The sequence below is a fragment of the Triturus cristatus genome, chromosome 3_2 (assembly GCF_964204655.1).
Source record: "Triturus cristatus chromosome 3_2, aTriCri1.1, whole genome shotgun sequence".
Taxonomy (NCBI): domain Eukaryota; kingdom Metazoa; phylum Chordata; class Amphibia; order Caudata; family Salamandridae; genus Triturus; species Triturus cristatus.
In genome coordinates this window covers 139,739,891-139,811,979 of record NC_140584.1, presented here as the reverse complement: position 1 = coordinate 139,811,979, position 72,089 = coordinate 139,739,891, and positions in this window count along the sequence as shown.

The window sequence follows — 72,089 nt, the reverse complement described above, 5'->3', positions numbered from 1 at the left end:
TTCCGTGGTCTGCCTCTTCATTATTTATCTTGTGTGGTGTGAACGCCAAAAGTGCAACAATTCAAATTAAACTTTGATAGCAGGATATTCAAAGATGCTGAAGCTTCAGAAAAATATTCAGAAATAAAATCCCATTGAAGAACAAACACAAGCATGGATGTTGAGGTCAGAGCTTTTCAAAGATGAATAAGACTATTGCACACAACGCTTCGAGCTTGAAAATAAAGAGACATTTTTGATGCAATCTGAAATACGTTGATAATTTGATTTAATCCTTTTTATGTGAATCTGAGCTGTGCAAGAAAGGGACGCTCCTCATTGTGAGGAACGCTATTTGTGAGTTCAGTCATTTACACACTGCGATCAGAGAGTGATATCCTTCTGCACGCGGCAACTTGAATATATCTCGACATTAAGCACACTTTTTCTAAAGAGGAGTGCATGTTTCCCCCTCACTTCAAGATAAACCGCTTACCAGGCCCAAGCCTTCCCTTTTTATACATGTTAGAAACCCCTAAGGTAGGTCCTATATGGCCCACAAGGCAGGGTGCAATGTTTTTAAAAGATACAACATGTTCTTTTAGGCTTTCCATGTCTTGGTAGTGAAACAGTCTGAATTTCGTTTTTACTACTGCAAGGCATATCTCTCCAATTAGATAACATTGGAATTGCTTTATTACATTGTTTAAGTGTAATACCTCATTGCAAATAGATAGATTTTTCAAGTTTGGTGTCACTGGATGCACAATTTAAAATCAAAATGTATGATGAAGTTGGATTTTGAATTACAGTTTAGCAAATGCCACTTTTAGAAAGTTTGCATTTACTTACTTAACCATTCTGTGCCTTCTGTCCGTCTCTGAATACACATCTGGGGTAAGTGACAGATGGATTTTGTGCATCCCTTCTAGGAAGTCACAGACAAAGAGCGTTGGTGTGACTGATGGGCCATCTACATCCTGCTGAGCCATCCTGGGCAGGATGGGAGGGAGGGGCTGACACTTATACCTAAATAGGCTAAGTCCTGTCCCCATACAAAAGGCTGCATACCCCCCCCTGTAGTGAGCATGGTGCCAGGGCAGGAAGGGAAGACCTCTGTGCACTTCAAAGCTTTCTTTGAAGTATCCCCCACTTCAAAGGCACAACTCGGTATAAGACCTGGATCTCTGAAACCATGACTTCAGTTCACTTCTGAACCTGAGACTACTCTGCCAGAAAGACAAAATACTGTCCTAAAGGACTTCCACTCTGATGGACTGTTGCTTTGCTGGACTTTTGCCTTGCTGTGCTCTTGCCTTGCTGAGCTGCCATGCTGCTTGTTCTACCGCCTAGGTGAAAAGGACTCGACCAGCATCACTTGAAACCAAAGTGACTCCAAGGGCTTGCTGGCTTTACTCCTGCTCTAAGTCTCAGGAATATCAGAAGACTTCAACTACCTGCATCTAGAATTTCCCACCTGTGAGTATGGCATGCCAAGTGGTGCCACAATAGTCCTGGATCCTTGGAAGTGAAGCCTAAGGTGCTTCTACATCCAGAACACACCCATCCTCATCGGAACCAGTGCATGTTCACCTTGGCGGAAGTTGGAACCAGTGCATCCTTGTCGCTGCGCGGAGTAGACCTGGCACACTGCCTTAGGAAAAATTGCATTGTCTTCACAATTGACACATCGTCTACTGTGGGAGCAGCAGTCATGCTTCGCATTCAGAAACAGGGCCTCCCACTTGGACCTGATGCATCGCTACAGTTGTGTGGAGAAAATCAAAGCATCTCCTTCACTGCGTGGCTCAACATCAATGCATCACTTCGGCTGCACCTCGCATCTTCTTTGGCACAGCCTGGATCAAGGTACTTTGGTTCAGTGAGCCCAAGTGGGTCACTGTATGTGGCCCATGTTCCATCGCAGTAACCGTGAAGTTTTAACTTTGCAACGGTCCAACTTGGCCAGATAACATATTTCTTTAGGCGCCTATTGCTTCTTGGGTCTATTCCACATTTATTCTGTAAAAATGTATATCTTGAGTTCTACTTGTTGGATTTTTGTCAATGTGGTCTTGTTTTATTGATAAACTAATGCTCTAGTTTTTTGCAGTCTTTTTGTGGTGTTTTCACTGTGTTACTGTTTGAAGTGTTGCACAAGTACTTTACAAATTGCCTCTTAAGTTTAGCCTGACTGCTCTATGCCAAGCTACTACAGTGTGAGCATAGGATAATTTAGGTTGTGTTGTGTGACTTACCTTGACTAGGATTATGGCTCCTGCTTGGACAGGGTGCATACCTCTGCCAACAAGAAACTCAATTTCTAACAATTACCTTCTCAATATCTTAGTAGTCAATGTTGTGGCTGTGATCCTTTGGTAGCACAATTCTTTTTTGCTCACTATTGTGGCACACAACCTGCACAACACATTTAACTTTGCAATGAAGGTGTACACAAAGTTCTTCTTCAATGGTGATGAAAACATTATTCAAAAGAACATATAATTAAATTCATTGTATTGTTTGAAACAAAGCTTACATTGAATACAAAGATATATTTAATGTATTATTTTTTGTAGATGTTGGTTAACGAAATTAATATAAGAACCTCACCAATGGGTGTAGTCTTTGTGGTTTTTAAGTGCATCAAATTAACAGGTATGATGATATCCTAGAGTATCCTGCTTTTGTGTTATTTTATGCACACTGTTGTCTATTTCTATTGGTGGTGACACACCACAAGCACCATGTGTTTCACACAGGCATCCACACCAGAATTTGAACTCATACCTAAGTGGTAATACACATGTCTCTAGGATGAGAGGCACAATTGTATGAATGTACAGTGCAAAGGTAGAAAAAACTGTCATGATCAATGTGGATGGGAGGCACACGACACCAAGAAGTGGAGACACAAGGGAAGGAAAAACTGACCTGATCAATGTGTAAGGGATAAACATGACGCCAAGTAGTGGGAACATGCTAACATTGGGACAGGGAGAGGAGTACAGGGGGGTAGATTGCATAAATCTACACATGAAAAAGGAAGCACAAGTACAGAGAAAGAAAACACACTACAGATGGGAAATTATAGACACTGAAATGGGGTGACACATGCTGTGGAGGAGAGGAAAACCCTGACAAAGAGATACAGTGGCATTAGGAGACATGTCTCTGCACACGACGTGGACACGTCCTGTCTCGTAACTAGTCACCCCACCTCAAGGCAATTGCTTAACCAATCGGGAAGCGTTGTCTCGCATACCTCTCCAAGCCTGCACGTTAGCAAGGTTAGCACACTAGCTCCTGGGTGACGTGTCGCACGTTCTACGACGTGGACATGCCCTCTTCAGGAAGTAGATATATTCCACCACGGACACCGACACACTTACCGGCGGGTTCCAGGCCAGCTCACAACAAGTTGATCGGTGGGAATGCATCCTTGACGAAGTACGTTCTCGATCTTTGTAAACAGCACACAACGAAGGAGGGCGCATCGCCCCTTTCTTCTTTTCGATAACTCATGGCATGATACTATTACCACCCGCACTGTGTGACTACAGGAGGTTCCCCCCTGGCTGGATTTGTCAGTCCTTTTAAACAGGGTTGAAGTAAGACTTCTTCATGTTTTTAGATATACTTAGTGTTTTCTCCTACATTGGTTAGCATAGTGACCATCACGCTCATTATTATTTAGGTCCATATATATGAAAACAGTATGCTGTGCCTCTCACCCATTATCACACGATAAGGGTGATGGTTGTAAGGTTATAAGCAGCAGCCCTTACACTCTCATGCGCTTTAGGTGTTACTTCACTCAACCTAAAGAAATAAATCTTTATCATTTGATAGTGTTCTTATCATGCATGCTATTATCCACTACCATGCATGATTGTCTGCTCACCACTTTAGTCAAACACATCAGCTTTCTCTACTGCTCCTTCTGACTCATGAGTATCAACAGAGCACAGTCAATAGTATGCAGCATGCAAGTAAGTAAAGTCACATATTTCACACAATTATGTGCTATTTGTTCTGTTTGTCCTTTACGTTTTGTGTTTTCTTTTACAGATTACAGCCTATGGGCACACTTTAGGATATTACACCTACATGGCTGTTTCCACAGTCTCAGCCACTACACCTTTCACTCCATGGTCCTGATGAAAGCCTTACCTCTACCACCTACCACACTGCTGCGATTGCGCTGTACTAGCGCTGTGTAATTTTAAGCTTTCCACGTTTTTGTATTTGGGTTACTGCTTGCTTTATATTTACCCTTGTTTTTAAACTCTGCTGTCTGCAGCTCGCGCCCCACTCCCCTTACCGCATTTAAAAAGTGCACCTTTGTGCCTCTAAAGCACCACCACTTTGGTGGGTCCGGGTCCTGGGCTCCATTTCAGGCGTCATCTTTGATTGGGGCTTCTTGTCCGGCGGCGGCCGCCATTTTGGAGCGGTCTCGCGCGCCAAGGGCTCACTGGAGAGCCTATTTAAAGTCGCTCCCTACGCGCAGCGGAACGCGCAGGTGGACGCCTTCGCGTAGCCTGAGTCGTGCCGGAGTCCTGCCCGTCTGCGCCCGTCAGCGTCCCGGAGGCGGCGGGGCGGCGTAGGACTCTGGTCAGGCGTGGGCGAGGATGATCCATTATACCTCGGTGACGCTCCGCGCCATGCGTACTACATCTAGCCTGTGTTGCTCAGTATTTCCTGGTCGACACAAGGGTAAACGACGCTGCCCGGCCTGCGGTTGGTCGCCCACTGGGGCGCAGAGTAGCGCCCTTAGGACAACCGAGGTGCATGCGAAACATCTCTGTCTGCTGCTTAATACAAGGTCGGTAGGAAGACATGCTTTGCACATTTACGATCTTCTTGTCAGGGAGAATCCTCTCTGTTTGTTCCTGACCGAAACTTGGTTGGGAGAGGCGTCCAATCCGGACATCTTCACTGCGATCCCTCCAACCTATAACATTTTTCGCCAAGACAGAGCTAAGGGCAGGGGGGGTGGAGTCGCTGTGGTGGTGAGGAAGAACATTTCCTGTTCAGTTCTTCCCGTGAACTCCATTGAGGGCTCTGAATCCCTTGGTTTTATGCTGAGACTGACTCCAGGCCATGCGCTTAAGGGCCTGTTGGTCTACAGGCCTCCTGGCCCGGTGGGCTCCTTCTGGGAGGACCTACAGATAGCCATTTCGGAGCTGGCGCTGTCTGCACAGCATTGTCTGCTGGCAGGCGATTTCAATTTTCATCTTGATGTCACGGACGACCTGGATGGGGCTAAATTGTTGGATATTACATCTCCGCTTGGCCTGGCACCGTTTGTATCAGGGCCTACACATGAGAAAGGACACACCCTTGATCAAGTGTTCTCCTCTGTCCCAATTGTTGACATTGAAACGCGGCCGGTGCTCTGGTCGGATCATAGGCTGATTGGGTTTTCTGTGTTGGAGAATGGGCGGTCTGACACCTGCGCCCCCACGGTGCCCAGATCGGCCTCGAGAGCGTTTCACAGAGTGACGCCTGCTATGCTGGAGCAGGCGCTCACGGAACATCCCTGTCCTCTCTCGGGGGATCCGGAAAGAGACACTGAGGCCCTGCATCGATGGTTGACTGAGAGGTTAGATGATCTGGCCCCAAGGGCAACCCCCCGGTCCTCGGTGATACGGCAATCAGCGCCATGGTTTACGGAGGCGCTACGTATGGCTCGCAGCCAATGTAAGGTCGCTGAGCGGGCCTGGCGCCATCAATATGATGGGGAGGCTAAACTCGCCTATAGGTCGGCGGTGAAGGCCTATCACCGTGACATTCTTGGTGCCAAGCGGGAATATTTTGCCAGGAGGATTGAGGCGTCGGCGAACTCCTGCAAGGAGATCTTCACGATTGTGAAGGAGTTCACGTCCCCTACTTCTTATTCACCCCCGCCTGTATCTCCTGATGCGTGGGCGTGTGATCTGGCCACTTTTTTTCACCGACAAGATTAAGGCAATTCAGGCCTCCTTCTCGGAGAGCTTGGTCGAGGGTTGTTGTGACCCCGGGGCAGGACTTGGAACATCGTCCATGCCTACGGCTATCCTGGAGGACTTTCCTCCTGTCTCCAGTGACATGTCCCGGATTCTGCTGGCCAGTCTTAAATCTGGCTCCCCACTTGACCCCTGCCCCGCCAAATTTTTGGCTGGGATAGCGGCAGTGGTGAATCCCCTGGTCAACCCGATCCTCAATGCCTCCTTGAGGGAGGGGAGTGTCCCACGCACCTGGAAAAGGGCGATGGTGATCCCCCTCCTGAAAAAGCCTGGTCTTGATGCCAAGGTCTTGGCCAATTACAGGCCAATTTCACTTCTCCCGGCTTTGGCTAAGATCACTGAGAAATATGTTCATGGCGTCTTGTCGAGCTTCCTAGAGTCCAACAATCTGCTCCATCCATCCCAATCCGGTTTCCGTCCGAATTTTAGCACGGAAACGGTGCTGGTGGAGGTCTCTGAGATCATCAGGGAGACCTTGGATGTGGGTGGCAAGGCCATGTTAGTCATGTTGGACTTGTCGGCGGCATTCGACACCGTCCCCCATGAGGCACTTCTTGCCAGGCTTTATGACATCGGCCTAAGGGGGACGGTGTTCAGATGGTTTACATCTTTTCTGGAGGGCTGCCGCCAGACGGTCTGGGTTTCCCAGAGCTCCGCCGAGATGCCGCCACTGGGAGTTGGGGTTCCACAGGGTTCTGTGTTGAGCCCGACATTGTTCAACATCTTTATGTCCCCCCTGGCGGCTGCGGTTGAGGCTTACGGAGCCCAGATCGTGTCCTACGCCGATGACACGCAACTCCTCTTCACATGTGGAAAAGACCAGACATTTGATGGGGAGAGAATTCGGGACTGCCTGGGCAGGGTCTTCGGCTGGTTCCAGCGGAATAGCCTGAAGGCCAACTCCAGTAAGTCGGAGGTTTTATTCTTCGGCTGTGCCATCGATCCCGAGTGGCGGCAGTGGTGGCCGGCCGCCATGTGTCCTCCGGCACAATCCTCCTTGGTTGCCAAGAACCTTGGTCTGAAACTTGATAACAAGCTCTCTTTGAGAGCGCATGTCCTTGGCCTGTCCGGCACCTGTTTCGGCATCCTGAAAATGCTCCGCAAGTTTCTTCCTTTATTGTCTGCGGAGAACAGACGGACTACGGTGCAGGCGCTCATCGGATCTAGGCTAGACTATGCCAATGCTCTTTTCCTAGGCCTTCCGGACTACTTGGTCCAGCGTTTGCAGGTGGCACAGAACTCTGCAGCCCGTGCGATCTTTGGTCTGCATAGACGAGCACGGGCTTCTGGGCTGCTGCAGACGCTTCATTGGCTGCCGATCAGGAAGTGGATTATTTTTAAATCCCTGACGCTGGTGTACAAAGCTTTGTTTGGCTCAGGCGCAGGATATCTGCAGAAAAGATTGGCTTTCTATCGGCCTGCTCGCTCACTGCGTTCGGAATCCCTTTTCACTGCCGTGGTCCCACGCGTGAGGAAGGCCCGCATTGGGGGACGCTCTTTTAGCCTCAAGGCCTCCCAGCTGTGGAACTCGCTTCCACTGGCACTTCGCAGCACTCCCAACTTGCTTCAATTCAGGAAGAATTTGAAGACTTGGCTTTTTAATCATTCTGTTTAGGTGGGCTTCTTTCTTTCTGGGTTCTGTTCTTCTTGCTATGTTGTTATACTCTGTAGCTGCCTGTGGAAAGCGCCGGGACACTCTTTTAGAGTAGCCGAGCGCTATAAAAATGCACTGTAACATAACATAACATAACGATTAGCGTAATTGGCTGAAACATGTCGACCTACACCTAAGGGATACCGAAGTACAATTTTCCCTTCATCATATCCCGTCTTTCTTTTTAATCATGTCCTAAGACCACTATTAAATAAAGTTTATTCATAGGGGCATTTCTTAGTGAAATTTTTATTGCTCACCTGTCACTCAGCACTTAATTTACAGAGCACTTAATTCACTCACCAAAACCCAAGCCGCTGTAACCAGGCGTTGTAGCACAGCTGATTTGCATTCGGCAACCCAGTTGAGACCAAAGTGATGAAGCATGCCACCAACTAGGTTGGTGGGTGAGGGGTCTTCTTATACATCTACTGGATGTTTGTCCTCTGCTAAAGGACATTGAGTCACTTGAAAGGATAACATTTTTCTGGTGGGCTCGTCCATGTTGTTTCTACTCTGCACACTTTACCCCAGTTAACCAGTGCTAAAGTGTTTGTGCTCTCTCCTTTAAATATGTTAAAATTGGCATACACCCAATTGCATCATTTAATTTACCTATAAATCCCTAGTACAATCAAACCACTTGCTCCCAGAACCTGTAAATTAAATGGTACCAATGGGCTTACAGCACTTGTTATGCCAACCACCTAAGTAACCCTTTAAATACATGTCTCAGGCTTGCCATTGCGGCCTGTTTGAGCAGTTTTAATCTGCCATTTCAACCTGGCAAAATAAACATTTTGCCAGGCCTAAACCTTTCTTTTTATTACCTATAAGCCACCCTTAGCATAGGTCCTAAACAGTCCATAGAGAAGGGTGTGTTGTATTTAAAAATATGGACATGTAATTTACGTTTTACATGTTCTGGTAGTGCAAAACTCTCAAATTTATTTTTCTCTATTGTAAGGTCTACCTCTCCAATAGGATAACAGTGAGTTACCTAATAGCATTTAATTAGCGACAACTGTTGTTTGGGAGCAAGTGGGAATGTCACGTTTGGTATCTAAGGATTGACAATTTTTTTTAAACATTGTAATGGTAAAGGCAGATTTTAAGTCACAATTCAGAAAATGCCACTTTTAGAAATTTTGTATTTTCTTGGTCTACCCATTTGGTGCTTGTTCCTGGGACACAAGACTGAGTGTAGTTGGCAATTGGCCTTTGTGTAGTCCCCTAGACAGTATTACATTAGAGGATCTGGGTGCTGGAAGGATGAGCCATCCTGGCTTGATGGGGGGTGGAGCTGTCACCTGCTACACTTGCACTTCGAAAGGCACGGGCCCAGCTCAAACACTATGGACTTCATACTAGCTTCTTGTGCTCCTAGACAGACTGGGGCCAGGGCAAGGGGGCATAAAATTCTAGACACTTCTGTGGGGGAAAACCCCAGAAGCTTCCCTGACTTCAAAGGGGGAGCCAGGTATAAAAAAGTGACTGTCAGAACTCTGTTCAGTGTGCAGTATACTCCTGAACCTACAAATACTACAGAAGAAGTACTGTCCTGCTGCCTGTTGGCTACCCTGCTGCCTGAGGCTTGCCCTGCTGTCTAAGAAGGAAGACTGGACTTGAACCCTTCATCTCAAGCCGAATCTAACTAAATTCCTGTTCTGAGCTACAGTGACACAACAAACTCCAGAGGCCTCTCGGCAACTGCCCAGCTGAACCGCTGCAACTGGACTTGCAGCTGGCCTCTGCTGGAGTGAGCTCCTGGTGAAAACACTGAAAATTCTCATATATACCTTGATTACTGTCATGTTAATTTATGGAAATGCACTCTGCCTAGAATTCCCAAAATATCTTTCTGACCGCCTTCAGGTTGTCCAAAACGCATTAGCCACAATTATTGTAAAGGTTCCTCACTGTCAGTCAATCTCAAAACATCTGGTACAGATTCATTAGCTGCCAATTCAGAAACAGTTTTCTTTATGTCTCTGGTTCTAGCCCATGGAGCATATTACAAGACTGGCCCTCAATATCTTAGTAACAGATTGATTCCTACCATCCTGACAGGGCTTTAAGGTCATCAGAAGAATGCCTTTTTTAAAAATCCTATTGTCCTACTAGTTAAAAAAGGAGATTGATTTTTCACTTATTTCTTATCATATGCATGGAATAAATAACATTCCTTCAACTATATGCCATGCTGTAGATGAAACTCAATTGTGCAAGCAGTTAAAAACATAGGCCCTCATTTACATAGAACTGGCGTAGGACAGTGTTGTAAGTCATTTTGCTGCACTGCCCTAAGCCAATTCAAAAAGGCAGGAATGCACCGTATTTACAAGATACAGTGCATTCCTGTCCTTTCAGCCAGATCGGCGCACAATTTCCAGCTGAGCGCCCAAGAAGGCACCCTTGCACCATGATGCCAGGGTGTCTGTGTTATTGGCATGCTTGTTATTGTGCATGAAGGGGGACCTTCCTGTACAAAAACAAACACAAAAAGTATTTTCATCGTTCTATGTGGGCTGCAGAAAACAAGTAGAAATGTAAAATGTCTCCTCGTTACGCCTGCTACATCCTCAGCTACACTGGCGGATGATCACAAAATCCTTAATGAAAGGTTTTTCACTTCATACAGGTTTCCTCTTGGTGCTAACAAAGGCCGTCAGCTAGTTAGATGGGGGGGCCACATTGGAGACACTGTCAGCCTAAGGATGATGGGTCATTGACAGGATGCAAGCACTCTTCTAACAGAAGTTCTGTCTAGGGTATGTTGATCTCCTACTTCCAACATCAAATAAAGGGGCAACATGTTCTAGTAGAAACAAACAATACAGTGACTGTGCTTATGTAAATAGAGGATCTCAATTAAGTTCCCTCTGTCTAGTAGTCCTACAGTTAGAGGCTTGGATGGAATATTCTCTCCTTAAAGGTTTCCTGCACTACGGGTCAGACAGAAGAACACATTTAGCAGGATATTTCCATTCTCTCAACACCTGTCCATATGTCCATCCATCGTCAAGAGACTAAGCCAAAATTTCAGGGGACCTTTGATAGACCTGTGTGCTTCCCCAGAAAATTCTCAACTGCCCACTCTATCCAATCGCCAATGGATTGGTAGGTGGATGCTTCTAGTACTTTGGCTTTGTCATCTACACAGTCCCATTCCTCCTTTAACAATGATCCCTCAGATACTTCTTTGAAGTCAAAACGAAGCAGCAGATGTTGTTTAGTATGTCCTTTCTGGTTAAGCAAGTTCCACTACCACTTTTTTGCCCATCCCTATTCTCCCAGTTTTAAAACTCCCTCAGTTTCCCTTTCTCCTCAGCTCGCAGGTGTGTTTTCCAGTAGGGTGTCTGTCTCTCTCAATCTCAGAGTGAAGGTTGAAATAATCCGTTTTCAGAACAGCAGACTCTCAAGACATCTTAAAAGGGCAAATAAAGTCAGATATCTAGGGGCATATTATCAAGCCAGGCGATAAAATTATCGCCGCTTTAGCGGCAGAAAACTGCCGCTAAAACGGCGATAATGGGCTTGATAATATGCTCTATGGAATTCCAATTGAAGCCCATGTTAAATGTGAAGGGCATCTAACATGGGCTTCAATTGGAATTCCATAGAGCATATTATCAAGCCCATTATCGCTTTTTTAGCGGCAGTTTTCTGCCACTAAAGCGTCGATAATTTTATCGCCTGGCTTGATAATATGCCCCCTAGATAGCCTTCCACCTTAAAATCCTATTCTAGGCACTGGAATTCTTTCCAACATTGGTGTATTACCTCACTCACCTCTACTCAATGCAAACTATTTTCTGTATTGCTATTTTGCTCAGAAGGTCTTGAGAAGAATCCCCCACCTTGAGAATACACCAGGCAGAAATTAGATCATTTCATGATCCTTGGGTCAGTTAGGGTGACCCAAGGTATCACTCATCCAGAAAACATTTTTCTTCTCTTGTTCTAAATCTAAGCTTTTTTCTCCTCCTTGGGACTTGACTCTGGTCTTAGAATCACGTTGGGTCTCCTCTTATGAACCTTTTTCTTCTGTTAATCTAAACATTTCTGGCAAAAAAAATTCTGGATTTCAATCTCTTCAGCTTGTCAGATTGGTGAACTGTTTTTTTTATTGTTCAGATCTCCATTCGTGAAAATCCTTGAGAATAGTATTGTGTTTTGTCCAGATCTTGAAGTTTTCACCAAGGTAGCGACCTTAGCTCACATAGATAAGGAGAATGTTCTGTACGTCATTTTCTCTTCCCCTTTGTTAGTCCTGTCATCCTTGTGGTGGTCTTCCCCCAAACGTTTTGCCTGTTTGCCTCCTCTTTTTGCTGTATCTTTTTGTTGGCCTTAGGACTCAGAGCACGTTACCACTCCTGACCCATGCTTAAGTGCATGTGCTTCTCACCTAAATATAGGGATATTGGTGTGTAGCCAATTTACATATTTAGTTTACCTGTAAGTCCCTATTAAAGTGGTATAGCATATATCCAGGGCCTATAACCTAAAGGCTACTAGTAGGCCTGCAGCACTGATTGTGCCATCCACACAAGTCTCATGCCTGCCATTGTAAAGCCTGCGTGTGCTGTTTACTGGCACTTCAACGCTTCCTCCATCTAAGGAATGTTTTCAGTGGGAACTGTGTGAGTCATGTAGCCGTGCTGCCCTCCATCGTGTTTGGCCTGAACTTTGGATTCACCATGATCCAGCACGACCTAAAGTAACCACTGAGCACTATTTGCTTGTAAGCACTAAATTTTGATTTAATCATTAAACATTAATCATTCTGGTTCTGTTTGTTGGATTTTTGTTGTTTTATTATGTTTTCATTGTGTGTGTGTATGTGTGGGGGGGGGCGTTGTGTGGGGGAGTTTTTCACAAATACGTTACACATTGCCTCTATAGATAAGCCTGACTGCTCTGTGCCAAGCTACCAGAGGCTGAGCACAGGTTACCTTTTAGTGTGTATGTAGCTTACCCTGACTGGAGTGGGGGTTCCAGCTTGTACAGGGTGCATATTGTGAAAACCAGAAACCCAATTTCTTACACCCATTGTCTCTAGGTGGAAGTCTTACTTTCAATGGATGTAAAAATAAAACTTTTGATTGATTTAGAATGTTCTAAAATTTCTAAAAACATTTGTTTATCTGATCATCTTTCTGTAACTTTTATAGGAGGTGAAAGGGGAAAAATGGTTCTTCATCAGAAATTACTCCTTGGAATTGTTCCACAATTGCTTTAGTCTGCCCTTGGCCTGTACTCCTATTCCCCGAGTCTCTCCAGGACAGATGCAAAAGGGTGTGGCTTCCTCCTGGGTTGAGCTTCAGGGTTTTCCTCAATAATAAAACTGAATAGAGCCTATTTTGATCTCTTCCCACACCTTTGTACAACTGTACAGGCTACAAAACATATTGTCTGAAGGTTGCTCTTTTGGACAGGGCAAACTGAGGTCTGTCCCCTCTTAAATGTTGTATGTCACCAATAAATTATTCACTGGGTGTTACATTAGTAAGTGACATACTGTTGGCAAATTTTATTGTGTTATAGGTTAAAGGGTGATTTTTGGCTTTCGTTTATATAACGACAAGGATGAGGGGTGAGCAGGTAATGTTTTGATTACTTACCAGAACATTTCATTACTCCTAATCCTGCTCATAATAGACATTTCAAAAAGCCAACCATTCTTTTACTTCAGCTTTCAAGCTAGCTAGGATAAATCAGTGCCTATGCATACCCTTCATGGCACCCAATAGTGTGGCGTGGTGTGTATTTTCAGCGTGCTCCTGAGTTCTTCCTGTCTTCCTGTCCTGTGAAAACCTCTGCAGCTTGGATTGGTGAGATTCAACATTTTTGATAGAGTGCTAGAAATTGTACTCTAGTCAAAGAAGAGGATAATAATTTGGCTGACACAGTGTAATGAGTGGGAGCATCTTATCAGAAACAAATTAGCTGTAGGTCCGTAGTGTGAAAATAGAATGCACTGCACACTGGCATACTGGGCCAGGTATGGAAACATAGCTGGAATTGCCAGAATAAAAAAGGGACCGCTTTAACTGTGAGATGGTATGAATTTTACCTATGTTTGTCTAGTGTAGTTGACCATTTTTATGGTCTAATAGTGCTTTCAAATTCGGATGTGTGCACACATAGAAGTTTGTGAATTGCTGACTTGGGCATCAAACAGGTTTTGATTACAAGGGTGGAGGAACTTCAGCCCTTGATCTCTCCTGCTGACCTCTATTTTATAACCCTGGAGAGCATCCATCCTACCCTGCTCACTAAAACCCCTGCTTTGGTGTTCATTAGATAATGTATTGTAGAGAGGACAAGTTAAGAAGAGCCAGTGTGCTGAATTTCAGGAGAGGAGTAGTGTGCAAAAGAACGATGCACTGTACACAGGTTGACAGCATCCATAAGACACATTGTTTGTGGCCATAATTTCATGGGCAGACCCATTCACTGGGGTTCAACGGAAAAGACGAGCTGAGAGTGCTGGGACAGGGCAGGCAACAAGCTCTAACCTCTTGTGAGGCTGGTCTGAAGATGGCACACAAGAGGAACAGGGGATAGGATAGAGGAAAGGTAGGAGAGGCAGAATTAATCAAAACCTAGCATGCAGGCAGCTACAAGACCAGAGAGTTCACTCACTCACCCCCAACTAGGTTATGTGAAAGTTAAAAAAAACATATGCATGGCACAGTACAACAGGAACAACAGCACTCAAATTACACATTGCTTAAGCCAGCATTTACATGGAATGCAGCATTTATTAGAATCATCATTGGAACCTGGGGGCAAATGTACTATTATTTCCTGCAATGCAGCAACCAAAGGTTCTGCGCACCATTGCCTGAAAGAGAGTGAGCAGGACAGCACCATAGCTACAAAGATGTGGCACTACTGCTCTCTTTTCAAGTGCTAGTGCAAAATCAGGCTGGCTAGTGCCATGGACAGCCCTATGCACTGTATAGTACAATGATATATGTGGCAGTCCAGCATAGGCTTTGTACAGAAAGCATACCCTTCTAGTGCAAAACACTATGGCCACATTTACTAAACTTTCACACAATACAGCAAGGGAACTTGCTGTTGATGGAGCCTGGGCCCACTTACACAAGTAACACTTAGTTGACTATCTTTTTATCCAACATGAGAGGTAGGGGAAACACTTTCTTCTCAATCTCCTGATACAGAATAGCCAATTTGGTTACACAATAACTCAGTTTGACACCAAGTCTCAAGTTAGTAAGTTTATTCCAAATTCAGACTCAGAACTAGATAAATATATATATATGCCTGATCATAATCGTATAAGAATACAATACAAACAATAGGAAACCAAATCTTGTGAAGCGATTTACCTTACATAATAAATAGAAAACAACGAACTCAATTATCGCTTTGTAAGTAGTAAGGAAACAGAATTTTGTGTTAGATTGCATCAATTTGTTATCAAATAGATCTTATATCTGACCCTACACTATCCTCAGATGGCAACCCTTAACCTAAAGGAGAGATTTAAAGTAAAGTAAAATTAGAAAGGTGTCAGCTGTCAGAGTCCTCCATAGAAGAAACGCCAACACAGGTCAAGTTGCATAAAGCCACACTAACCAAATCAGAGGTCTGAACCTCAAGGTGTATTAAGTCACAAAATAACCACTATCACTCACTTTGTTGTATGATAACATCAATTACATCCAAAGGACACCCCCCCCCAAACAGTACTCAGTAAATTCCCATACTATCAGCACACACTGGTTTCTTCACACCGCCTTGCTGTTCTCATAAATCGCTACTCCAGCTGTCATTGGTCTTGTCTCCTTCTCCCATGAGAACTCTCCTCCCATCTTGTTATCGCATTTCTTCATACCTTTTGCAGCTTCACATACCTCCCTATCTACCAAGAATAAAAGACCCGTTTCTCTCACTAACGAAGCTGCAGTGGGAATACAAAATACATGAAGCATTTCGACTGCAAGAAAGAAATATGGATTCAAATGTTAACAGGAACGTGAGCTTGAATTCAAATACATCTCAGGCCACAAGTTAGGCTAAGTTAACGTGTGCATGGGATACAGTATGTGTGATTCTCTACACACAAGTTTATCGAATTTTCAACATGTGCTTTAGTAATTAACACAGTAATCATATGATTATTCTGTTGGTAAACAGTTCATTATACCATTTATTGTGGACACACTAGCAGACATTTCTCATTAAATATTAATACATAAGCACCACAATTCGATCAGTTACATCTCTAAATACACATATATTTCATTAGTTTGCGAGGATATTATAAATATCCAATGTTATTTCCAACATTAATCACGGAATACATGTGAGTGTGGTCTACAGGTGATTATAATGCACTCCTGATACATCTCCGGGGTGGAGTCATTTTTGCACTACTCCGCTGTGCTGCATTGTGTGAAAGGGAAAAAGTAGAAATGTGCAATATTTACTAACAGATGGTGGACTTCTAATCTCTCTTTGCGCTGGTCTACTTGCAGAAGCCTAGCACCAATGCAGGCACCTTTCTGCCACGGCGCAGGAGTGCCTATGTTTTGGTCATAATAGTTTTTGTGCAGGAAAGGATATCTTCCTGCAAAAAAATCTATTGTCGGAGGCTTATTCGCTTTATATGTGTGCTGCAGAATGCAGGCTACACACAGAAAGGAAGTAGTGAATAGAAATACAGCTATTTCTCTGTGTGTTTCTCCTCGATGTGGCAGTCTAAGATAGGCCCACTATTTTGGTGCAATCGCAGGTTTACAGAATTAGGCAAATCTGTGTTTGCGTCATATACATGGGTCGATGCGCAGGAACGCCCATGCCCCACCCATATATTGCCTCCCCAACGCAAAGTATATGCGTTGCTTTGATTTTTTTTTTATTTTTTTTTACAAAGCCGCAGATACTCACACTATTTGTGCTTTGCATGACTTTCTGAAACTGGAAAGACATTTTGTGCCAAAAAAAGATAAAAACTCATGATGCAAAATGTTAGCAAATCTGGACCTATGTTTAGACTACCTTTAAACGTTTGATCACTTTGTATGTGTACTGTACAGTGCAGCACAAATGCTACGTTTGTAAAGTTTGAAGAACTAAAAACATTTTTCTTACTTTGTGCTTGCCTTGAGGAGGTGCAATTTTTAGGCCAAAGTCCTATCTATAGTTGGTAGCAGAGAGGGATTTGGGTTAGAAAACATTGTTAGAGTGGGAACGCCCATGTGGGATGACCCCTTGATGCAAACTAAACCACAGCAGCACAAAGGGCTACTTGCGCTACTTTTAGGGATCTTTCTAGTGAAAACAAGTTGTGCACTGAAGTGTAAGAGACAGATTTTCCAATATTTAATGCTTTGCAGGACAACAATCTGATTAAGATAGCGCCCTGTTGTTCTCTTTCAAAGCACTGGCACATGTTCAGGCATTGTATGGCTTTGTGTAAAAACCATTGGTGGTAGAGTGGGAACCCCTATGTACCATAGATGGAACACCCCATTGACATAAATTAGTGTATAGTTACATTTGTGTTACTTTTTAAAACGTTTTTACTGCAAAAAAAGTTTTGCGCTCGAAAGTATATAGTTTATCAACACATAAGTGTATATTTACTAAGATTTAGTGATGTGTTTTCATCACAAAATTGACTCAAATTGACACAAAATCTATTTTACTAATTTATCTTTTTGAGCTGGAAAATCACTTGAAAGGCTGGTTTCCATTACTTTGCGCTAAGGGGACATTCCATGGGTGGTGCATGGGCATTCCCATGCAACCACCCAAAGTTTCTGATGCAAAACCCTATTTACTAAAAAAAATAGACACGGTTTGCACCAAAAAATAGGACCCACTTCAAACAGGTTCTAACCCGAGAAATGCTTTGATTTCTCCTTTCTTTCCGACATTGAATGTTTACTGCACTTTACAGCACTCATACAATGTAGGAAAAGATTAAAAGTTAGTCTAAGCATGGTATTTTGCATTGGAAGGGCATCCTTCCAGAACAAAACCTATGCTAGACTCATGCAGACACCGTTGCAATATGGTGCAAAAAGGTGTGTGCATGGTGCACTGCACCACATTTCTTCGCGGGCTCTAGGGAGAGGGGAGGAGAGTGCAATATTTCTATAAACATGGTACTCTCTCACTCTCTCTGTCTCATGTAGCACAGCATTTGCGGCTGTTGCACTCTGCTGCGTGAAAATGTAGTAAATCTGGGCCTTTGTGTCACTTTTATGACTTTGCACTGATGCAAACTGTTATTAAATCTCGTCCCTAGTGTCAGAATGCGTTTTTCTTATTTTGACTTTCTATTTAAATAGTGCATCATATTGTGAACTGTTAGCACTTAGAGCAAAGCCACTGTTAACTATTGGGTTCCAATTTTATATCACATATTTTTTTACTTTGAAAGGCAAAATCCCTTCTATGTTTATTTTGTCCCTTTCTTGAATATATATGGGGTCGTTTTACATTCTCTGCCTCTTGCTTTAGAGAGTGGTAGGGTACCCCTTACTGTGTATTTGTAGATTAGGTTAAAAGTGCTAACAGGGTCTGTAACCCCTGCCGTTCTTTGCCCAGACACTTCAAATAGCCTCCTTGATTGCTACCTTTAAGGGGACTGAATAGGTAGGGATATCGAGGGCTACAGGGGACCTGGTCAGAAAACAAAAACAAAAACAAAGCCTCGAAAGTTAGTAAATGGCTTTTGCAATGCTGGTAGAGCACCTTCAATGAGGATGACTTTGAGGCCGTAGCAGTCCACGGCAGCAGAATTCTGTCATTCCATGCTGCAGCAGCCCGGGGTAGGGGGCTAAAGCCCTTTAAGCCCATATGAGCTGCTACAATGTATGGGAGTGCAAAACTGCAAACCTTCTTCTAGCTAAGCTCTCATATATCCCGTGGCGGCTTCAGGAAAGTGATAAAAGTCGACCTTATGAGAACGGTTTTTCAAACTGTATTACGTCTTCAAGTTTTCAGCTACACGTCCTCGCGCATTGACTTCCCAGCGGCTGTTCGACCCACGCGCCCTGAAGCCGCTCTCGAGGAAGCCGGTGGGACGAGCAGCATGTAAATGATTGAGAACATAGCTTTTTGCTACAAAGCTGCAAGGTAAATGCCACAACATACAAGATTATTTCTTTGTCTCAATTTAATTTGCAGATGGGCGCTTGGCTGGAGGTCTTATTTAGTGACGAGTAGTTAATACGACAGGAATCCACTTATCATCGCATTACGCCCGCGTGATTTGCCACTGTTTACATCCCCTGTCTGCGAAAATAGCCCGGGACAACGTTCAATTTCATATTATAAACCTTTTTATTGGTCACTCTTCCAAATTACTTGCGACTCTGCTCCATATATCAATTGAATTCATCGCTTAGGGAGATTGCCCTGGGATGTGCTTTCCAATGCACTCTATGGACATCTATAAATTGGTGTGTGGCTTAAATTTCTGTTTGAATGTCCTCTATTCATTATACTTTAATGCGAGGCCTCTCTGTAAAAGGTAGGTGAATAAAAAGGAAAACCTGTATTGGACCTCTGGCTCTGGCACACTAAACCAGAGAAGCGATTTATGTTGATGGTGGTGATGGCTCTCTGCGTTGTTCCAAAAGGCGGAAAGAATCACAGATATTTATGTCGGAAATCATTGCATCAGAGAAGTCTGGAGAAGTTGGAATTCTGTGTGTGGCTTTGCTGATCAAAAATTTCTAAATTCATCCATCTTTGCGAACTCTGGGGCATATTAGCAACAGCTTAGCGCTTTCATATTTATCGCCGTCTATCGCTGTTATTTATCGCCTGGTTAGCGCGTTGTTTACAACGTGTAAAACGTAGGTGATAAATATTCCAGCGTTAGCGCAAAAATGGGCCCACATCGCTGGAAAACCAGCGATGTTGCATCCAAAACGGAGATAGCCTTAGTGATACGACCCTGTGGTCGTATCACCATAATCCACCTCCCATGTTAGCTATGCCTTAGTCAGGAATTTAACAGACGTTAAATTCCTGCGTTAAGGCATAGTTAACGGGATTAAAAATATCGCTACCCCTCGTTGATGATATCACGAAGCTGGGGTAGCGATATTTTCCCATGGTGTTTTGTCAGGCAAGCCTCCTTTGCATCTCATTAGAGATGCAAAGCGATGCGTGAACAAAACGGGAGCTGAAACAAGGAAACACGCGCTAGCGTGTCCTTGCAAATAATGCGATATAATTATTACCGCTTTTCGGCCAAAAAACGGCCGCAAAAGCGGCGATAATTATGTCACCAGCCCTTGATGATATGCCTCCAAGTGCTCCCACATTTTAACTATCTGGGACACAAACCCTCCCTACATTTTCTTGAATGTGTTATAACGTTATGACAACTTCCGGCAGAAACGGAAGCGTATGGTCCTGACTGGGCAAAGGTCCTTGAAGTGAGTTCTGGAAATAGAACACAACCAGTGAGACATCACCTGGGCCTCTGCCAAGTTTGAATTTTTCAGCAGTTCGTGGGCTTACCAGTGTTAGATTTTTACTCTGTGGCGGCCGCTGGTTCGCAAAAGCAATACATTTTAAATGTACTTAAATGAACCTCAAATATGGGTAGCCTTTCCTTTCTCTTTCTACCCCAGACTCAAGTCACAAAGGCAGCCACAGCAACAGGAGACCATTGCTTTTACTATTTTTCTACGCCTTGTCCTTTCACCTATACCTCAGTACCAAACAGGATTTTCTTGAGGGGCTAATTATAGGTCATAGGGTCCATCTAGGATGTCATCCAGGGCCAAAGTGTGCGTGAGGTCACTTCTGCTACACCTGACCAACTGTATGAATCAACACTCAGCCGAGGTAGCTTGGTGGGTGAAAAAAATGGAATGGAGTGTACTAACGACTGTTAATGAAATCTGCTCCGCTCGTATGCCACTAGGGGCGGAGGACTCAAAATTAAAAGCCAGAAGCTCAAGGGTGGGGGGGGGGGAGTGGGTGTAAGTTTTGTTAACCAAAAGCTGCAATTGTTGTGAATGTGACGTCGATAACAGTCTCTGGTCCTTGTTCTGGACAGTGGTATTTGTTATAGATAATAGGCGCATATGGTTGATTCACCTGGTATTTGTGGGGATTATATTAGTTACGGTGCTCAAGGGTTGGAGAGAACCACCAGCCTCTCTTAGTTATTGTGGCAAAACCAACAAAGAATCATCATGAGTAAACCCAAGCACACACAGAATTTCAGTTTACAAAGTTAGTAAGTAAATTCTCCATGAAACATAATAAATCAATCTTTGTTTCTTTCTTGTGATATTCTTCTTTTTAATCCTTCCGTTTTTACAGTAGTTCCCAAGCCAACACGTGTTTCGTCGCCTTCGTAAGATCGTACATGCGACTTGTTCACGGCTGAACACTGTCTTTATATTGTGGTATAAAGTGTGACGATAATTCCAGGTCACACTATCCTGTGGCGCAAGGGGGTACCCTGATAAGGGTTGCACTCCGATTTCAAGGTGATTTCCGGAAAAAATGTTTTGATCCCAATCTCTGGGTTTGTGAGTAGAGCGTAACTGGGGGGTGCAGCTTCCTCCTAGCGCCAGACTCCAAATGCGCATTTGGAGCTACTGTAAAAACGGAAGGATTAAAAAGAACAATATCACAAGAAAGAAACAAAGATTGATTTATTATGTTTCATGTACAATTTACTTACTAACTTTGTAAACTGAAATTCTGCGTGTGCTTGGGTTTACTCATGATAACAGTCTCTGGGCCCCTGTATAGGCAGAAAAATTCAGAGCACAGGATTAAGGTCCCAGCAGTCACAGCACGTTGGTTACTGTATCTGTGCTCTTACACCTTGGTAAATAGAAGTTGATGTGTGTCATTTAGAGGTTGCATTTTCACCCTTGTGCTGCTTTCAACACCGCATGTGGATGGTTTTTCCCACCTCTCCTAATTACTCAAACTAACTTCTGACCTTTTGAAAGTAATCGTTCCCTTGGTTTTTGCAAGGTTTGGTAGATGTTTGTGTATTTGATCAATTATTGGTAATCGTGGAAATGATGCATGGAAGACTATTAAACATTGGGCACACAAACCAGGCCTTTATCTGGATTATGGGTCATGTGGTGGTACTTTCTGTGGTGATATCAGAGTCAAAATTCATGCAGTATTGCTTTGGACTCCACAGAGGTATTGACCAAAGGCAGTAACATCCATACAACAATAATCCTACAAAAAATGTGCAGTAGAAAAACAATGCAAAAAGAACAGACGATGGACAGAAAGCTGGACAAATCAAACATTCATTCCCAGTCACAGATCTGGGTTTAATCCATCGTTCTTTTTGCTCACCATGCCATTCCAGTTTCGACCAAGCCATTGCAAGTCAGTCTTGACTCTGCTCTCCATGGATACAGTCCAGCCCGAACTGCCAAGCCCGGTCCTCCCTGGACCGGAAACAAGTATCCTACGACCGGTTTCGGGGTATCACCCCCTAGCAGCCAGGCTAGCATGAATCCAGTGGCATAGCAAGCACAGGACCCACTTCTGGGGATACCCTTCCCACTTAGGATGACAAATGCAAAAAGAACAGACGATGGACGGAATGCTGAACAAATCAAACATTCACCCCCAATCACCTATCTGGGTTAAATCCATTGTTTTCTTTGCTTGTGGAAAAACAATGGACATTATTTATAAGTAGCTGCTAACATTAACTTGCCCTTTGGTGCCATTGGCACTACTGCCCACAGTGTCATGGTCAATGAAATAAGCTGCATAAACAAGCACTACACAACGAGTTAAGTATCCCTGGTGAATGCCAGTAGCTGAGACCTTTGCAAGCATTCGACTCTCTGCCTTTGTGTTTTCCTCTATGCAAGTGTTAGGTGTATGCCCAGGCTACAGTCCCATACTCTATCTTACTGATGACGGCTAACAAGGCGACGAGTGGGTGAGGCTGCTTGTCTTCTTGTTAAGAGGGGATATGCCCTGACGGTTCAGGCTGTACTCTTCCTATTGGAGCACCACGAATGACCTACCTCTGAAGTAGCATCCTGGATGAAAACAAGATGGACAGAAATTGGGACCTGAAATTTTACATTTTTTGGGGGCAAACAATCCACTTATCTCATTTGAGTTTTTCTCAGTACTTTCTGGGATTGCCATTCCTTGACTTTCAGTTAGCCCCTTTCAGCAGGGGGACCTAAGGAGGGAATAAGAATGAGGCAACCATGTGGGTCAAAGTGTGCATTCTTCTACCATGACGGACCCTGTCATTTTCATGACTTGATATTCAGGTGAAAAACTATATCTTGCCAAACTCTGGACGCGGTCAGGTGCAGTGAAGTATTTCTTTGCACCTGATAATATATTCATTAGATTCTGCCTAAAGGGATCTTTCTAGGAGCTTTTCAGCCCTCATATATCCCTCGTAAATCAGATAATTGCACTCTGCTGAGGCATGGAAAATAACATCACTGCTAGAAAATTACCAGCCAGATCAAGTGGCCATGTCCCTATCAAAAAGCAAGATTCTCTCGGAGATTGAGAGAGACTAGATTTTCTACCAAAATGAATGCTAATCCTCAATGACGTATCCATTTATGAAAAGGAGAGATTAATGCCCTCATCACGACAGCTTCATTTTAATGGAGCATGTCATTGGCTAACAGTTTTTTTTTATTCCTTAGCGCTGTGCACGTCTTGACAGCCAGCTTGCCCTCGAGGCACTAGATGAGGAGTGGAGTGCGTGTCCTTACGAGAGGATCCTCGTGAGCTCCTTCCCCGTGCTAGCGATGCACCCCGAGGGGCTTTTCGAAACCTCAGTCACATTACATCGGATTTGCACGCCGGATTTTGACATCTTTCTCATTGCTTGTCTCCACATTATAGTTCTCACTTCAGACTAGCTCTAGTTATGATAGCCTCCTGGCGGAAATATCTGGCCTGCAAGCGTTTGCTTTTAACAGAGGACATGGAATCCCCGCTTTAGGCTCAGGGCCGCTGCCAGCAATCTGGTGAAATAAACGCAACATTTCCTATGTTTCGAATATTTCTGAATTTGTCAACTGAAAGGAAACAGAGAAAAAGTTCAAGGGTAAGCTGTTGTCTTTTGTTTACTGTGCTGTGTATTTCCACAAACAGAAAACTCTTAATAACGTCCTTGTTACAGAATCTAAAATCTCACTTCAAAATTTAGACTATGATTAGCATCTGTATAATATTAAAACCCATCATCAATTTTATTAAGAAATGTGCATAGCAAAAATTATAATACACGAATATTTTAAGAATATATCTTAAACCTGTTGGAGCTGGCCCTTTCTGCAGGGTTACCCCCTAAATGTTTTGCCTTCCTTCTCTGCTTTTTCTGTTTTTTCACTACTCTGGACACTTTACCTCTGCTAACCAGTGGTATTTGGTATTTGGTATTTGGTATTTATTTATTATGCATGATTAATTAAAACCTTTGCATGTACAAAAATAAAATTCCGTTCATTCCATGGTAAAATCACTATATACAGTAGCTTATTTGTCGCAGACAATAAAGTTATTAACACAATTTGCAAAAGATAGCTGTTGTTGTTATTGTAGCTGTGGCTGAAGGTGTTTGAGTCTGGGTTTCGTATTGAACTTAATCTTTAAGCGACTCAGGCCAGGTTTTTTAGTCTCTTTGCGGTAATGTCAAGGAATTTAATCAACCTACAGTTTAACTGTACCCGGTCTGGGTTAAAGCACAACATTAATGCTTGTCTGCATGATCTGACACCATATTGTTTGAAGACAGGTTTTAATAGGGTGCTCCTTATGTCTTTTAACTTATTGCAAATGCATATAATATGGATTGCATCTTCTGTACCACTACTACATAGCCGGCATTGGGCGTTTTCATCCTTTCTCTCCCAGGGAGGCAAGAATTGATTGAAGGGGCCTGCCCCCAGTTTTAATCTGAGAAATGTTTCCTTTATAGCAATTTTTAAGCCCACTTTCAGGTAGGGTTGAGGTGTTAGTTTGTTGTAAGTGTGTAAAACCATCCAGCCATGTGATCTTTTAGCTAGGGTTTTTTTATCCTCCAATGCGGATAGGGTACGAGTTACCTCTGTAACTGTTTTTTTGAAAATTTGATGGTTACCCTGGACTTCCCACAGTTCTGTTAACCCCAGCTGTTTGATCGCTTCCTGGAGGTATGCGTTTGCCGATGTATTTCTTGGGAGGGAAAGTTCTGTCCAGAGTAGCTCGTTTAGGGTTCCCTTGTCATCGTGTTTAATTTTGTGCAAGCATTTTACATAGGCTCCCATGCGTTCTAAGGATTGTTTTTGAAGTCCAAATTCTAATCGAATTTGAGCGGGGGAGGCCGTTCTGGGGAGATGGAAAATTGCGCGGTATGCCTTAGATATTATATTATCAAGAGTTACGGCATCTTTTCCCTTCAGCGCTTCACTCCCATAGTATATGGCTGGCTGAAATTTTGCTTGCATGATCCTAAGCAAGGGATCGAATGACAAATCCTGTAGAAGTTTCTTTAGGGGTTTGATTGTTCGATATGTTGTTACACCCTTTCTCCGCACGGCTTCTAGTTGTGGTTTTGCTGAGTTATTTTGATCCAGTATGACCCCTATTTATAACTAGCACCTTGATCCAGGCGATGGCCTTCTAGAAACCAACTAAGATGTTTTCTCTTGTGGTAATTAACCGCCATGGTTTTTGTTTTGTTGTAATTTATTTTTAGAGCGTTTTCTTGCGAGAACTGTAAAGTGGCATTCAGTAGGTGTTGTAGGCCAACGGGGGTCCTGCTTATCAAAACCAAGTCGTCCGCGTATAACAGGCAAGGTAGGGGAACATTTCCTAGTTTAGGAGCGTGGCCTATGCTGCTGCTCAGTGTCTCTGGTAAGTCTGCAAGAAATAAGTTAAATAGCATGGGGGCTAAAACGCATCCTTGTTTGAGTCCTTTTGCGGTGGGAATTTTTCTTGATATTTTACCACCGTTTGCAAGTTTTATCCTAACCCATGTGTTGGTATGCAGACTCCTTAGTTGGGAAAGAAGATTGGAAGGAATACCCCAACTGTCGAGCTTTTGCCAAAGCTTGGTGCGGTCGACGTGGTCGAAAGCTGCTGTAAAATCTATAAAGCACAGAAAAAGTGGGTATTTTCCCTGTTTAGCAGCGTCCATGAGTAGGGTCAGTGCCATTATGTTGGTTATGGTTCCTTGCCTTTTCCGGAAGCCAGTTTGGGTCAAGGATATTACCTAATCAGTGCTAAAGTGCTAAAGTGAATGTGCTCTCTACTTAAAACATGGTAACAGTGGCTTGTCCAAAATGTGCATATTTAATTTACTTATTCATCCCTAGACAAGTGCACCACATATGCACATAGCCTGTAAATTAAATGCTACTGGTGGGCCTGCAGCACTGATTGTGCCATCCACTTCAGTAGCCCTATAAAAATGTCTCAGGCCTTCCATTGGAGAGCCTGTGTGTGCAGTTTTAAACTTCCATGTCGACCTGGCAAGCTAACCCTGTTGCCAAGCCTAAACTCAGGTGCGGGTGGCACTTACCTTGAGCTCGCAACATTGCTACCTCGGCGATGTGGCGAGCACAAGGTAAGTGGTTTTATTTATACATTTATTTTACTTTCCCTATCCCGTCATCTGTCCACTTCCCCCCCACCGCCCCGCCCCTGCCCCACCACTCCACCGCTGTTATCTGTGCTGGCCGTGCCTGCCTAAACCTACCTTTTTAGGTCGAGCCTAGACAGCGCATGCGCTCTCAGGATGACCTGTAGTAGGGGAAAAAAACTTGAAAAGTACTTATGTCCCACCTACTGCCTTCCCATTCGTTAAATCCATATTTGCTGCTTGCAAAATGGTTGAAGCAGCGATACCTCACTTCCGTTTTTGTACGAGCAGCACGGACCAACTACAGTTACCTTCCACTTTCATTCTTCCTCTGTTGTTCCAGAGTACTTTTTTTCCTGTTTCCAGAGCATCATGACTTCCGCTGTAGCCACTTTGCTTTTCGCCCGTCACGTCACGTATGTGAAATCGTTTTATTTTCATTTACCATAGAGGCGATAATTGTGCCGTTTTTCTACTGAAGCCTGCTGCCAGCCGGCATTGTTCATTTGTTGAACCCGCTGCCCTTAAGGTTTATGTGTATGACTGAAAATGTTTTTAATGGTGCACTGCTGATATGTTTCTTACTAACTGACATACTTGAGTATGTGTTTTAGTACGTTTCTTGGGTGACTGTACTAGCGCCTGGTCTCCGCAGCTGCTAGAATTCCCATTAACTGACCAGCCGCAGCGCTTCTTGTTTTTTTAAGTTGCCTCTCCTGGCTTCAGCCCACCCTTGCTCCAGCCCCCCTCACCACCCCTTCCCCAGCCTTGGAGCGCGCATGTACGGCTGCAGGACCACACCGAATGCATTTCCAATGCTTGTTTAATGTGTAAGTATTCTTACTAGAATGTTGGTGTTTAAGTGTTACTATGCAGAGCTGCAATGCATTGTATTTTTGACAAGTAGTAAAATGTTTGTTTAGGGAGTAATTCCACAGCCGCCATGGTTTCATTTCTTTTTTAAATATTGTTTTGCACAGTGGAGGACAAATAAATTACAGTTGTGGCTGGTGCTTCACTCAAGTTTTCTGTGACATGCATCCTATGGACGGGCTGCCTGCCTCTGTCGTCGAAGACTGCAGGCAGCCACTGGGATGCTCCTTTCTTCGTGCACCTGTGCGTTAACTCTTGGCACTGACTGCAGACGTGACCATGTATAATGAGATGAACAATTTGTTCATGTTCATATTTGGGCTGATGGAATGCATTTACCGGTATCACTGACACTATAAAAAATGTATCTATGGTGTATTGCACCTCCGTTTTCAGTTGGTAGATAACTTCCACATGACATATACGGGAGGATTACATCTCTACAGCAGGCCAAATAATGACACTAGTAAATAGTGTGTTGATTGACGTTCAGCCAAATAGAACACAGGGATTCTTTTAACCCCTTCGTTGCGCCTGTTGGCCAACGGCCGTCGCGAGCACTACCTTGGTAGTGCTGCGCACGTCCGTTGGCCGACGCGGCCCTGCCCACTCAATGGAATGCCCCGCACCACGGCGGAATACAGGTTAAGTTAGGGATACAAAGTTCACCCTCCATAATGATGTAAGTGCTTTCAGGTGATTTCTTAGTTGCTGGAGTTCTCAAGCATCATTTTATTGTTTACACATATATGTCGCAATATCAAACATTTGCATAATCTGTGTTACTTTTGCAATGTTAACAGAGCACTTTAGATGCATTGGTGATGTCATAAATAACAATAGCCCTAAATATGTGGTGAGTGACCCCTGTGATTCTTTCGACCTGCTGTCTAAGTACCTTGACAGCCTTCTACCAAACATATTTTACTAATATCCATTTCTTTTCATTTTCACCCTTTTGGATCTTCTCAATGCATAACATACTTGCCCATTTTAATATAAAAAGGAGCCGTCAAAGGTGTTGGGGACATCTTTAACTATGTTGTTCCTGCTTACATTTCACATGCTTTACTTAATCTTGCATTCCCTATGAGTGTTTGCTATTTCCAAGATGTTGTTTTTTTTTTTCTTCCAACCTGCATATTACTCTGGTCTTCCCTCTTTCATAACCTATTTCCCATTTTCTGGTTCTCCAGCGCCGCAAGGTAATACAAACACAATTGCGCTATGCAAACACCACTCCACTGCATAAAAAATACAAAAGGTAAAAAACATTGTCATTTTTAATGCCAAGAGCTCTAACTCTTGCAAATGCGAGACCTATTGCATTGCATTGCAAATGCAATAGGTCTTGCATTTGCGAGAGTTTGAGCTATTGATATTGTAAATAACAAAGCCTTTTATTTATGTTTTGAAAGCCTGCAAGCGGTGCGTAACAATAGTCCTTGCTTACGAGAAGCAAGGCTGGCAGTAAAAGAGGCACAGTTACTGCCAGCCTTGCTTCTTGTAAGCAACGACTATATATAAGTACAAAGTGCATGTTTACGCACCGCTTGCATGCTTTCAAAACACAAAAATAAAAGGCATTGTCATTTACAATGCCAATAGCTTAAACTCTCACAAATGCAAGACCTATTGCATTGCAAATGCTTGTTAATACATATAACCCACCCCTAAAATAGTCCCTTGGTAGCCCCAAAGGTAGGGAGCCGTGTATTTAAATAGTTGGACATGTACTTTTAAGTTTTACTTGTCCGGGTAGTGAAAAACTCTTAAATTCGTTTTTCACTTCTGCAAGGCTTATCTTACCCATAGGTTAACATTGAGATTACCTTATTACATCTTATAAGTGTAATTTACATAGAGAAAATATAGATATTTCAAGTTTGGTGCCTCTGGACTCACAATTCAAAATCACAACTTATGGTAAAGTTGGATTTTAGGTAGTAAGTCTGAAAATGCCACTTTTAGAAAGCTGACATTTTCTCACCGTAACCATTCTGTGCCTTCTGCCTGCCTGTGAATACACATCTGTGGTGGTTGACAACTGGCCATTGTGCATGCCCTCTAGACAGCTACACAGACTGGGAGCTTAGTTGTGACTTGAAGAGCCTTAATGGGAAATTAACTGGCATGACGGGGGCGGAGCTGAGCACAGCCCCATATGCACTTAAATAGGCTGTGCACTTTCTCCACACAATAGGCCTAACAACCCTGTATTGTCACTCCAACCAGATCGAAGCCAAGGCAGGGGAGGAATGGGATACCCTGCATTTCAAAGCCACTGCCTAGAAGCTCCTCCCACCTTCCAGAACCAGGGCACCAAAATAAAAATACTGGACCTCAGACACCACAAGTTAAGTACACTTCTGGACCTGTGAATACTCTGGCAGGAAGAAGAACAGCTGTGCTGCTGAAAGGACTGGGATCTAGGGATCAACTGCTACTACGCCCCCAGAGCATTCCGTACGGTCAGGCATGGGGGGGCACTCTTTCTCCTTCTTGGCTCCACATCAATGGAATCAGCTGCCACTAAACCTACAGTTCTGTGCTAATTTAGCGGTATTTAAAAAAATACTGAAAACCTGGCTATTTAATCTGTAACTATCAATCATCTGAATCCATGCAGTCTTCCAGAGCACTGAGTGACCACTTTACATAACATATCATAACATAACTGTCACTCTGTTGGACTCCTGCTCTGCTGTGCTGACCTGCCAACTGATGCACTCCTTGCCTGGTAGTGAGAAGGATTGACCTACATCTCTTCAACCCAGAACCAAAGTGACTCCAAGGGCTTGCTGGCTTGCCTCCTGTTATCTGAAGTCATAGGGACACAAAAGACTTCTAACGCACCTGCTACAACACCTGGACTTCGCCATTTGTGAGGCTGCCCTGTCAAGTGGTGCCACACCAGTCCAGCAGCTGCTTTATGTTTTATATCTTCAAATTGGTGATGATAAATCCTCCTTACTTGAGAAGTCGAAATTAATATTACTGTTTTAGAAATGCGAATTTCATAAAGTGGACATTTCTCTGCACATATTGCTCTGTGTGCCTTGCAACCTGTCTCCAATACACGTCTGGGATGAGTGACATCTATAATTTGTGCAGTTCCACTAGACAGCCACAAACACAGGAAGGATAGGTGTGTCAAAGTACCGAAGTACAAAATCGGCATTCTGATGGCCCTGCCTGGGTAGGATGTAAGAGAGGGACCAACACTTCAGTGAATAGGTAGTGTCCTGTCACCACACAAAGGGCTGATTGCCCCCATAGAAAGCCAGACAGACAAGGCTGGACTGAAAGGAGCACCTGTTTTGAAGTTACCTTCACATCAAAGGCCATTTTCGGTATAAGTACTGGGTCTCTGACCCCCTAAAATCAGACACTAAAGGAGTTGTAAATGAAGCTCTGCCAGAAGGACTGCTGTGCTGCTTAAATGACTCATCTGGACTGTTGATCTTTAAGGCCTGCTTTACTGCTTGTTGCCTTGCTGCCTGCTGCTCTCTGAGTTTGCTGAAGGAGAGCTGGACTCTGCCTTCACTACAAGTGTGTTCCAAGGGCTTGTTGGCTTGCTTCGTGCTGCTTCAGACTCAGGGATATCAAAGCCTCTACCCCTTTTTCTCTGCCAGGCTCACTGGAAGTGGCTCAGCTACTTGCAACATGGACATCTACACATCTACCGTCTGTATGTAGCAGAACCAGTGCATTGACCTGGTTGCAAGAGTAAAATTGATACATTGCATTGGAACCAGGTCTTTGCCCCCACGAGATCGATGCATTGGATAGCATATCACTGCTGCTGTAGATTGGACAGATCAACACATCCCTTTGACTGTGTGGAGAAACCCAGCACATTGCGCAATGCCTCTGGACTCCGGCACCCGTCTACGGAACCGACGCATCACCATCAGCACATGCAGAAAATCGATACATCAACTTGAGAGTCCCACACCGATGCATCTTGCTGTTGTGACCAGGAAAGGTAATTTAATGACCGGGGCCTGCATGGGTCCTGTAGCCATCCAGCGCTCTATAGCAGTCCGCCCACACTTTGACTTTGCCGCGCTCCATTGTGAGCTCAGGTAACCCTTTAGAGCACTATTTGCTTCTAAGTGCTATTTTTACATGTCTTCTTTTAAAATTCATATCTCAACTTGTACTTATTGGAATTTATGTTGTTTTGGTCTTGTTTTGTTCATATTATAATAATCTATTTTTCTAAACCTGTGTGAAGATTTTTATTGTGTATTCATTGTGTTACTGTGTATGTGTGTGTTGCACAAATAATTTTCACATTTCCTCTTTAGATAAGCCTGACTGCTCTGTGACAAACTATATGAGGGTGAGCACAGTCTATCTTTTAAAGTATACTTAGATTAGCTCGACTAGAGTGATGATTCCTGCTTGGTCTGGGTTCATTCCACAGCCAACCAGGAATTCCATTTCTAACAGGGGCACATGCCAATCATGCAGCACATTCTCTAGCTGTATTCTTTTCATCCATTTGAGCTGGAAATAAAATTTTTAGTGAAATTGCAACTAATGCAAGTTGTGTGGCAAATTGGGGGCCACATGCAGTAAATCCATAATTATGTGGTATACCCTGCAGTGTTTTAGCAACAATTTATTCATGTAAGATAAACAAAATCTAAAAATTTGAATGGCCCATGTAAGCTGCAGTTTGAAGAAAACTGAGATTTCAAGTTAAATATTCCGAAATTGATAGGCAATATACAAATATATAGAAACAATAACGTCATATTGTCTAATATTGCAATGTGGGGGTTCTGGTGGCATAAATACCACTGAGCCTTTGGAATCATAGTTTAATTATGAAATAACCAGAGGAAAGTAAAACCTACTAGACACCAGGGATTTAGCAAATGTACTATTTTTGTGGGCTGTGGCCCCAGTGCATGGGCCTGTGCTTCCCTGTTCCAGGCCAACTCAGACTTTCTGCCACCCAGGGGGCGGATATGGCATGTTCATACCCAATATGCTTGACAAGGGGGCAGAAATCACATTAGACACAAGGAACACTATGCACACTAAAACATATACCAGCGGGTCCAACCACCTCTTTTTTGGATGGGATGGGAACCTTGATATTGTGAACAATCACATTACTGGGTCCTAGAAATAAATGAAGATGCTAACATGGCTCTGGCTGTCCCCTACATAACACAATTTATTCTATGGGAATCTAGGGACAGGTTTAAAAGACAGGAGGTTGGATATAAAAGGAGAATCAATGTCTCCTAAATCCATAAGTCAACATATTTCAGCTGGTAGATATTGCCTAGAAAAAGTCATCCAGTTCTCATCAGGACCTTCTACAATCTGTGGGAATCCACAAATGTCCTGCCACCAAACATTCCCCCACTTTTTCTGATACAAATGGTACCCCAATTGTGTGGCTTGGCCTAGCGCTCACCACACAAATGTCCCGTCATAAAACAATAGATACATCAGAAATAGGGGTAGCTGCAGTAGTTAGGCCCATGCTCAGCACCCCTTGTGAGAGTCATGCAAGCCATTCGACCCTGGACTCCCCCTGATGTTTATTTTTCAGAAATTTCTGGGTTTGGCAGGTTTCCTTGGGTGGCGGCCAAGCCCAGGCCAAAAATACACAGCTACCCACATTACAAAAAAGGGTTGTTTTTGAGTTGAAATATTTGATCAGTTCATGTTTGTTTTAGGCCCTTTTCTGGTGTGGGCACTTGGCCCAGCAACACAAGTATAGTAACAGGAGATGGGTGGGAACACCAAATAGTGGGGCATTTGTTATTACTAATAGGAGTTCTCTGTATTTTTGTCTTCCAAATTTAAGCCAGCTTACCATAAAGAAGACATTTTTCGAAATGCTATTTGATCACATGATAGTATGGATACCCACTAATTCAGAGATGTACAAATAATCACAGTTCATAAACTCAATATCACTTTTCTGAAATGGAGAGTTTCCTTCATATCCATTTTTTATTCTTTCTATTTTGCCATGTGAGTTGCTATGTACTCGGCACTCAATGAAAAATCATTATAAGGTGCAGCTCAGTTTTAGGCTCTGGGTATCGCTTGTTTTTGGAGAACCTATTAACCCTATATATCCCCACAACCAGAAGGGATTACTGAATGTAACAGTGTATTGCGTTAGTAAGTCGGTAATCATGACAAGGAGGTACAGCGGTACAGATGAAACCGTTGTCACAAAATTGCTATTTTTCCAACTCATTTTCAATAATTTATGTTTTAATTTCAACAGCTAGTTTCCTTGTACAAACCTTGAGTGATCTATACAAATGACCTCTTCCTGGATTAAGAATTTTTTCCAATTTTCACAAATTTATAGCTTTTCAGGATCACTCTTGGATTTCACAGCTGTTTCCAATTCAGACTTCAAGTAGACAAAAACCACATAAAATCAGGAAAAATTGATTACCTCTTAGAAAATCGAAAAACTGTGGTAAAATTGTTTTTGATACACCGCTTCTTGTTCCTGAACGCTGGTAAAATGTTGATCTCATCACAGCAAATCTTTCGTTGAGGCAATGTTTAGAAATAAAGCATACCCTTTCTTTTCCTGCATTTTCTTCCAATTTTAAAACACATTTTAGCTATATTTAAGCTATTTTCTTGGTTCTCTCCAAAGGAATTTACAAACCCTGGGTACCTTTGTAATTCCCAGGACGTTGAAAAATAGTCCACACATTTGGGATGAAAACTTTATGTGGAAAACATTTATGAAGAGGAAAACACAAAGTACCACAAATAGCAAAAAATGGCTTAGCCCTGGGGTGGACAAGCCTCAGCCCCGTCAAGGGATGAACCACATTAAAAACCATTTAAACATTTGTTTCAAATTATATTAAATTCAGTTTAATACAAAATAGATTTTTTTTAAATGCTACTTCCCAGAATAAGTAAAAGAAGGCAGAGAGAGTCTATCTTTCCTATATTTACTTACAGAATACAAAAAATAAAGTTGTTGCTAAAATTATCTACTTTCTACTGATCATTTCACATTTAGGATAGAAGAGTAGAAGCAGGAAAATCCATGTTTTATATATGCTGTTTAAATTTCAGCTTTAATTATGCTCTATGTCATGCCTTTCCCCTTGGCTGCTTGCAGCAGTCATTATGACATCAGAACTCAACTGTAACATTACACATGACCAGTGATATCATTTCCTCATTACAGGCTACTGATGCATCACAAGTGACTGGTAATAAGGAAATTAGCGACAAGCTTTCATACAGGGATTGGAAGCGCCTAGGCCCATGTTATCATAGGAAGAGTGTTTTTTGTTTGCTAATAACTTTGGTGTCATTTCACAAAACGTTGCCAAAAATGTGCATCCACCTCAGCTCCTACTATGAAAGTTTTGGGAGGAGCGTGAGCAGAGAAAAAGGGTAACCTAAAAAGAAAGTTCCCATTCATTTTCTAACCATAGACTTTATTGCAAAGTGATATCGCAAAACCTACTAGACAGAATTACAACAAAACTGGCTAGAAGCTAGGTTTTGGTCCAGAAAATTTGCTTTTGTAATGTTGTGTTAATCCAATCATTAGTTTTGGAGATATTAGGCTCCAAATATATTCGTAAATCGGGACTGTTGAGTTTGAGTGACTCTCCTGTGAGTCCTTTGAACTCAATTGTAAAGAAATCGAGCCTTCTGATAGCACAGGGGACATTTTTACCCTTGGACCAATTTGCTTCTGGGGGATTGTGTTCCTGCAGGAGCAAGGCTCTGATTGGCTGCAAGCAACATGAAGAAAAATGTTGCTGGCAGCCCTTACAGGATTCGGGGACTTAGTCCCGTGTCCTGCATTATTTTATTTTTTTAAAGCATACAAGGGTGCAAGGTAGGTATGCCTTGCTCCATAGCCCTTGTGGGAGTGCTATTTTTTCTACCAATATTTGGGGAGGGGGCATGTGTTGGGCGTATGTCACAAAACCAATTCTGGGTCCCATGGACTCCTTTCTCTGGGCTGGGTTTCTTTTTTTCAGGGGAGGGGGCACACAGTCCCCCTTCCTGAGCCCAAATGGACTGTAGAGACCCGATCCCTCATCTCAAAACATTAAATAGAGGAAGAGGGAGCATGCGGACCCCATCTCTAGGAATTACAAGGTCTCAGGGGCCACATCCATCGGGGTTGGTTCTTCAACTGTGTCTCAAGGAGCTCAACCCCAGAACATCATGGTATTCCCTGCCCACATGATACTGAGCAGGGAAAGAAGTGTGCTCCCACAAGATAGAAGCTTTGAAATTGCTCAGGCCAGGTGGAAGTACTCTTCTGTTTCCCTGCCCATGCTCTTGTGGGCAGGGAATCTGTGCTTGCTCTCGCCTGTCGGAAGCAAGCAGAAGTAGCTGCTCGCGCCAGGAGGTAGCAATGCTGCCCTTAGTGCGGGAGCGGGCGTGGGCCACAGGTGGCCTGGATCTGCTCCCACGGCCCCCAACATCATGTTTGGCCCCAGGGAATGGGGTACCCAGGACCCATTTGGGCTTGGGAAGGGTGGCCATGTGCCCCCTCCCCTAATATTAATGTATGTGGCTTCAGGTGATAGGGTCCCTGGGGGCTCTTATGTCTCAGGGAGCGGTGGCAGGTGTCACCCTCATTTTAATTAAAATATATCCCTAAGGTTGAGGTCCCAGGATCCCATTTGGGCTTGGGGATGGGGGCCATGTGCCCCCTTCTAAACAAGTTATTTGGCCCCAGAGATGGGGTCTCCAGCATCTCTTAAGACTCAGGGAGGGGGACCAACTACCTCCCTCCCCTACAGTTAAAATATAGCCCAATGGGATGGGGTCCCCAGGGCCCATTTGGGTTCGGGAGGGGCGGCACATGCACAGAAACTGAAACTGAAATGAGTGGATCTCTGTTGGGGGATTGCCCCAGGAAGGCAATCCCCAAGCAGGGATCCACCCACTAGCGACGAGGGGGGGAGAGCAACCCATTGGGCAAGGGCCTTTGCTCCTTCAAAATTATATGGGGAAAATTAGTCTTTCTGCCCTCCTGAGGGGCAGATGGGAGCAGTTGCCCCCAAACTGCTTCCCGGGGGGCAGAAAGCCCACTAGATACCTGGGATTTGTATTTAATTGAATTTAGAGGTGGGGGTTACCGAAGATCGGCATGCCAATGCCCCCCCACAAAATTACAGTCTTTATGCCCCCCCCCAGGAGAGCAGAAAGTCCACTAGATGCCAGGTTTCTTTTTTATTGGATTTAGTGAATAGGCATGCCAATGCCCCCACCCCCCACACAAAATTCCACAGTCTTTCTGCCCCCCTGGGAGGCAGATTGGGGCAGTAGCCCTTGAACTGCCCCCCAGGGGTCAGAAAGCCCACTAGATGCCAGGGATTATTTTTTGTATTGTTTGTAGGGGTGGGGGCTGCCCAAAATGGGCATGCCAATGCCTCTACCCACAAAAACAATTATGCAGACTTTTTTCCCCCACAGAGGCAGATGGTTGCAATAGCCCCTGACATGTCCCCTGGGCAGTAGAAAGCCCACTAGGCACCAGGGAATGGGCATACCAAAGCACCCCCCCCCCCCAAAAAAACAGTCTTTCTGCCCCCCTAGGAGGTAGATGGGGGAATACTCCCTGACATGCCACCCGGGGGCCAGAAAGCACCAGGGATTGTTTTGCTTTTTATATACATAGAGGTGGGGGCTGCCCAAAATGGACATGCCAATGCCTCCACCCCCCAAAAAATGGCCACAGCCTTTCTGCCTCCCCTGAGAGGCAGATGGGGGCACAGTCCCTAGAAAGCCCATTAGGCACAAGGGATTTGCTTTTTTTTATACATGGGTAGGGGCTCCGAGAATGGGCATACTAATCCCCCACCACCCAGAAAGGCTTTCTGCCCCCCGGCAAGGACGATCAGAGCAATAGTCCCTTATCTGCCGCCTGCGGGGGGGTCAGAAAGTCCACTAGGCACCAGGGATATGTGTATGGGCATGCCAGTGAGATGCCCCATAGGCAAGGGTTGCTCCCTTTTTTAGGCACACATTTTAGCTTTTTCAGTGATATGTTTATTCACATCTGCGCCCAAGCGGGGGCAGAAAACCAATAGAAACCAGGGAGAGTGTGTGTGTGTGTAAACTGGAGGTTGGGTGATGGTCTGCGTGTACTGACCTTTGGCTGGCATTTTGCTGGTGGTGTGTGTGGACCTGCACTTGGCTAATGGTCTGGGTGAACTCGCACTTGATGATGGTGTGTCTAGATTGGCGCTTGTCTGATGGTGTGCATGGAGTGGCGCTTGGCTGGTGGTGTACATGTACTGGTGCTTGCCTGGCTGTGTTCATGGATGGTGATTGGCTGCAGGGCCAAACTAGCCGTAGCGGGCACCAGGCCTGTCCCCGGTCGGCCGGTTTTCTGGCTGTGGGGGGCAGTTTTGCCACTGTTGGCTGGTTTTGCAGCAATGCTGCAATACTGGGCCCACACAACAAAAGCGGGAGTGGTGTTTCCTACTTGCACTGCCCCCCCACCCCCCAGGGCTGGTCAAGTAGCAATCTGCCAGGGCTGGTTGCTGTTCCCAGTCAGGCCCTGCTTGGCTGGCAGTGTGCGAGAACGGCGCTTGGATGGTGAAGTGTGTGGGTGGCACTTGGCTGGTGGTGTGCGTGGATATTGCTTGGCTGACTGTGTGCATTGATAGCATTTGGCTGGCCGTGTACTTGGTTGGCGTTTGGCTGGTGGTGTGTATGGATGGTGCTTGGATGGTGGTGTGTCTGGATGATGCTTGACTGGTGGTGTGCATGGATGGCACTTGGCTGGTGTTGTGCATGAATGGTGGTGTGCATTTACTCACTCTTGTCTAGCAGTGTGGCTTGCATGGATCCCTCAGCGTTTTCGTACCCAGAATCCCCAGCAAACCTCAAATTTACTTTCAAGGTCACATTTTCCTCACGTATCTGTGTGAGTAAGTTGTAGGATCACTGCGCAAGCACAAATTTCCTACTACCCAGCAATCCTCTTGGTCTTCGAGAAAAATGATACCTCACCTGTGTGGGTGTCCAAACTAGCGTCAGCCTAAAAACGTATAAACAAACTTCCCTTTTGCACCCTCTTTGTGCCCCCTCAATCCCTACACATTTTTGTCCCTTCCATATCATAGGCACTCAGCCCATCCACACAAGTAAGGTATCATTTTTATCTAGAGACTGAGGAGAACGCTGAGTGAAAGGGAATTTGTGCTGTGCGGTGATCCCACAAATTTCCTACACAGATATTAGAGGAAAATGTGATGTTTTAGCTAAATTTGAGGTTTGCAGAGGATTCTTGGAAGGAAAATGTTGGGGGATCAACACAAGCCACACTGGCCTGGAGTCAAACAGGTGTCTAGTTTTCCGAAATATCTGGGTTTGTTAGGGTCCCCTAGATGCCCACAAACCTGGGACAGAAAAAATAGGTGCCCACCTATCCATCACAAAACAACCTGGTTTTCAAAGTGGGTCACCTGAGTTTTTGGACCCAGACTCAGCGGCCATCTAAGGAAAGCTACCAAACCCACAAATACTGATAACTAGACATCCTGGGGAGTCCAGTGAAGTATGGCTTGCATGGATCCCCCAATGTTTTCCTACCCAGAATCCCCTGCAAACCTCAAATTTAGCTGCAAAAATAAAAATGTTCTAACATTTATGTGTAGGAAAGTTGTGAGATCACTGGGCTGACACAAATTTCACACCACCCAGCATTCCCCAAGGCATCCCGATAAAAATGGTACCTCACTCGCATGGGTGGGCCAAGTACCCGTAACAGGCAAGGGCCCAAAACGTATTGTGGAGACATCAAATAACCTATCACAAAATGACTTCGTTTTGCAAGGGGGCACCTAGTTTTTTTACCCCAGGCTCGGTGGCCATCTAGGGACATCTACCAAACACACACATTTCTGAAAACTAGACACCTAGGGGAGTCCAAGGAGGTATGGCGTGCATGGATCCCTCAATGCTTCCCTACCCAGAATCCCCTGCAAACCTCAAATTTAGCTGAAACAAATCAAATTTTCAGAATATATCTGTGTGGGAACATTGTGGGATCACAGGGCTGACACAAATTTCTGACCACCCAGCATTCCTTCAGGTCTCCCGATAAAAATGGGACCTCACTACTGTGGGTGGGTCAAGTACTGGCATCAGACAAGGGCCCAAAATGTAATGTGGAGACTTGAAAATTACCTATCATAAAATGACCTGGATTTGCATTGGGGGGCACTTGGTTTTTTGGCCCCAGGGTTGCAGACATCAAGGTAAATGTACCAAACACACACATCTCTGAAAACTAGGCAAATGTCCTACCACCTAGCATTCCCCTTGTTCTCCTGCGTAAAATGATACCTCACTTGTGTGGGTGGGCCAAGGGTCTGTGACTGGGAAGGGCCAAAAACTTTGGGATTAAGGGTATAGCACAGGGAATTCTAAGCAGTAAATTTATTAATAATACGTTTTTAGGCACTTCTGCATTGGACAGCCACACAAGTTATGTATCATTTTACTTGGGAAACCAAGGGGAACGCTAGGTGTTAGGACATTTGTGCCGGCACGGTGATACCACACACAAAATGTGTGGGAAAAGTTATTTTTTCAGCTAAATTTGAGGTTTGCAGGGAATTCTGGGTAGGAAAATGTTGGGGGATCCACACAAGCCTTACCTCACTGTACTCCCAGGGTGTCTAGTTTTCAGAAATGTGTGGGTTTGGTAGGTTTGCCAAGATGGCCGCGAGACCGGCTCAAAAACCCAGGTTCCTCCCCTGCAAAACCAGTTCATTTTAGGATATGTAATTTTGATGTCTCCTCAATATGTTTTGGTCCCTCGCCTATCGTGGGTACTTGACCCACCCACGCAATTGAGGTACTATTTTATATCCGGAGACCTGGGGAACGCTGGGTGGTAGGAAATTTGTGTCAGCCTGGTGATCCCACAATGTCAAAACAACAGTTGATGGACAGAATGCAGAACAATGTCATACATTCACCCCAGTACAGCGATCTGGACCTAAATCCATAGTTTTTTTGCTCACCATGCCGTTCCAGTTTGAACCCAGCCATATGCAAATCAGTCTTGACCCTGTGCCTCATGGGAACAGTCCAGCCCGAACTGCCAAGCCTGGTCCTCCCTGGACTGGAAACAAGCATCCTAGGACCGGTTTCGGGGTTTCACCCCTCTTCAGCCAGGATAGCTTAATTCCAGTGGCATGGAGAGCAAGGGACCCACGTCTGGGCATACCCTTCCCACTCGGGGTGACAAATGCAAAAACAACAGTTAATGGACAGAATGCAGAACAATGTCATGCATTCACCCCAGTACAGCAATCTGGGCCTAAATTCATCGTTTTTTTGCTCACCATGCCGTTCCAGTTTGAACCCAGCCATATGCAAATCAGTCTTGACCCTGTGCCTCATGGGAGCAGTCCAGCCCGAACTGCCAAGGCTGGTCCTCCCTGGACTAGAAACAAGCATCCTAGGACCGGTGTGAGTGTTTGATTGGTTCTGATGCTCCGTCCATCACCACCCCCTTTTGTACCGCTTTGTTTGCCATAAGTTGGCAGGGTATGCTCAGACGTGAGTCTCTTGCTCACTTTGCCACTGGATTCAAGCAAGCCTGGCTGAAGACGGCTGACATGCCAGAAACCGGTCCTAGGAAGCTTGTTTCCGGTCCAGGGAAGGCATGGCCTGGCAGTTTGGGCTGGACTGTTCCCATGAGGCACAGGGTCAGACTGATTTGCATTTGGCCATGTCTGAACTGGGGTGGCAGAGTGGGCTAAAGAACGGTGATGGATCAAACCCAGATCTGTTGACTGGGTGTGAGTGTTTGATTGGTTCTGATGCTCCGTCCATCACCACCTCCTTTCGTACCGCTTTGTTCGCCATAAGTTGGCAGGGTATGCTCAGACGTGAGTCCCTTGCTCACTTTGCCACTGGATTCAAGCAAGCCTGGCTGAAGACGGCTGAAATGCCAGAAACTGGTCCTAGGAAGCTTGTTTCCGGTCCAGGGAAGGCATGGCTTGGCAGTTCGGGCTGGACTGTTCCCATGAGTGGAGTGGTGTGGCTCACTGGTTAGAGGCAGCAGACCCAGAAGCAGAGAACGGCCCGGGACCATGGTTCAATTCCCGACGCGGCAGGGTCCTGGACCAGGGCCAGCGGACTCGATAATTCTCTCGCCTCGGTGCCTACTCTAACCAGGGATCACACTCGGCAACTCTGGGCATTAGCTTGCCTCATCTCCACAACGGCCCCCCACATTCGCCGGGGATGCCTGGCTTCACCTTGGAGATACCCAGGAGGGACCATCTCACAGGGATAGCCAGGACGGGTTCCCCAGCGGTCTACAGCGCCACGACGCCTCAGGGCAGCAGTGCGCTTTACAAAAAACACATACATACATACATACATACATACATGAGGCACAGGGGCAGACTGATTTGCATATGGCCATGTCTGAACTGGGGTGGCAGAGTGGGCTAAAGTACGCTGATGGATCAAACCCAGATCTGTTGACTGGGTGTGAGTGTTTGATTGGTTCTAATGCTCCGTCCGTCACCACCCCCTTTTGTACCGCTTTGTTCGCCATAAGTTGGCAGGGTGTAAAGAAGTCCAAATTAAATACCCAAAGCAGAGTGAAATGGGTAAAGTTGAGTTTAATGCAAAGAAGATAAAATCCCATCCATCAGGTACAATCAGTCAGGTGCAACTGACTCAATTCCCCACCAGAGCATTCCATCACTATGGTGCTGCTTCAGTAGTCAACACCTTAACTAGTACATTGCTCTTGAAGGAACAGTACTATTGCAACAACATAACGATCTAAATAATATGTACACTACTACACATCCCCCTCCTTTACATAAGTTATGACTAGAATAAAGCAACACTGAAATGAGATTTTTTAAAAAACAAAAATTAGACCCTAACATAATCATTGAATCTTGCTGGAGCTTTAGTAACCCTTTTGCTCCTTTCTCTCAAAGAGCTTGACAGACATTTGTTGTCACTTTCCACTAGTCTTATCTAAATCACGATTCATCAAAGAGTCATTCAGAACCACCACTCTGTTGAGATTCCAGATCCTAGAATCTTCAGTCTTAACCGCATTAGTAAAGACCTTCTTGACCTTATGGACCTTTTTAAACAATTCAGAAGACTTCCGTCCTGGCGGTGCTCTAATCAACACTAAATCTCCTACCTTAACAAATGTTGTCTTGACAGCTTTCCTTTTATCAAAACATACTTTACGATTCACAATTTTACTAGCTTCTCTTTCCCTCCATGACCTTAAGGAGGAAAAAATTCCGCCTTTGTTGACAACTTTTTGATTGACCCAGAAAGGTGCGATGATGGTATTTGGGTGTCTGTTTTTAAGGAGAAGAAATGGCGTGCAACCAGTGGTGGAATGGGGTGTGATCCTATACATTTCAACAGTTTTATTAATACCCTCCTTCAAATCCATATTATTTTGTTTAGAAAGAGCAATGGATTCTTAAAGAACCCTGACAAATCTTTCCACCGTCTCATTACTTTCTGGATGGTACAATGAACACCGCTTATGCTTAATGGAGCACTTCTCCAAGAACTCCCCCATTTCTTTAGAAACAAACTGTACACCGTTATCTGTAAGCAGATAACCAGGAAGACCTTCCCTAGTGAAGACATCCATGAGGAAAGAGATAACGTGTTTAGAATCAACCGACCTTGTGATCTTAATTTCAGGCCATCTTGAATACAGATCTATTAAAACAAACAAAAATAAGTCACCATCTCTACATTTGACTGGACCCAAAATGTCCAAAGCCAATTCCTCCCAGGGCGCAATGGGTCTGTCTCTAATGACCATAGGCTGTACTCTTGGTTTAAAACATTTTTCACTTAGCGCACATGGAATACACTCACGCACTGATCTTTCAACATCTAAATCCATCCCAGCCCACCAATAATTAAGTCTGATACCTTCTTTGGTTTTAGAAATACCCTGATGACCTTGATGAGCTAAGGTGATTAATTCCTCACGAAAGCACCTATGGGGAATTAATCTGGTACCGCGAAATAACAGCCCATCAGAAATGGATAACTCATCCCTCACATTCCAGTACTTTTCTGATGCCCCTTGACTTTTCCTGACCCATCCATCATTAAGAAAGGAGGATAATTGTAAGAGTTCTTCATCAGTTCTACACTCTTCTCTCCATTTCTCCTCTTTTATTCCGCCACATTCAATGGCACACACCCATTCAAGTTCCTCTTCCTCTTCCTCCTTAGCACAACCTTCATCAAGTGTTACAAGTCTTGACAAGACATCTGCTGTATAGTTACGAACACCTGATAAATATTCCACTTTGAAATCATAACCCTGTAGATCAATGACCCATCTAGAAATCCTGCTCTAGATGGCATTGGTTCCTTTCTTATTAAAGACTTCAACTGAAGGCTTGTGGTCTGTTCTAACGACGAACTTGGTGCTCCATAAAAGATTCTACAATTTTTTCATAGCCCAATGAACAGCTAATGCCTCCTTTTCTATTACAGAGTAACGGGTTTCAGCTCCTCTTAGACTACGTGAGAGAAACAGAATGACATTTGTTTCCCCTTTAATCTCTTGCTGTAAGACCGCTCCTAAACCCTTGACACTAGCATCAGTGACTAACACCGACTTGGCCGCAGGGTCAAAACACGTCAAACTAGGTGTCTCCCTGAGATACTCTTTGATCTTGACAAATTCTGTCTCACAACCCTTATTCCAATTGAACCCTACACCTTTGTAAAGAAGGGTACGCATATTAACAGTCTTTTCAGCAAACCCCTTCACAAACTTGCTATAATATTCAGCCATTCCTAAAAATTTCATGAGCTCTTCCGTATGCTCAGACGTGAGTCCCTTGCTCACTTTGCCACTGGATTCAAGCAAGCCTGGCTGAAGACGGCTGAAATGCCAGAAACCTGTCCTAGGAAGCTTGTTTCCGGTCCAGGGAAGGCATGGCTTGGCAGTTCGGGCTGGACTGTTCCCATGAGGCACAGGGTCAGACTGATTTGCATATGGCCATGTCTGTACTGGGGTGGCAGAGTGGGCTAAAGAACGGTGATGGATCAAACCCAGATCTGTTGACTGGGTGTGAGTGTTTGATTGGTTCTGATGCGCCGTCCATCACCACCCCATTTTGTACCGATCCCACAATGTCCCCACACAGAAATATGTGGAAAAGGTGATTTCTTCAGCTAAATTTGAGGTTTGCAGGGGATTCTGGGTAGGCAAACATTGGGGGATCCATGCAAGCCTTGCCTCCCTGGAATCCCCAATCTGTCTAGTTTTCAAAAATTGTGTCGTTTTGGTAGGTTTCCTTAGAAGGCCGCCAAGTCGGGGCCGACAACCCAGGTGACAACCCTTGCAAAACCAGGTAATTTTGATGTCTCCACAATATGTTTTGGGCTCTTGCCTGTCGCGGGTACTTGACCCACCCACACAAGTGAGGTACCACTTTTACCAGGAGACCTGGGGCAACACTGGGTGGTAGGAAATTTGTGTCAGCTCGGTGATCCTAAAAATTTCCCACACAGAAAAGTGAGGAAAATGTGATTATTTCAGCAAAATTTGAGGTTTTCAGGGGATTCTAGGTCAGAAAAATGTTGGGGTATCCACGTAAGCCTCTCCTCCCTGGATTCCCCCGGGTGGCTAGTTTTCAGAAATGGGTGGGTTTGGTATGTTTCTCTAGATGGACTCCGAACCCGGGGCCAAAAACCCAGCTGACCTCCTTGCAAAACCAGGTCGTTTTGTGATAGGTAATTTTGATGTCTCCACAATTCATTTTGGGCCCTTGTCTGTTGCCCTTACTTGACCCACCCATGCAAGTGAGGTATGATTTTTATTGGGAGACCTGGGGAAAAGCTGGGTTGTAGGAAATGTGTGTCAGCCCAGTGAATCTACACCTTTCCTACACAGAAAAGTGAGGACATTTGTTTTTTTAGCAAAATATGAGGTTTGCAGGGGATTCTGGGTAGGAAAGTTTTGGGGGATCCACACAAGCCTTACCTCACTGTACTCCCAGAGTGTCTAGTTTTCAGAAATGTGTGGGTTTGGTAGGTTTGCCAAGATGGCCGCGAGACCGGGCCAAAAACCCAGGTTCCTCCCCTGCAAAACCAGTTCATTTTATGATATGTAATTTTGATGTTTCCTTAACCCCTTGAGTGCCCCGCCCTTTCCCCGCCCTGTGCCGGCCCTTTCATTAGCGGGCAGGGTTCATGACGAGATAGTCTCGTCATGGGCACAGCGCAACCGCGGCCCATGACGAGACCATCTCGTCATGGGCACTCAAGAGGTTAATATGTTTTGGGCCCTCGCCTATCGTGGGTACTTGACCCACCCACGTGATTGAGGTACTATTTTTTATCTGGAGACCTGGGGAACGCTGGGTGGTAGGAAATTAGTGTCAGCCTGGTGATCTCACAATGTCCCCACAGAGAAATATGTGGAAAAGGTGATTTCTTCAGCTAAATTTGAGGTTTGCAGGGGATTCTGGGTAGGAAAACATTGGGGGATCCATGCAAGCCTTGTCTCCCGGGAATCCCCAATCAGTCTGGTTTTCAGAAATGTGTGGGTTTCCTTGGAATTCTGTGTGTGGCTTTGCTGATCAAAAATTTCTAAATTCATCCATCTTTGCGAACTCTGGGGCATATTAGCAACAGCTTAGCGCTTTCATATTTATCGCCGTCTATCGCTGTTATTTATCGCCTGGTTAGCGCGTTGTTTACAACGTGTAAAACGTAGGTGATAAATATTCCAGCGTTAGCGCAAAAATGGGCCAACATCGCTGGAAAACCAGCGATGTTGCATCCAAAACGGAGATAGCCTTAGTGATACGACCCTGTGGTCGTATCACCATAATCCACCTCCCATGTTAGCTATGCCTTAGTCAGGAATTTAACAGACGTTAAATTCCTGCGTTAAGGCATAGTTAACGGGATTAAAAATATCGCTACCCCTCGTTGATGATATCACGAAGCTGGGGTAGCGATATTTTCCCATGGTGTTTTGTCAGGCAAGCCTCCTTTGCATCTCATTAGAGATGCAAAGCGATGCGTGAACAAAACGGGAGCTGAAACAAGGAAACACGCGCTAGCGTGTCCTTGCAAATAATGCGATATAATTATTACCGCTTTTCGGCCAAAAAACGGCCGCAAAAGCGGCGATAATTATGTCACCAGCCCTTGATGATATGCCTCCAAGTGCTCCCACATTTTAACTATCTGGGACACAAACCCTCCCTACATTTTCTTGAATGTGTTATAACGTTATGACAACTTCCGGCAGAAACGGAAGCGTATGGTCCTGACTGGGCAAAGGTCCTTGAAGTGAGTTCTGGAAATAGAACACAACCAGTGAGACATCACCTGGGCCTCTGCCAAGTTTGAATTTTTCAGCAGTTCGTGGGCTTACCAGTGTTAGATTTTTACTCTGTGGCGGCCGCTGGTTCGCAAAAGCAATACATTTTAAATGTACTTAAATGAACCTCAAATATGGGTAGCCTTTCCTTTCTCTTTCTACCCCAGACTCAAGTCACAAAGGCAGCCACAGCAACAGGAGACCATTGCTTTTACTATTTTTCTACGCCTTGTCCTTTCACCTATACCTCAGTACCAAACAGGATTTTCTTGAGGGGCTAATTATAGGTCATAGGGTCCATCTAGGATGTCATCCAGGGCCAAAGTGTGCGTGAGGTCACTTCTGCTACACCTGACCAACTGTATGAATCAACACTCAGCCGAGGTAGCTTGGTGGGTGAAAAAAATGGAATGGAGTGTACTAACGACTGTTAATGAAATCTGCTCCGCTCGTATGCCACTAGGGGCGGAGGACTCAAAATTAAAAGCCAGAAGCTCAAGGGTGGGGGGGGGGGAGTGGGTGTAAGTTTTGTTAACCAAAAGCTGCAATTGTTGTGAATGTGACGTCGATAACAGTCTCTGGTCCTTGTTCTGGACAGTGGTATTTGTTATAGATAATAGGCGCATATGGTTGATTCACCTGGTATTTGTGGGGATTATATTAGTTACGGTGCTCAAGGGTTGGAGAGAACCACCAGCCTCTCTTAGTTATTGTGGCAAAACCAACAAAGAATCATCATGAGTAAACCCAAGCACACACAGAATTTCAGTTTACAAAGTTAGTAAGTAAATTCTCCATGAAACATAATAAATCAATCTTTGTTTCTTTCTTGTGATATTCTTCTTTTTAATCCTTCCGTTTTTACAGTAGTTCCCAAGCCAACACGTGTTTCGTCGCCTTCGTAAGATCGTACATGCGACTTGTTCACGGCTGAACACTGTCTTTATATTGTGGTATAAAGTGTGACGATAATTCCAGGTCACACTATCCTGTGGCGCAAGGGGGTACCCTGATAAGGGTTGCACTCCGATTTCAAGGTGATTTCCGGAAAAAATGTTTTGATCCCAATCTCTGGGTTTGTGAGTAGAGCGTAACTGGGGGGTGCAGCTTCCTCCTAGCGCCAGACTCCAAATGCGCATTTGGAGCTACTGTAAAAACGGAAGGATTAAAAAGAACAATATCACAAGAAAGAAACAAAGATTGATTTATTATGTTTCATGTACAATTTACTTACTAACTTTGTAAACTGAAATTCTGCGTGTGCTTGGGTTTACTCATGATAACAGTCTCTGGGCCCCTGTATAGGCAGAAAAATTCAGAGCACAGGATTAAGGTCCCAGCAGTCACAGCACGTTGGTTACTGTATCTGTGCTCTTACACCTTGGTAAATAGAAGTTGATGTGTGTCATTTAGAGGTTGCATTTTCACCCTTGTGCTGCTTTCAACACCGCATGTGGATGGTTTTTCCCACCTCTCCTAATTACTCAAACTAACTTCTGACCTTTTGAAAGTAATCGTTCCCTTGGTTTTTGCAAGGTTTGGTAGATGTTTGTGTATTTGATCAATTATTGGTAATCGTGGAAATGATGCATGGAAGACTATTAAACATTGGGCACACAAACCAGGCCTTTATCTGGATTATGGGTCATGTGGTGGTACTTTCTGTGGTGATATCAGAGTCAAAATTCATGCAGTATTGCTTTGGACTCCACAGAGGTATTGACCAAAGGCAGTAACATCCATACAACAATAATCCTACAAAAAATGTGCAGTAGAAAAACAATGCAAAAAGAACAGACGATGGACAGAAAGCTGGACAAATCAAACATTCATTCCCAGTCACAGATCTGGGTTTAATCCATCGTTCTTTTTGCTCACCATGCCATTCCAGTTTCGACCAAGCCATTGCAAGTCAGTCTTGACTCTGCTCTCCATGGATACAGTCCAGCCCGAACTGCCAAGCCCGGTCCTCCCTGGACCGGAAACAAGTATCCTACGACCGGTTTCGGGGTATCACCCCCTAGCAGCCAGGCTAGCATGAATCCAGTGGCATAGCAAGCACAGGACCCACTTCTGGGGATACCCTTCCCACTTAGGATGACAAATGCAAAAAGAACAGACGATGGACGGAATGCTGAACAAATCAAACATTCACCCCCAATCACCTATCTGGGTTAAATCCATTGTTTTCTTTGCTTGTGGAAAAACAATGGACATTATTTATAAGTAGCTGCTAACATTAACTTGCCCTTTGGTGCCATTGGCACTACTGCCCACAGTGTCATGGTCAATGAAATAAGCTGCATAAACAAGCACTACACAACGAGTTAAGTATCCCTGGTGAATGCCAGTAGCTGAGACCTTTGCAAGCATTCGACTCTCTGCCTTTGTGTTTTCCTCTATGCAAGTGTTAGGTGTATGCCCAGGCTACAGTCCCATACTCTATCTTACTGATGACGGCTAACAAGGCGACGAGTGGGTGAGGCTGCTTGTCTTCTTGTTAAGAGGGGATATGCCCTGACGGTTCAGGCTGTACTCTTCCTATTGGAGCACCACGAATGACCTACCTCTGAAGTAGCATCCTGGATGAAAACAAGATGGACAGAAATTGGGACCTGAAATTTTACATTTTTTGGGGGCAAGCAATCCACTTATCTCATTTGAGTTTTTCTCAGTACTTTCTGGGATTGCCATTCCTTGACTTTCAGTTAGCCCCTTTCAGCAGGGGGACCTAAGGAGGGAATAAGAATGAGGCAACCATGTGGGTCAAAGTGTGCATTCTTCTACCATGACGGACCCTGTCATTTTCATGACTTGATATTCAGGTGAAAAACTATATCTTGCCAAACTCTGGACGCGGTCAGGTGCAGTGAAGTATTTCTTTGCACCTGATAATATATTCATTAGATTCTGCCTAAAGGGATCTTTCTAGGAGCTTTTCAGCCCTCATATATCCCTCGTAAATCAGATAATTGCACTCTGCTGAGGCATGGAAAATAACATCACTGCTAGAAAATTACCAGCCAGATCAAGTGGCCATGTCCCTATCAAAAAGCAAGATTCTCTCGGAGATTGAGAGAGACTAGATTTTCTACCAAAATGAATGCTAATCCTCAATGACGTATCCATTTATGAAAAGGAGAGATTAATGCCCTCATCACGACAGCTTCATTTTAATGGAGCATGTCATTGGCTAACAGTTTTTTTTTATTCCTTAGCGCTGTGCACGTCTTGACAGCCAGCTTGCCCTCGAGGCACTAGATGAGGAGTGGAGTGCGTGTCCTTACGAGAGGATCCTCGTGAGCTCCTTCCCCGTGCTAGCGATGCACCCCGAGGGGCTTTTCGAAACCTCAGTCACATTACATCGGATTTGCACGCCGGATTTTGACATCTTTCTCATTGCTTGTCTCCACATTATAGTTCTCACTTCAGACTAGCTCTAGTTATGATAGCCTCCTGGCGGAAATATCTGGCCTGCAAGCGTTTGCTTTTAACAGAGGACATGGAATCCCCGCTTTAGGCTCAGGGCCGCTGCCAGCAATCTGGTGAAATAAACGCAACATTTCCTATGTTTCGAATATTTCTGAATTTGTCAACTGAAAGGAAACAGAGAAAAAGTTCAAGGGTAAGCTGTTGTCTTTTGTTTACTGTGCTGTGTATTTCCACAAACAGAAAACTCTTAATAACGTCCTTGTTACAGAATCTAAAATCTCACTTCAAAATTTAGACTATGATTAGCATCTGTATAATATTAAAACCCATCATCAATTTTATTAAGAAATGTGCATAGCAAAAATTATAATACACGAATATTTTAAGAATATATCTTAAACCTGTTGGAGCTGGCCCTTTCTGCAGGGTTACCCCCTAAATGTTTTGCCTTCCTTCTCTGCTTTTTCTGTTTTTTCACTACTCTGGACACTTTACCTCTGCTAACCAGTGGTATTTGGTATTTGGTATTTGGTATTTATTTATTATGCATGATTAATTAAAACCTTTGCATGTACAAAAATAAAATTCCGTTCATTCCATGGTAAAATCACTATATACAGTAGCTTATTTGTCGCAGACAATAAAGTTATTAACACAATTTGCAAAAGATAGCTGTTGTTGTTATTGTAGCTGTGGCTGAAGGTGTTTGAGTCTGGGTTTCGTATTGAACTTAATCTTTAAGCGACTCAGGCCAGGTTTTTTAGTCTCTTTGCGGTAATGTCAAGGAATTTAATCAACCTACAGTTTAACTGTACCCGGTCTGGGTTAAAGCACAACATTAATGCTTGTCTGCATGATCTGACACCATATTGTTTGAAGACAGGTTTTAATAGGGTGCTCCTTATGTCTTTTAACTTATTGCAAATGCATATAATATGGATTGCATCTTCTGTACCACTACTACATAGCCGGCATTGGGCGTTTTCATCCTTTCTCTCCCAGGGAGGCAAGAATTGATTGAAGGGGCCTGCCCCCAGTTTTAATCTGAGAAATGTTTCCTTTATAGCAATTTTTAAGCCCACTTTCAGGTAGGGTTGAGGTGTTAGTTTGTTGTAAGTGTGTAAAACCATCCAGCCATGTGATCTTTTAGCTAGGGTTTTTTTATCCTCCAATGCGGATAGGGTACGAGTTACCTCTGTAACTGTTTTTTTGAAAATTTGATGGTTACCCTGGACTTCCCACAGTTCTGTTAACCCCAGCTGTTTGATCGCTTCCTGGAGGTATGCGTTTGCCGATGTATTTCTTGGGAGGGAAAGTTCTGTCCAGAGTAGCTCGTTTAGGGTTCCCTTGTCATCGTGTTTAATTTTGTGCAAGCATTTTACATAGGCTCCCATGCGTTCTAAGGATTGTTTTTGAAGTCCAAATTCTAATCGAATTTGAGCGGGGGAGGCCGTTCTGGGGAGATGGAAAATTGCGCGGTATGCCTTAGATATTATATTATCAAGAGTTACGGCATCTTTTCCCTTCAGCGCTTCACTCCCATAGTATATGGCTGGCTGAAATTTTGCTTGCATGATCCTAAGCAAGGGATCGAATGACAAATCCTGTAGAAGTTTCTTTAGGGGTTTGATTGTTCGATATGTTGTTACACCCTTTCTCCGCACGGCTTCTAGTTGTGGTTTTGCTGAGTTATTTTGATCCAGTATGACCCCTATTTATAACTAGCACCTTGATCCAGGCGATGGCCTTCTAGAAACCAACTAAGATGTTTTCTCTTGTGGTAATTAACCGCCATGGTTTTTGTTTTGTTGTAATTTATTTTTAGAGCGTTTTCTTGCGAGAACTGTAAAGTGGCATTCAGTAGGTGTTGTAGGCCAACGGGGGTCCTGCTTATCAAAACCAAGTCGTCCGCGTATAACAGGCAAGGTAGGGGAACATTTCCTAGTTTAGGAGCGTGGCCTATGCTGCTGCTCAGTGTCTCTGGTAAGTCTGCAAGAAATAAGTTAAATAGCATGGGGGCTAAAACGCATCCTTGTTTGAGTCCTTTTGCGGTGGGAATTTTTCTTGATATTTTACCACCGTTTGCAAGTTTTATCCTAACCCATGTGTTGGTATGCAGACTCCTTAGTTGGGAAAGAAGATTGGAAGGAATACCCCAACTGTCGAGCTTTTGCCAAAGCTTGGTGCGGTCGACGTGGTCGAAAGCTGCTGTAAAATCTATAAAGCACAGAAAAAGTGGGTATTTTCCCTGTTTAGCAGCGTCCATGAGTAGGGTCAGTGCCATTATGTTGGTTATGGTTCCTTGCCTTTTCCGGAAGCCAGTTTGGGTCAAGGATATTACCTAATCAGTGCTAAAGTGCTAAAGTGAATGTGCTCTCTACTTAAAACATGGTAACAGTGGCTTGTCCAAAATGTGCATATTTAATTTACTTATTCATCCCTAGACAAGTGCACCACATATGCACATAGCCTGTAAATTAAATGCTACTGGTGGGCCTGCAGCACTGATTGTGCCATCCACTTCAGTAGCCCTATAAAAATGTCTCAGGCCTTCCATTGGAGAGCCTGTGTGTGCAGTTTTAAACTTCCATGTCGACCTGGCAAGCTAACCCTGTTGCCAAGCCTAAACTCAGGTGCGGGTGGCACTTACCTTGAGCTCGCAACATTGCTACCTCGGCGATGTGGCGAGCACAAGGTAAGTGGTTTTATTTATACATTTATTTTACTTTCCCTATCCCGTCATCTGTCCACTTCCCCCCCACCGCCCCGCCCCTGCCCCACCGCTCCACCGCTGTTATCTGTGCTGGCCGTGCCTGCCTAAACCTACCTTTTTAGGTCGAGCCTAGACAGCGCATGCGCTCTCAGGATGACCTGTAGTAGGGGAAAAAAACTTGAAAAGTACTTATGTCCCACCTACTGCCTTTCCATTCGTTAAATCCATATTTGCTGCTTGCAAAATGGTTGAAGCAGCGATACCTCACTTCCGTTTTTGTACGAGCAGCACGGACCAACTACAGTTACCTTCCACTTTCATTCTTCCTCTGTTGTTCCAGAGTACTTTTTTTCCTGTTTCCAGAGCATCATGACTTCCGCTGTAGCCACTTTGCTTTTCGCCCGTCACGTCACGTATGTGAAATCGTTTTATTTTCATTTACCATAGAGGCGATAATTGTGCCGTTTTTCTACTGAAGCCTGCTGCCAGCCGGCATTGTTCATTTGTTGAACCCGCTGCCCTTAAGGTTTATGTGTATGACTGAAAATGTTTTTAATGGTGCACTGCTGATATGTTTCTTACTAACTGACATACTTGAGTATGTGTTTTAGTACGTTTCTTGGGTGACTGTACTAGCGCCTGGTCTCCGCAGCTGCTAGAATTCCCATTAACTGACCAGCCGCAGCGCTTCTTGTTTTTTTAAGTTGCCTCTCCTGGCTTCAGCCCACCCTTGCTCCAGCCCCCCTCACCACCCCTTCCCCAGCCTTGGAGCGCGCATGTACGGCTGCAGGACCACACCGAATGCATTTCCAATGCTTGTTTAATGTGTAAGTATTCTTACTAGAATGTTGGTGTTTAAGTGTTACTATGCAGAGCTGCAATGCATTGTATTTTTGACAAGTAGTAAAATGTTTGTTTAGGGAGTAATTCCACAGCCGCCATGGTTTCATTTCTTTTTTAAATATTGTTTTGCACAGTGGAGGACAAATAAATTACAGTTGTGGCTGGTGCTTCACTCAAGTTTTCTGTGACATGCATCCTATGGACGGGCTGCCTGCCTCTGTCGTCGAAGACTGCAGGCAGCCACTGGGATGCTCCTTTCTTCGTGCACCTGTGCGTTAACTCTTGGCACTGACTGCAGACGTGACCATGTATAATGAGATGAACAATTTGTTCATGTTCATATTTGGGCTGATGGAATGCATTTACCGGTATCACTGACACTATAAAAAATGTATCTATGGTGTATTGCACCTCCGTTTTCAGTTGGTAGATAACTTCCACATGACATATACGGGAGGATTACATCTCTACAGCAGGCCAAATAATGACACTAGTAAATAGTGTGTTGATTGACGTTCAGCCAAATAGAACACAGGGATTCTTTTAACCCCTTCGTTGCGCCTGTTGGCCAACGGCCGTCGCGAGCACTACCTTGGTAGTGCTGCGCACGTCCGTTGGCCGACGCGGCCCTGCCCACTCAATGGAATGCCCCGCACCACGGCGGAATACAGGTTAAGTTAGGGATACAAAGTTCACCCTCCATAATGATGTAAGTGCTTTCAGGTGATTTCTTAGTTGCTGGAGTTCTCAAGCATCATTTTATTGTTTACACATATATGTCGCAATATCAAACATTTGCATAATCTGTGTTACTTTTGCAATGTTAACAGAGCACTTTAGATGCATTGGTGATGTCATAAATAACAATAGCCCTAAATATGTGGTGAGTGACCCCTGTGATTCTTTCGACCTGCTGTCTAAGTACCTTGACAGCCTTCTACCAAACATATTTTACTAATATCCATTTCTTTTCATTTTCACCCTTTTGGATCTTCTCAATGCATAACATACTTGCCCATTTTAATATAAAAAGGAGCCGTCAAAGGTGTTGGGGACATCTTTAACTATGTTGTTCCTGCTTACATTTCACATGCTTTACTTAATCTTGCATTCCCTATGAGTGTTTGCTATTTCCAAGATGTTGTTTTTTTTTTTCTTCCAACCTGCATATTACTCTGGTCTTCCCTCTTTCATAACCTATTTCCCATTTTCTGGTTCTCCAGCGCCGCAAGGTAATACAAACACAATTGCGCTATGCAAACACCACTCCACTGCATAAAAAATACAAAAGGTAAAAAACATTGTCATTTTTAATGCCAAGAGCTCTAACTCTTGCAAATGCGAGACCTATTGCATTGCATTGCAAATGCAATAGGTCTTGCATTTGCGAGAGTTTGAGCTATTGATATTGTAAATAACAAAGCCTTTTATTTATGTTTTGAAAGCCTGCAAGCGGTGCGTAACAATAGTCCTTGCTTACGAGAAGCAAGGCTGGCAGTAAAAGAGGCACAGTTACTGCCAGCCTTGCTTCTTGTAAGCAACGACTATATATAAGTACAAAGTGCATGTTTACGCACCGCTTGCATGCTTTCAAAACACAAAAATAAAAGGCATTGTCATTTACAATGCCAATAGCTTAAACTCTCACAAATGCAAGACCTATTGCATTGCAAATGCTTGTTAATACATATAACCCACCCCTAAAATAGTCCCTTGGTAGCCCCAAAGGTAGGGAGCCGTGTATTTAAATAGTTGGACATGTACTTTTAAGTTTTACTTGTCCGGGTAGTGAAAAACTCTTAAATTCGTTTTTCACTTCTGCAAGGCTTATCTTACCCATAGGTTAACATTGAGATTACCTTATTACATCTTATAAGTGTAATTTACATAGAGAAAATATAGATATTTCAAGTTTGGTGCCTCTGGACTCACAATTCAAAATCACAACTTATGGTAAAGTTGGATTTTAGGTAGTAAGTCTGAAAATGCCACTTTTAGAAAGCTGACATTTTCTCACCGTAACCATTCTGTGCCTTCTGCCTGCCTGTGAATACACATCTGTGGTGGTTGACAACTGGCCATTGTGCATGCCCTCTAGACAGCTACACAGACTGGGAGCTTAGTTGTGACTTGAAGAGCCTTAATGGGAAATTAACTGGCATGACGGGGGCGGAGCTGAGCACAGCCCCATATGCACTTAAATAGGCTGTGCACTTTCTCCACACAATAGGCCTAACAACCCTGTATTGTCACTCCAACCAGATCGAAGCCAAGGCAGGGGAGGAATGGGATACCCTGCATTTCAAAGCCACTGCCTAGAAGCTCCTCCCACCTTCCAGAACCAGGGCACCAAAATAAAAATACTGGACCTCAGACACCACAAGTTAAGTACACTTCTGGACCTGTGAATACTCTGGCAGGAAGAAGAACAGCTGTGCTGCTGAAAGGACTGGGATCTAGGGATCAACTGCTACTACGCCCCCAGAGCATTCCGTACGGTCAGGCATGGGGGGGCACTCTTTCTCCTTCTTGGCTCCACATCAATGGAATCAGCTGCCACTAAACCTACAGTTCTGTGCTAATTTAGCGGTATTTAAAAAAATACTGAAAACCTGGCTATTTAATCTGTAACTATCAATCATCTGAATCCATGCAGTCTTCCAGAGCACTGAGTGACCACTTTACATAACATATCATAACATAACTGTCACTCTGTTGGACTCCTGCTCTGCTGTGCTGACCTGCCAACTGATGCACTCCTTGCCTGGTAGTGAGAAGGATTGACCTACATCTCTTCAACCCAGAACCAAAGTGACTCCAAGGGCTTGCTGGCTTGCCTCCTGTTATCTGAAGTCATAGGGACACAAAAGACTTCTAACGCACCTGCTACAACACCTGGACTTCGCCATTTGTGAGGCTGCCCTGTCAAGTGGTGCCACACCAGTCCAGCAGCTGCTTTATGTTTTATATCTTCAAATTGGTGATGATAAATCCTCCTTACTTGAGAAGTCGAAATTAATATTACTGTTTTAGAAATGCGAATTTCATAAAGTGGACATTTCTCTGCACATATTGCTCTGTGTGCCTTGCAACCTGTCTCCAATACACGTCTGGGATGAGTGACATCTATAATTTGTGCAGTTCCACTAGACAGCCACAAACACAGGAAGGATAGGTGTGTCAAAGTACCGAAGTACAAAATCGGCATTCTGATGGCCCTGCCTGGGTAGGATGTAAGAGAGGGACCAACACTTCAGTGAATAGGTAGTGTCCTGTCACCACACAAAGGGCTGATTGCCCCCATAGAAAGCCAGACAGACAAGGCTGGACTGAAAGGAGCACCTGTTTTGAAGTTACCTTCACATCAAAGGCCATTTTCGGTATAAGTACTGGGTCTCTGACCCCCTAAAATCAGACACTAAAGGAGTTGTAAATGAAGCTCTGCCAGAAGGACTGCTGTGCTGCTTAAATGACTCATCTGGACTGTTGATCTTTAAGGCCTGCTTTACTGCTTGTTGCCTTGCTGCCTGCTGCTCTCTGAGTTTGCTGAAGGAGAGCTGGACTCTGCCTTCACTACAAGTGTGTTCCAAGGGCTTGTTGGCTTGCTTCGTGCTGCTTCAGACTCAGGGATATCAAAGCCTCTACCCCTTTTTCTCTGCCAGGCTCACTGGAAGTGGCTCAGCTACTTGCAACATGGACATCTACACATCTACCGTCTGTATGTAGCAGAACCAGTGCATTGACCTGGTTGCAAGAGTAAAATTGATACATTGCATTGGAACCAGGTCTTTGCCCCCACGAGATCGATGCATTGGATAGCATATCACTGCTGCTGTAGATTGGACAGATCAACACATCCCTTTGACTGTGTGGAGAAACCCAGCACATTGCGCAATGCCTCTGGACTCCGGCACCCGTCTACGGAACCGACGCATCACCATCAGCACATGCAGAAAATCGATACATCAACTTGAGAGTCCCACACCGATGCATCTTGCTGTTGTGACCAGGAAAGGTAATTTAATGACCGGGGCCTGCATGGGTCCTGTAGCCATCCAGCGCTCTATAGCAGTCCGCCCACACTTTGACTTTGCCGCGCTCCATTGTGAGCTCAGGTAACCCTTTAGAGCACTATTTGCTTCTAAGTGCTATTTTTACATGTCTTCTTTTAAAATTCATATCTCAACTTGTACTTATTGGAATTTATGTTGTTTTGGTCTTGTTTTGTTCATATTATAATAATCTATTTTTCTAAACCTGTGTGAAGATTTTTATTGTGTATTCATTGTGTTACTGTGTATGTGTGTGTTGCACAAATAATTTTCACATTTCCTCTTTAGATAAGCCTGACTGCTCTGTGACAAACTATATGAGGGTGAGCACAGTCTATCTTTTAAAGTATACTTAGATTAGCTCGACTAGAGTGATGATTCCTGCTTGGTCTGGGTTCATTCCACAGCCAACCAGGAAATCCATTTCTAACAGGGGCACATGCCAATCATGCAGCACATTCTCTAGCTGTATTCTTTTCATCCATTTGAGCTGGAAATAAAATTTTTAGTGAAATTGCAACTAATGCAAGTTGTGTGGCAAATTGGGGGCCACATGCAGTAAATCCATAATTATGTGGTATACCCTGCAGTGTTTTAGCAACAATTTATTCATGTAAGATAAACAAAATCTAAAAATTTGAATGGCCCATGTAAGCTGCAGTTTGAAGAAAACTGAGATTTCAAGTTAAATATTCCGAAATTGATAGGCAATATACAAATATATAGAAACAATAACGTCATATTGTCTAATATTGCAATGTGGGGGTTCTGGTGGCATAAATACCACTGAGCCTTTGGAATCATAGTTTAATTATGAAATAACCAGAGGAAAGTAAAACCTACTAGACACCAGGGATTTAGCAAATGTACTATTTTTGTGGGCTGTGGCCCCAGTGCATGGGCCTGTGCTTCCCTGTTCCAGGCCAACTCAGACTTTCTGCCACCCAGGGGGCGGATATGGCATGTTCATACCCAATATGCTTGACAAGGGGGCAGAAATCACATTAGACACAAGGAACACTATGCACACTAAAACATATACCAGCGGGTCCAACCACCTCTTTTTTGGATGGGATGGGAACCTTGATATTGTGAACAATCACATTACTGGGTCCTAGAAATAAATGAAGATGCTAACATGGCTCTGGCTGTCCCCTACATAACACAATTTATTCTATGGGAATCTAGGGACAGGTTTAAAAGACAGGAGGTTGGATATAAAAGGAGAATCAATGTCTCCTAAATCCATAAGTCAACATATTTCAGCTGGTAGATATTGCCTAGAAAAAGTCATCCAGTTCTCATCAGGACCTTCTACAATCTGTGGGAATCCACAAATGTCCTGCCACCAAACATTCCCCCACTTTTTCTGATACAAATGGTACCCCAATTGTGTGGCTTGGCCTAGCGCTCACCACACAAATGTCCCGTCATAAAACAATAGATACATCAGAAATAGGGGTAGCTGCAGTAGTTAGGCCCATGCTCAGCACCCCTTGTGAGAGTCATGCAAGCCATTCGACCCTGGACTCCCCCTGATGTTTATTTTTCAGAAATTTCTGGGTTTGGCAGGTTTCCTTGGGTGGCGGCCAAGCCCAGGCCAAAAATACACAGCTACCCACATTACAAAAAAGGGTTGTTTTTGAGTTGAAATATTTGATCAGTTCATGTTTGTTTTAGGCCCTTTTCTGGTGTGGGCACTTGGCCCAGCAACACAAGTATAGTAACAGGAGATGGGTGGGAACACCAAATAGTGGGGCATTTGTTATTACTAATAGGAGTTCTCTGTATTTTTGTCTTCCAAATTTAAGCCAGCTTACCATAAAGAAGACATTTTTCGAAATGCTATTTGATCACATGATAGTATGGATACCCACTAATTCAGAGATGTACAAATAATCACAGTTCATAAACTCAATATCACTTTTCTGAAATGGAGAGTTTCCTTCATATCCATTTTTTATTCTTTCTATTTTGCCATGTGAGTTGCTATGTACTCGGCACTCAATGAAAAATCATTATAAGGTGCAGCTCAGTTTTAGGCTCTGGGTATCGCTTGTTTTTGGAGAACCTATTAACCCTATATATCCCCACAACCAGAAGGGATTACTGAATGTAACAGTGTATTGCGTTAGTAAGTCGGTAATCATGACAAGGAGGTACAGCGGTACAGATGAAACCGTTGTCACAAAATTGCTATTTTTCCAACTCATTTTCAATAATTTATGTTTTAATTTCAACAGCTAGTTTCCTTGTACAAACCTTGAGTGATCTATACAAATGACCTCTTCCTGGATTAAGAATTTTTTCCAATTTTCACAAATTTATAGCTTTTCAGGATCACTCTTGGATTTCACAGCTGTTTCCAATTCAGACTTCAAGTAGACAAAAACCACATAAAATCAGGAAAAATTGATTACCTCTTAGAAAATCGAAAAACTGTGGTAAAATTGTTTTTGATACACCGCTTCTTGTTCCTGAACGCTGGTAAAATGTTGATCTCATCACAGCAAATCTTTCGTTGAGGCAATGTTTAGAAATAAAGCATACCCTTTCTTTTCCTGCATTTTCTTCCAATTTTAAAACACATTTTAGCTATATTTAAGCTATTTTCTTGGTTCTCTCCAAAGGAATTTACAAACCCTGGGTACCTTTGTAATTCCCAGGACGTTGAAAAATAGTCCACACATTTGGGATGAAAACTTTATGTGGAAAACATTTATGAAGAGGAAAACACAAAGTACCACAAATAGCAAAAAATGGCTTAGCCCTGGGGTGGACAAGCCTCAGCCCCGTCAAGGGATGAACCACATTAAAAACCATTTAAACATTTGTTTCAAATTATATTAAATTCAGTTTAATACAAAATAGATTTTTTTTAAATGCTACTTCCCAGAATAAGTAAAAGAAGGCAGAGAGAGTCTATCTTTCCTATATTTACTTACAGAATACAAAAAATAAAGTTGTTGCTAAAATTATCTACTTTCTACTGATCATTTCACATTTAGGATAGAAGAGTAGAAGCAGGAAAATCCATGTTTTATATATGCTGTTTAAATTTCAGCTTTAATTATGCTCTATGTCATGCCTTTCCCCTTGGCTGCTTGCAGCAGTCATTATGACATCAGAACTCAACTGTAACATTACACATGACCAGTGATATCATTTCCTCATTACAGGCTACTGATGCATCACAAGTGACTGGTAATAAGGAAATTAGCGACAAGCTTTCATACAGGGATTGGAAGCGCCTAGGCCCATGTTATCATAGGAAGAGTGTTTTTTGTTTGCTAATAACTTTGGTGTCATTTCACAAAACGTTGCCAAAAATGTGCATCCACCTCAGCTCCTACTATGAAAGTTTTGGGAGGAGCGTGAGCAGAGAAAAAGGGTAACCTAAAAAGAAAGTTCCCATTCATTTTCTAACCATAGACTTTATTGCAAAGTGATATCGCAAAACCTACTAGACAGAATTACAACAAAACTGGCTAGAAGCTAGGTTTTGGTCCAGAAAATTTGCTTTTGTAATGTTGTGTTAATCCAATCATTAGTTTTGGAGATATTAGGCTCCAAATATATTCGTAAATCGGGACTGTTGAGTTTGAGTGACTCTCCTGTGAGTCCTTTGAACTCAATTGTAAAGAAATCGAGCCTTCTGATAGCACAGGGGACATTTTTACCCTTGGACCAATTTGCTTCTGGGGGATTGTGTTCCTGCAGGAGCAAGGCTCTGATTGGCTGCAAGCAACATGAAGAAAAATGTTGCTGGCAGCCCTTACAGGATTCGGGGACTTAGTCCCGTGTCCTGCATTATTTTATTTTTTTAAAGCATACAAGGGTGCAAGGTAGGTATGCCTTGCTCCATAGCCCTTGTGGGAGTGCTATTTTTTCTACCAATATTTGGGGAGGGGGCATGTGTTGGGCGTATGTCACAAAACCAATTCTGGGTCCCATGGACTCCTTTCTCTGGGCTGGGTTTCTTTTTTTCAGGGGAGGGGGCACACAGTCCCCCTTCCTGAGCCCAAATGGACTGTAGAGACCCGATCCCTCATCTCAAAACATTAAATAGAGGAAGAGGGAGCATGCGGACCCCATCTCTAGGAATTACAAGGTCTCAGGGGCCACATCCATCGGGGTTGGTTCTTCAACTGTGTCTCAAGGAGCTCAACCCCAGAACATCATGGTATTCCCTGCCCACATGATACTGAGCAGGGAAAGAAGTGTGCTCCCACAAGATAGAAGCTTTGAAATTGCTCAGGCCAGGTGGAAGTACTCTTCTGTTTCCCTGCCCATGCTCTTGTGGGCAGGGAATCTGTGCTTGCTCTCGCCTGTCGGAAGCAAGCAGAAGTAGCTGCTCGCGCCAGGAGGTAGCAATGCTGCCCTTAGTGCGGGAGCGGGCGTGGGCCACAGGTGGCCTGGATCTGCTCCCACGGCCCCCAACATCATGTTTGGCCCCAGGGAATGGGGTACCCAGGACCCATTTGGGCTTGGGAAGGGTGGCCATGTGCCCCCTCCCCTAATATTAATGTATGTGGCTTCAGGTGATAGGGTCCCTGGGGGCTCTTATGTCTCAGGGAGCGGTGGCAGGTGTCACCCTCATTTTAATTAAAATATATCCCTAAGGTTGAGGTCCCAGGATCCCATTTGGGCTTGGGGATGGGGGCCATGTGCCCCCTTCTAAACAAGTTATTTGGCCCCAGAGATGGGGTCTCCAGCATCTCTTAAGACTCAGGGAGGGGGACCAACTACCTCCCTCCCCTACAGTTAAAATATAGCCCAATGGGATGGGGTCCCCAGGGCCCATTTGGGTTCGGGAGGGGCGGCACATGCACAGAAACTGAAACTGAAATGAGTGGATCTCTGTTGGGGGATTGCCCCAGGAAGGCAATCCCCAAGCAGGGATCCACCCACTAGCGACGAGGGGGGGAGAGCAACCCATTGGGCAAGGGCCTTTGCTCCTTCAAAATTATATGGGGAAAATTAGTCTTTCTGCCCTCCTGAGGGGCAGATGGGAGCAGTTGCCCCCAAACTGCTTCCCGGGGGGCAGAAAGCCCACTAGATACCTGGGATTTGTATTTAATTGAATTTAGAGGTGGGGGTTACCGAAGATCGGCATGCCAATGCCCCCCCACAAAATTACAGTCTTTATGCCCCCCCCCAGGAGAGCAGAAAGTCCACTAGATGCCAGGTTTCTTTTTTATTGGATTTAGTGAATAGGCATGCCAATGCCCCCACCCCCCACACAAAATTCCACAGTCTTTCTGCCCCCCTGGGAGGCAGATTGGGGCAGTAGCCCTTGAACTGCCCCCCAGGGGTCAGAAAGCCCACTAGATGCCAGGGATTATTTTTTGTATTGTTTGTAGGGGTGGGGGCTGCCCAAAATGGGCATGCCAATGCCTCTACCCACCAAAACAATTATGCAGACTTTTTTCCCCCACAGAGGCAGATGGTTGCAATAGCCCCTGACATGTCCCCTGGGCAGTAGAAAGCCCACTAGGCACCAGGGAATGGGCATACCAAAGCACCCCCCCCCCCCCAAAAAAACAGTCTTTCTGCCCCCCTAGGAGGTAGATGGGGGAATACTCCCTGACATGCCACCCGGGGGCCAGAAAGCACCAGGGATTGTTTTGCTTTTTATATACATAGAGGTGGGGGCTGCCCAAAATGGACATGCCAATGCCTCCACCCCCCAAAAAATGGCCACAGCCTTTCTGCCTCCCCTGAGAGGCAGATGGGGGCACAGTCCCTAGAAAGCCCATTAGGCACAAGGGATTTGCTTTTTTTTATACATGGGTAGGGGCTCCGAGAATGGGCATACTAATCCCCCACCACCCAGAAAGGCTTTCTGCCCCCCGGCAAGGACGATCAGAGCAATAGTCCCTTATCTGCCGCCTGCGGGGGGGTCAGAAAGTCCACTAGGCACCAGGGATATGTGTATGGGCATGCCAGTGAGATGCCCCATAGGCAAGGGTTGCTCCCTTTTTTAGGCACACATTTTAGCTTTTTCAGTGATATGTTTATTCACATCTGCGCCCAAGCGGGGGCAGAAAACCAATAGAAACCAGGGAGAGTGTGTGTGTGTGTAAACTGGAGGTTGGGTGATGGTCTGCGTGTACTGACCTTTGGCTGGCATTTTGCTGGTGGTGTGTGTGGACCTGCACTTGGCTAATGGTCTGGGTGAACTCGCACTTGATGATGGTGTGTCTAGATTGGCGCTTGTCTGATGGTGTGCATGGAGTGGCGCTTGGCTGGTGGTGTACATGTACTGGTGCTTGCCTGGCTGTGTTCATGGATGGTGATTGGCTGCAGGGCCAAACTAGCCGTAGCGGGCACCAGGCCTGTCCCCGGTCGGCCGGTTTTCTGGCTGTGGGGGGCAGTTTTGCCACTGTTGGCTGGTTTTGCAGCAATGCTGCAATACTGGGCCCACACAACAAAAGCGGGAGTGGTGTTTCCTACTTGCACTGCCCCCCCACCCCCCAGGGCTGGTCAAGTAGCAATCTGCCAGGGCTGGTTGCTGTTCCCAGTCAGGCCCTGCTTGGCTGGCAGTGTGCGAGAACGGCGCTTGGATGGTGAAGTGTGTGGGTGGCACTTGGCTGGTGGTGTGCGTGGATATTGCTTGGCTGACTGTGTGCATTGATAGCATTTGGCTGGCCGTGTACTTGGTTGGCGTTTGGCTGGTGGTGTGTATGGATGGTGCTTGGATGGTGGTGTGTCTGGATGATGCTTGACTGGTGGTGTGCATGGATGGCACTTGGCTGGTGTTGTGCATGAATGGTGGTGTGCATTTACTCACTCTTGTCTAGCAGTGTGGCTTGCATGGATCCCTCAGCGTTTTCGTACCCAGAATCCCCAGCAAACCTCAAATTTACTTTCAAGGTCACATTTTCCTCACGTATCTGTGTGAGTAAGTTGTAGGATCACTGCGCAAGCACAAATTTCCTACTACCCAGCAATCCTCTTGGTCTTCGAGAAAAATGATACCTCACCTGTGTGGGTGTCCAAACTAGCGTCAGCCTAAAAACGTATAAACAAACTTCCCTTTTGCACCCTCTTTGTGCCCCCTCAATCCCTACACATTTTTGTCCCTTCCATATCATAGGCACTCAGCCCATCCACACAAGTAAGGTATCATTTTTATCTAGAGACTGAGGAGAACGCTGAGTGAAAGGGAATTTGTGCTGTGCGGTGATCCCACAAATTTCCTACACAGATATTAGAGGAAAATGTGATGTTTTAGCTAAATTTGAGGTTTGCAGAGGATTCTTGGAAGGAAAATGTTGGGGGATCAACACAAGCCACACTGGCCTGGAGTCAAACAGGTGTCTAGTTTTCCGAAATATCTGGGTTTGTTAGGGTCCCCTAGATGCCCACAAACCTGGGACAGAAAAAATAGGTGCCCACCTATCCATCACAAAACAACCTGGTTTTCAAAGTGGGTCACCTGAGTTTTTGGACCCAGACTCAGCGGCCATCTAAGGAAAGCTACCAAACCCACAAATACTGATAACTAGACATCCTGGGGAGTCCAGTGAAGTATGGCTTGCATGGATCCCCCAATGTTTTCCTACCCAGAATCCCCTGCAAACCTCAAATTTAGCTGCAAAAATAAAAATGTTCTAACATTTATGTGTAGGAAAGTTGTGAGATCACTGGGCTGACACAAATTTCACACCACCCAGCATTCCCCAAGGCATCCCGATAAAAATGGTACCTCACTCGCATGGGTGGGCCAAGTACCCGTAACAGGCAAGGGCCCAAAACGTATTGTGGAGACATCAAATAACCTATCACAAAATGACTTCGTTTTGCAAGGGGGCACCTAGTTTTTTTACCCCAGGCTCGGTGGCCATCTAGGGACATCTACCAAACACACACATTTCTGAAAACTAGACACCTAGGGGAGTCCAAGGAGGTATGGCGTGCATGGATCCCTCAATGCTTCCCTACCCAGAATCCCCTGCAAACCTCAAATTTAGCTGAAACAAATCAAATTTTCAGAATATATCTGTGTGGGAACATTGTGGGATCACAGGGCTGACACAAATTTCTGACCACCCAGCATTCCTTCAGGTCTCCCGATAAAAATGGGACTTCACTACTGTGGGTGGGTCAAGTACTGGCATCAGACAAGGGCCCAAAATGTAATGTGGAGACTTGAAAATTACCTATCATAAAATGACCTGGATTTGCATTGGGGGGCACTTGGTTTTTTGGCCCCAGGGTTGCAGACATCAAGGTAAATGTACCAAACACACACATCTCTGAAAACTAGGCAAATGTCCTACCACCTAGCATTCCCCTTGTTCTCCTGCGTAAAATGATACCTCACTTGTGTGGGTGGGCCAAGGGTCTGTGACTGGGAAGGGCCAAAAACTTTGGGATTAAGGGTATAGCACAGGGAATTCTAAGCAGTAAATTTATTAATAATACGTTTTTAGGCACTTCTGCATTGGACAGCCACACAAGTTATGTATCATTTTACTTGGGAAACCAAGGGGAACGCTAGGTGTTAGGACATTTGTGCCGGCACGGTGATACCACACACAAAATGTGTGGGAAAAGTTATTTTTTCAGCTAAATTTGAGGTTTGCAGGGAATTCTGGGTAGGAAAATGTTGGGGGATCCACACAAGCCTTACCTCACTGTACTCCCAGGGTGTCTAGTTTTCAGAAATGTGTGGGTTTGGTAGGTTTGCCAAGATGGCCGCGAGACCGGCTCAAAAACCCAGGTTCCTCCCCTGCAAAACCAGTTCATTTTAGGATATGTAATTTTGATGTCTCCTCAATATGTTTTGGTCCCTCGCCTATCGTGGGTACTTGACCCACCCACGCAATTGAGGTACTATTTTATATCCGGAGACCTGGGGAACGCTGGGTGGTAGGAAATTTGTGTCAGCCTGGTGATCCCACAATGTCAAAACAACAGTTGATGGACAGAATGCAGAACAATGTCATACATTCACCCCAGTACAGCGATCTGGACCTAAATCCATAGTTTTTTTGCTCACCATGCCGTTCCAGTTTGAACCCAGCCATATGCAAATCAGTCTTGACCCTGTGCCTCATGGGAACAGTCCAGCCCGAACTGCCAAGCCTGGTCCTCCCTGGACTGGAAACAAGCATCCTAGGACCGGTTTCGGGGTTTCACCCCTCTTCAGCCAGGATAGCTTAATTCCAGTGGCATGGAGAGCAAGGGACCCACGTCTGGGCATACCCTTCCCACTCGGGGTGACAAATGCAAAAACAACAGTTAATGGACAGAATGCAGAACAATGTCATGCATTCACCCCAGTACAGCAATCTGGGCCTAAATTCATCGTTTTTTTGCTCACCATGCCGTTCCAGTTTGAACCCAGCCATATGCAAATCAGTCTTGACCCTGTGCCTCATGGGAGCAGTCCAGCCCGAACTGCCAAGGCTGGTCCTCCCTGGACTAGAAACAAGCATCCTAGGACCGGTGTGAGTGTTTGATTGGTTCTGATGCTCCGTCCATCACCACCCCCTTTTGTACCGCTTTGTTTGCCATAAGTTGGCAGGGTATGCTCAGACGTGAGTCTCTTGCTCACTTTGCCACTGGATTCAAGCAAGCCTGGCTGAAGACGGCTGACATGCCAGAAACCGGTCCTAGGAAGCTTGTTTCCGGTCCAGGGAAGGCATGGCCTGGCAGTTTGGGCTGGACTGTTCCCATGAGGCACAGGGTCAGACTGATTTGCATTTGGCCATGTCTGAACTGGGGTGGCAGAGTGGGCTAAAGAACGGTGATGGATCAAACCCAGATCTGTTGACTGGGTGTGAGTGTTTGATTGGTTCTGATGCTCCGTCCATCACCACCTCCTTTTGTACCGCTTTGTTCGCCATAAGTTGGCAGGGTATGCTCAGACGTGAGTCCCTTGCTCACTTTGCCACTGGATTCAAGCAAGCCTGGCTGAAGACGGCTGAAATGCCAGAAACTGGTCCTAGGAAGCTTGTTTCCGGTCCAGGGAAGGCATGGCTTGGCAGTTCGGGCTGGACTGTTCCCATGAGTGGAGTGGTGTGGCTCACTGGTTAGAGGCAGCAGACCCAGAAGCAGAGAACGGCCCGGGACCATGGTTCAATTCCCGACGCGGCAGGGTCCTGGACCAGGGCCAGCGGACTCGATAATTCTCTCGCCTCGGTGCCTACTCTAACCAGGGATCACACTCGGCAACTCTGGGCATTAGCTTGCCTCATCTCCACAACGGCCCCCCACATTCGCCGGGGATGCCTGGCTTCACCTTGGAGATACCCAGGAGGGACCATCTCACAGGGATAGCCAGGACGGGTTCCCCAGCGGTCTACAGCGCCACGACGCCTCAGGGCAGCAGTGCGCTTTACAAAAAACACATACATACATACATACATACATACATGAGGCACAGGGGCAGACTGATTTGCATATGGCCATGTCTGAACTGGGGTGGCAGAGTGGGCTAAAGTACGCTGATGGATCAAACCCAGATCTGTTGACTGGGTGTGAGTGTTTGATTGGTTCTAATGCTCCGTCCGTCACCACCCCCTTTTGTACCGCTTTGTTCGCCATAAGTTGGCAGGGTGTAAAGAAGTCCAAATTAAATACCCAAAGCAGAGTGAAATGGGTAAAGTTGAGTTTAATGCAAAGAAGATAAAATCCCATCCATCAGGTACAATCAGTCAGGTGCAACTGACTCAATTCCCCACCAGAGCATTCCATCACTATGGTGCTGCTTCAGTAGTCAACACCTTAACTAGTACATTGCTCTTGAAGGAACAGTACTATTGCAACAACATAACGATCTAAATAATATGTACACTACTACACATCCCCCTCCTTTACATAAGTTATGACTAGAATAAAGCAACACTGAAATGAGATTTTTTAAAAAACAAAAATTAGACCCTAACATAATCATTGAATCTTGCTGGAGTTTTAGTAACCCTTTTGCTCCTTTCTCTCAAAGAGCTTGACAGACATTTGTTGTCACTTTCCACTAGTCTTATCTAAATCACGATTCATCAAAGAGTCATTCAGAACCACCACTCTGTTGAGATTCCAGATCCTAGAATCTTCAGTCTTAACCGCATTAGTAAAGACCTTCTTGACCTTATGGACCTTTTTAAACAATTCAGAAGACTTCCGTCCTGGCGGTGCTCTAATCAACACTAAATCTCCTACCTTAACAAATGTTGTCTTGACAGCTTTCCTTTTATCAAAACATACTTTACGATTCACAATTTTACTAGCTTCTCTTTCCCTCCATGACCTTAAGGAGGAAAAAATTCCGCCTTTGTTGACAACTTTTTGATTGACCCAGAAAGGTGCGATGATGGTATTTGGGTGTCTGTTTTTAAGGAGAAGAAATGGCGTGCAACCAGTGGTGGAATGGGGTGTGATCCTATACATTTCAACAGTTTTATTAATACCCTCCTTCAAATCCATATTATTTTGTTTAGAAAGAGCAACGGATTCTTAAAGAACCCTGACAAATCTTTCCACCGTCTCATTACTTTCTGGATGGTACAATGAACACCGCTTATGCTTAATGGAGCACTTCTCCAAGAACTCCCCCATTTCTTTAGAAACAAACTGTACACCGTTATCTGTAAGCAGATAACCAGGAAGACCTTCCCTAGTGAAGACATCCATGAGGAAAGAGATAACGTGTTTAGAATCAACCGACCTTGTGATCTTAATTTCAGGCCATCTTGAATACAGATCTATTAAAACAAACAAAAATAAGTCACCATCTCTACATTTGACTGGACCCAAAATGTCCAAAGCCAATTCCTCCCAGGGCGCAATGGGTCTGTCTCTAATGACCATAGGCTGTACTCTTGGTTTAAAACATTTTTCACTTAGCGCACATGGAATACACTCACGCACTGATCTTTCAACATCTAAATCCATCCCAGCCCACCAATAATTAAGTCTGATACCTTCTTTGGTTTTAGAAATACCCTGATGACCTTGATGAGCTAAGGTGATTAATTCCTCACGAAAGCACCTATGGGGAATTAATCTGGTACCGCGAAATAACAGCCCATCAGAAATGGATAACTCATCCCTCACATTCCAGTACTTTTCTGATGCCCCTTGACTTTTCCTGACCCATCCATCATTAAGAAAGGAGGATAATTGTAAGAGTTCTTCATCAGTTCTACACTCTTCTCTCCATTTCTCCTCTTTTATTCCGCCACATTCAATGGCACACACCCATTCAAGTTCCTCTTCCTCTTCCTCCTTAGCACAACCTTCATCAAGTGTTACAAGTCTTGACAAGACATCTGCTGTATAGTTACGAACACCTGATAAATATTCCACTTTGAAATCATAACCCTGTAGATCAATGACCCATCTAGAAATCCTGCTCTAGATGGCATTGGTTCCTTTCTTATTAAAGACTTCAACTGAAGGCTTGTGGTCTGTTCTAACGACGAACTTGGTGCTCCATAAAAGATTCTACAATTTTTTCATAGCCCAATGAACAGCTAATGCCTCCTTTTCTATTACAGAGTAACGGGTTTCAGCTCCTCTTAGACTACGTGAGAGAAACAGAATGACATTTGTTTCCCCTTTAATCTCTTGCTGTAAGACCGCTCCTAAACCCTTGACACTAGCATCAGTGACTAACACCGACTTGGCCGCAGGGTCAAAACACGTCAAACTAGGTGTCTCCCTGAGATACTCTTTGATCTTGACAAATTCTGTCTCACAACCCTTATTCCAATTGAACCCTACACCTTTGTAAAGAAGGGTACGCATATTAACAGTCTTTTCAGCAAACCCCTTCACAAACTTGCTATAATATTCAGCCATTCCTAAAAATTTCATGAGCTCTTCCGTATGCTCAGACGTGAGTCCCTTGCTCACTTTGCCACTGGATTCAAGCAAGCCTGGCTGAAGACGGCTGAAATGCCAGAAACCTGTCCTAGGAAGCTTGTTTCCGGTCCAGGGAAGGCATGGCTTGGCAGTTCGGGCTGGACTGTTCCCATGAGGCACAGGGTCAGACTGATTTGCATATGGCCATGTCTGTACTGGGGTGGCAGAGTGGGCTAAAGAACGGTGATGGATCAAACCCAGATCTGTTGACTGGGTGTGAGTGTTTGATTGGTTCTGATGCGCCGTCCATCACCACCCCATTTTGTACCGATCCCACAATGTCCCCACACAGAAATATGTGGAAAAGGTGATTTCTTCAGCTAAATTTGAGGTTTGCAGGGGATTCTGGGTAGGCAAACATTGGGGGATCCATGCAAGCCTTGCCTCCCTGGAATCCCCAATCTGTCTAGTTTTCAAAAATTGTGTCGTTTTGGTAGGTTTCCTTAGAAGGCCGCCAAGTCGGGGCCGACAACCCAGGTGACAACCCTTGCAAAACCAGGTAATTTTGATGTCTCCACAATATGTTTTGGGCTCTTGCCTGTCGCGGGTACTTGACCCACCCACACAAGTGAGGTACCACTTTTACCAGGAGACCTGGGGCAACACTGGGTGGTAGGAAATTTGTGTCAGCTCGGTGATCCTAAAAATTTCCCACACAGAAAAGTGAGGAAAATGTGATTATTTCAGCAAAATTTGAGGTTTTCAGGGGATTCTAGGTCAGAAAAATGTTGGGGTATCCACGTAAGCCTCTCCTCCCTGGATTCCCCCGGGTGGCTAGTTTTCAGAAATGGGTGGGTTTGGTATGTTTCTCTAGATGGACTCCGAACCCGGGGCCAAAAACCCAGCTGACCTCCTTGCAAAACCAGGTCGTTTTGTGATAGGTAATTTTGATGTCTCCACAATTCATTTTGGGCCCTTGTCTGTTGCCCTTACTTGACCCACCCATGCAAGTGAGGTATGATTTTTATTGGGAGACCTGGGGAAAAGCTGGGTTGTAGGAAATGTGTGTCAGCCCAGTGAATCTACACCTTTCCTACACAGAAAAGTGAGGACATTTGTTTTTTTAGCAAAATATGAGGTTTGCAGGGGATTCTGGGTAGGAAAGTTTTGGGGGATCCACACAAGCCTTACCTCACTGTACTCCCAGAGTGTCTAGTTTTCAGAAATGTGTGGGTTTGGTAGGTTTGCCAAGATGGCCGCGAGACCGGGCCAAAAACCCAGGTTCCTCCCCTGCAAAACCAGTTCATTTTATGATATGTAATTTTGATGTTTCCTTAACCCCTTGAGTGCCCCGCCCTTTCCCCGCCCTGTGCCGGCCCTTTCATTAGCGGGCAGGGTTCATGACGAGATAGTCTCGTCATGGGCACAGCGCAACCGCGGCCCATGACGAGACCATCTCGTCATGGGCACTCAAGAGGTTAATATGTTTTGGGCCCTCGCCTATCGTGGGTACTTGACCCACCCACGTGATTGAGGTACTATTTTTTATCTGGAGACCTGGGGAACGCTGGGTGGTAGGAAATTAGTGTCAGCCTGGTGATCTCACAATGTCCCCACAGAGAAATATGTGGAAAAGGTGATTTCTTCAGCTAAATTTGAGGTTTGCAGGGGATTCTGGGTAGGAAAACATTGGGGGATCCATGCAAGCCTTGTCTCCCTGGAATCCCCAATCTG